Source organism: Peromyscus californicus, unplaced genomic scaffold (genome assembly GCF_007827085.1).
Source record: "Peromyscus californicus insignis strain IS unplaced genomic scaffold, ASM782708v3 Scaffold_19__1_contigs__length_69161282, whole genome shotgun sequence".
Classification (NCBI taxonomy): Eukaryota; Metazoa; Chordata; class Mammalia; order Rodentia; family Cricetidae; genus Peromyscus; species Peromyscus californicus.
Genome location: NW_026294491.1, coordinates 55,522,582 through 55,594,670, shown reverse-complemented (window position 1 = coordinate 55,594,670; position 72,089 = coordinate 55,522,582). Strand labels below are relative to the sequence as shown.

The window sequence follows — 72,089 nt, the reverse complement described above, 5'->3', positions numbered from 1 at the left end:
GATATTCAAACCCTATGAAAGTGTCATTCACATCCCAAAGGAGTTTGACCAACAGGTTGAGAACTACTGTCTTAAATGTACATGTCATTTCAATGTAGGACACCCAGTAAAATTATCATGGGCCTCCCATTCTTCCTAACTGTAGTCTCATCACACTTAAATGGAAATGCTTTATGCATCAGACTGAAGATTGTGATTACAAACAGTAACTATAATGTGTTTTTTGTTTTTTTTTTGTTTTTTTTTGTAATTTCATACAAGTATATGATACGTTTTTATTATGCCCAGATCTCAGATTCTCTTTTTCCCTCTATCTCCCATGAACTATAAACTCACTTCCCAATACACTCTCCTGCTTCATGTCTCATGCTGTTTTTGAGCTCACTGGATTTAACCAGGGCTACACACATGATCATGTGTATGAAGTAATCCCGCGAGCAGAGGTAATCACCAATGGCTAAGCCACTTAAGACAATGATTTCCCCTACTCCAGCAGCTTTCAACTGCCAATGCCTTCCTAGAGAGCACTCAGTTCCTATGAGGCCCTCCCCCATCTATTACTAAATGTTTACAATCCCTGTCTTGTCCAGGTCTTGCAGTCACAAACATATGTCCCTTTCTTCCTGTTCGAAAAGAAGAGTAAGTCTGAGCTGTATCAAAGTTTTGGGAGTACCTGTTCCAAGACTGCACCCATGGTATGCAAAAAAATCCCCAATGTCAGCAAGAACCAAACTTCTATCTGATGGGTATTAGGCAAGAAACACATGCGTTTTGATGGTATCAATTTTTTTTATACTTCATTGTATAAAATCTAATCTCTTTCTTTGTTTTTGTCTTTACACAGTTCTATATTGTCCACACAGAAAGCTTACATTTGAGGGTCACATTTCATTTATGGAATAAGCCATAAGAAGTAGCCATTCTGATAACACACATGAAATCACATGGTTTTTCTTGGATTGAAATGTTACACTGCCCATAACCATAGCAAAGCTTGGCTGTCAAGCTCCCTGGTGAGCCAGCAGGATGCACATAGCACTCAAGTTGTCCACATTTTCTTGAGGGACAGTGACCTTAAAAGCATCCCGGGGCCTAAAGAATAAATAGTTAGTTGGCTGAGCTTTGAATCTTCTATCATAAAACTGAGATTTAGGAGTTGATGCAGAGAGTCAATTGCTGAGAGAATATGTTCAGGGAGTTATGTCTTTAATGTTATCAACCAGAGTTTCTCAAGGGAAGAACTGGCCCTAAATTTGCTTTATGCCTGACCTTGGCTCAAAAACCAGACACCTGGGAATCTGTCCTTGTGCAATTCATTTGCACAGGCAACTAGTCTATTTTGAATTTGCTCTGAGTCTTTAATCAGCTAGTTGTGTAATAACCTGTCTTTGTAGCTGAGTATACTGTTATTTTCCTGTCAGCGTGAGCTATCAAAAATATCCTAATATTATTTCTATTCATCAAAATTATACAGCTTAAGAAGAAATCATCTTTAGACAGTCCACAGAATAAATGCCCAAGATTGAGATGTAATCATGAGATTACATGTACACATTCCATGAAAATGCATGGTAATGGGGAGTTTCCATGACTGTTTTTGCACATGAGAAGTTACAGACAGAAGCAAGCAGTTTTCAGAGTCTGTGTCCTCGTAAGCCTTGCTTCATAAGGTTCCTCCATCAGAGAATTGTTCATCTGGTGGGATGATCTTATGAATATAAGTTGTCATCTACTGTAATATGCCACGGACCATGGCAGAGCTGTATGTTCATATACATTCCAGTCATTTAAGCATTTAGGAAATTCAGATAAGGGACTGGTGAAGTACTTGTTCTTGAAGACAGGCCTTTGTAAGGAGAATAGCATTCACTCTTATATTTCGAAATTCCTGGACACCCCACCACCACCCCCAACTTCTTCTGGAGGTCTGGTAGGGATATTTCCCCCTAAATTTTCACTGTTCATACAAAGTAGAGCACTTAAAGGAAAGCTATGAAAGTGTTGAGATCTTCCTCAGAGAATGGATCTCCTTGACACTCTTTTCACAGAAGTCCTCAAAGCAGATGAAAGATTCCATAGTCTGGTACTGCTTCCCATGCAGCTTTTGATGGTGGGCATTTGCTGATTGAATTTATCAACTATATCTTGTTCCCAATTATTATTTGTTATGATGTAGTGATTGTTGCACCCCATGCAAGAGATTCCCAAAGAGACCACCAGAGACACGAACTCACCAAAATGCAAAAGCAAGGTTTATTTCAGTTCAAGCCATGGCAGGGACTTTGGTCACACACCCTGACACAGTGGAGGCTGGAGGAGGTGCCCGCCCCTCTGCAAGCTCAGTTTTTAAAGTCAAAAACTACAAGGTTATATCATTTAGGGGTGCTAGTATGGGCACAATTCTGATTGGTTCAAATTTTGGGGGCTTTCCAGTATTTCTGTGTTATCTTACTTTGTAGTTTTAACCCGTTGTTTGTCAAACTTTATAGATTACCTCTGGCATTGGGGCATTCTGTGAATAATCAATTTTTACCAGATAGTCCTTCAAACATCCTGACTTTGTCCTGGGACCTATGTCAGCAGTTCTGAGAATCTTGAAACTCAGGCCTGTTTCAAGCTGGGGTGAGGGTCTTGCTTGAAATGGGGGTGCTTTGGTTCTTTATTTCCCCCTTCTCATGTGCCTAATGGAACCCAATCATGGGTTCCTAATGGTCAGCTTGTGGGTGTTCCTTGTCTCGGCGGGCATATAACATGAAGTGAATGGTACCCAGCCTCTGTCTTATGTATTGGAGCAGCCAGTTGAGGATACAGGGCCTGAGGGTTAGTACCAGAAGCAAGACTGGCTGTTATTGGGCCTATTAGGGTGGAAACTGAAGTAGTTAATAATGGCCATTTTGCCTCTATGTCAGGGAGTTTCCTTTTGACTCAGCATTTCAGCCTTATTCTGGACAGGGAATATGGGATGACTATTCTCTTCTGGAACTGCTTCGAGCTGGCATTGGGGTGCCATTGTCAGGGCTCCCCAAAGGCTGAAAGGCTAGTCAAAGACTGGGAAATGGGGCCTTTGTCAGAATCATGTGGCTGTCTGACCCAGGAGAGACAGGGAAGAATCATGTTGGCTGGGCTGGTCCATGTCAATTAGCTTTTAGCAAGTCCGGAGCTCACAATCATCTGGAGCAGTGTAGTCAGCAACTGAAGCTTGGAGGTGACAGCTAGCCAAGTGGAAATCTGTTGAGACAAACTTAAACTAGGAACAGAGGTTAAAATGTATGAACTTATTTGGAACCCTTAGTCCCATACCTTAGTAATTGGAAAAAACAGGAGTCCCAAACCAGGAGAGAGGAAAAATACCATCCTTAGGAATCTGCATTTATCTGGGGTCCTTCTGATCCCTGTGAAGTGGGTTCAAGTTTTATGACTCTTAATCCTCTGAGGCCAACATGAACTATCTTATAAAATGACATAAAAGTTTTAGATACATTAGTATTACCAATTTGTACTAAAATCCATATCGTAGACAAAGCAGATAATGGGTATCTGCAAAACAGCAGGAGTGGACTCATATCTACAGATTTGGGTTAAAGCAGGTGCATTTTCCTTCTGTCCAGAGAGCCAGGTATAAACTGGACAGAGATTTTTGGCCTGATGAGAAGTACTTTTAGGTTTATATTTAGACACATTTAGATGACATCTAAAATAAATCTAAAATGTTGAGCTTGTGGCTGAACAGTAAGTAGTCATTGCTCAGAACTCTATTAAATGTAAAACTCTCATAGAACAGGAGAGCAATCTGAAACACTGTTTTTATCTTAAATCATTTTTTTTGAGATCTTTAAAGCTTAGAACCTTTTTTATCTTTAGACCGTTCTTAGACTGATATCTGAAACTTTATGACTTATTTAAAATTTTGTATCTTAGAACATATTTTAAAAGTGAACTAACAAGCTGGCTATAGCCTTGCAGAAGGATCTGGTTGTCTGATGCTGCCAAGCTGACAAAGTTATAGTTAACTGAAATGTCAGTACTATCAGAGATCTGAGAAGGATAAATTATGTTTGAGTGTAGACCAAGCAGCTTCCAATCCTGTAAGTGCCAGGGACCAGTCCATACACAGGTCTCCATAGCATTTGGAGGCACCAGTCAGAACAGCATCAATCTTCTTCTGCCATCAGGCCCATAAGGCAGAGTATTTTTCCTGTGGAATAGGGACACAGAAGACTCACCTTGATTTTTCCAGGCAAAAGGGTGCAATCAATTTCAGTGTCCTGCTGCTTATCCACAGTCTGGGCTGGGTCCTGGTGGCATGCATTGCATTGGGACATCTTGCCCTGTGATCAGTGTTGCCATAATCCAGGCAGAGATGTTATGGTACGTATGTAATCTTCTTTGGAGACCTTGGGTCATTGCTAGGATCTGGAAGTCTGTCTGATACAATAAGCTTTTAGAGCAACATTTAAATGCCATGTTCTGCAGATCAATGAAATATGAGGGCTGTCCAGGTATATCTGAATAGACAAATTTTGTTTCTAGTTACTTGTTTCAAGCTCAACTCTGAAAACATATGCAAGAGACTGAGTAAACTTATCTGTATAATATTACATCAGTACTTACTTAACCTGAAAATAATAATAAGCCTGAATGTACCTTGGGTAAGGAGAAACATTCTCTAAGTACTGGTTCTCAACTTTTTCAACATTATTTTATAACTGCAGTTTTGCCGTTGTTGAATCTCAATGCAAACATCTGACATACAGGTAGTCCTAGGCCACCCCTGTAAAACGATTTTTTTTAAACTCCCAAAGGGTGAAGACTCGTGGAGTCACAAGCTATTTTAAGCCCTTTGTCCGACTCCTTAGGTCATTGTCTTGCTGCATCACAAGAAATGACCATTTCAGTTTCTGGTTAGCATTTGGAGCTTATAGCTCTGACCCTATCCTTGGCAGCACATACATAACCTGCCTGTTTTGTTTCTTTATGGCTGGTGCTTCCAGTGATCATCATCTGGCACTGACATTTTCAAAACTGCTAAGGTCCACCATTGTAACTAGATGCTTTTTGGGACTCTAGTTCTGCCACACATTTGCAAACCTCAGCCATTTCCTGTAGCTAGAGTTTTCCTACCTGGCCCACAGTCAGGACAAATCTCTATCACCTGCCAGTCCCACAGCCACTCAGACCCAACCAAGTAAACACAGAGACTTATATTGGTTACAAACTGTATGGCCGTGGCAGGCTTCTTGCTAACTGTTCTTATAGCTTAAATTAATCCATTTCCATTAATCTATACCTTGCCACATGGCTCGTGGCTTACTGGCATCTTCACATGCTGTTTGTCATCATGGTGGCTGGCAGTGTCTCTCTGACTCAGCCTTCTACTTCCCAGCTTTATTCTCCTCCTTGTCCCGCCTACACATCCTGCCTAGCCAATGGCCAATCAGTATTTTATTTATTGACTAAGCAGCAACACATTTGCCATACAGAACATCCCACAGCACTTCCCCCCCTTTTTTTTCAAAAAGGAAGGTTTTAACATTAACAAAGTAAAATTACATATAATTTGGGAATTTGGCATAGCTTTTCTTACTACTTCCTGCTGGAGGGGGGCGCTGTATCTTATAGGGACACAAAGAAAATTTTAGGATTATGGAATAGTCCGTGAGACTGTATCGTCTGAGCCAGTTGCCTTGAAACCATTCTGGATGTTGGATCATCTGGGCCATGGTGTCATCAGAGACCTTTCAGGGGGTCTTGGCTGGTCAAACCTGATGTATCTTAATCTGGAACAAATCCATAGCCTCTGGCTTTCTGTGGAAACAAAAGAGACTCTTTTCCAAAGCAACATATCCTTATATCCAAATTTTGAAGTCAAGGTATCTTTAAAGTATACATATTGATTTAACTCAGCTTCCTTTACAATCAAATATCTCTCTGCAGTTAAGAATCCCAAAGACAACACAATCCAGATTCTCTGTGTAATATTCATCTTTACGTGGCTTATTTTCTATATTAATTTTACTGTCTCTTTAAAGACTTTGTTTTTTAAACTATGTATTTGTTTATATAACTGTATATATCACCTTTTTTTGTCTCTTTCAAGCCTACATATATTTTATACACATTGTCAACTATTACATCTGAATCTGTCTTATTGTGAATCTATTGCTTTAAGCTGCAGCAGCTGTGGCTGCTGGCTCTGGCTGCTGGCTCCCCCCACCTCAGCTTCCCAACGCCAGCTTTGGGAGCTATCTTGGGTCTATGCTATTATACAACCAGCGTGTAGCCCAGAAACCTTTTTTTGTTTTGTCTTGTACTAGCAAGGCTAAATCTACCATGCAACTTAATGTGCCACTTGCAGAGGCCTCATTCTCGCCATACAGTGGCAGGTCCAGCACGCACACTAGGAACCCGCCAGTAGCTCAAACTGGCAGCTACCGCTCATTTGAGAGAGACAATTAGGAACTGTTTTTACCTCCGTTTTAGAACCTTTTTCTCAGTTTTTAGGTGGAAACTCTTGCCACCACGTTGGACGCCATTTGTAGCTAGAGTTTTCCTGCCTGGCCCACAGTCAGGACAAATCTCTCTCACCTGCCAGTCCCACAGCCACTCAGACCCGACCAAGTAAACACAGAGACTTATATTGGTTACAAACTGTATGGCTGTGGCAGGCTTCTTGCTAACTGTTCTTACAGCTTAAATTAATCCATTTCCATTAATCTATACCTTGCCACATGGCTCGTGGCTTACTGGCATCTTCACATGCTGTTTGTCATCATGGCGGCTGGCAGTGTCTCTCTGACTCAGCCTTCTACTTCCCAGCTTTATTCTCCTCCTTGTCCCGCCTACACTTCCTGCCTAGCCAATGGCCAATCAGTATTTTATTTATTGACTAATCAGCAACACATTTGCCATACAGAACATCCCACAGCAATTTCCTATGATCTTTTTATGTCTTTAAAACCTTATCATTTTATTACATGGGTAAATCTTAAATTACAAAGTTTAGCTGCCAGAGCAAGGTATATTCCTGTGTATAAAAACATTTAAGTGCAGCTTTAATATTTATTAAATATCTTCTTTATTAAATATATGCTGCCATCTATTTAAATTCTCTAGAACCTTGCTGCTAAACACTTGGTAAAGACATAAGTACTTAGGTGTTAACCTGAGTAGATCTTTATAACCTTAGTAAAAGATAGCTGCCATTCACATGGCTGCCCATGAGGTCACCACGTGGTTGCTGTTTAAAGCATGTTTTTAAACAATAATAAGGTGCATACATACATACAGTTGGATCCAAGTTACATACACATACATACCATTAAAGCTAGCTTACATTTACACATACAGTTAAATCCAAGTCACATACCTGTCCACATACATGCATACATAAGCATTTTGCAGAATCATTAGCCATTTTTAAAATGAAACCCAACCAGAATTAACTTTTAAATTCAGTATTTGCAGATATAAGAAACCATAACAAACAAAGTTTACATCACATCCTCTCTGACTTTTTATAACCTTTTATGTAACCTAAGTCCTTTTCTTTGATCCCTCAGACATTTATTCCAGAAAAATTCTGGTTTTTTTAAAAATAGAAACTCTTACCAAAGTCTTTCTTGTGATTTCCCTCAGTAGTTTAGAATATATTGTAAAGCTACAATATTTTAAACAAGAACAGAAATACATGCATATATCATAACAAGAATAACTCTTAAATTTGCGTCAGCACTGTACCACAGACAAGAAACTGTTGGTTAGCCTTATAACATAGTCCTGGTAACTTAGCAACCATAGGCAGTGACATTTTATTCTTGGAGTCAGACCTTGATCCAGGTTTTAGCCCCAGGGCAGATCTTGGGAGCCCCACCATAATAGCATGAGAGGAAGAGGATGGGGAAGTGCTCACCACAGGGACAAAAGATTGTTGTTAACCTTAAATTTTCAAGTGCACGAGAGTGGCAGACTGGAAGGTACTCCTTGTCCCTGGCTGGGCCCACAGACTTGTAGGCCACTCCTCAGCTGTGACCCTGGATGGGCAGTTAGTTCTCCACCAGCTCCTGGTTCAGGCACACTTTGAGCTCCTCAGGGGCCCCTGCTGGCTCCTCCCAGCTCTGCCCCATGGCTCTCTACACAGGGGCCCAGCCCGAACCTGCTGGTCATGTCAGGGCCCCACAGTGCTCCCAGCCCTCCCCAGGGTCCAGACATGCCTTGTCCACAAGCAGCATCTGAGTCTGGGCCCTGTGGTGCTCACAGCCCTCCTAGCCCACTCAGCAGCACCCTGGGCTACACAGCCACAGTCTGCCAGACTTGTTGCTGTGAGTTCCTGCCTGCTGCCCGAACTCTGGCCAGAGAGCAAGAAAGTAACCAAAGGGACCTCTGTCTCTTTTGCTGGCCATCCAGTTGCAACACACACACAAGCTCAGGCATAAAACACACATATTTGTGGCCACATTTTTTACACACTTATGCATTCATATAGGTAGGACATTCCAACAGAAAGGTAAACAAAATTTTTTACAACATAAGACAAGACAACAAAACAGCTCTCCTGGTGCCTGCAGACAAAACCCCTGTGTCACGGTCCGCAGTGTGTTAGCAAATGAATAATGAGAAGAAATATAGCAAATTAGAGAAAGGAGAAACATAAAACTGTAGCTAGAGTTTTCCTGCCTGGCCCACAGTCAGGACAAATCTCTGTCACCTGCCAGTCCCACAGCAGCTCAGACCCAAACAAGTAAACACAGAGACTTATATTGGTTACAAACTGTATGGCTGTGGCAGGCTTCTTGCTAACTGTTCTTATAGCTTAAATTAATCCATTTCCATTAATCTATACCTTGCCACATGGCTCGTGGCTTACCGGCATCTTCACATGCTGTTTGTCATCATGGCGGCTGGCAGTGTCTCTCTGACTCAGCCTTCCACTTCCCAGCTTTATTCTCCTCCTTGTCCCGCCTACACTTCCTGCCTAGCCAATGGCCAATCAGTATTTTATTTATTGACTAAGCAGCAACACATTTGCCATACAGAACATCCCACAGCACTTCCCCCCCTTTTTTTTTTCAAAAAGGAAGGTTTAATCTTAACAAAGTAAAATTACATATAATTTGGGAATTTGGGCGTAGCTTCTTGTACTACTTCCTGCTGGAGGGGGGCGCTGTATCTTATGGGGACACAAAGAATATTTTAGGATTATGGAATAGTCCGTGAGGCTGTATCGTCTGAGCCAGTTGCCTTCAAACCATTCTGGATGTTGGATCATCTGGGCCATGGTGTTATCAGAGACCTTTCAGGGGGTCTTGGCTGGTCAAACCTGATGTATCTTAGTCTGGAACAAATCCATAGCCTTTGCCTTTCTGTGGGAACAAAAGCAGAGTCTCCTTTCCAAAGCAACATATCCTTATATCTAAATTTTGAAGTCAAGATATCTTTAAAATATGCATATTGGTTTAACTCAGTTTCCTTTACAATCAAATATCTCTCTGCAGTTAAAAATCCCAAAGACAACACAATCCAGATTCTCTGTGTAATATTCATCTTTACGTGGCTTATTTTCTTATTAATTTTACTGTCTCTTTAAAGACTTTGTTTTTTTAAACTATGTATTTGTTTATATAACTGTATATATCACCTTTTTTGTCTCTTTTAAGCCTACGTATATTTTATACACATTGTAAACTGTTACATCTGAATCTGTCTTATTGTGAATCTATTGCTTTATATTTTATACACATTGTAAACTGTTACATCTGAATCTGTCTTATTGTGAATCTATTGCTTTAAGCTGCAGCAGCTGTGGCTGCTGGCTCCGTCCACCTCAGCTTCCCAACATGGCTAGTTTACCACCAGCTCTGGGAGCTATCGTGGGTCTATGCTTTTATCCAAGCAGCATGTAGCCCAGAAACCTCTTTTTTTTTTGTTTTGTACTCGCAAAGGCTAAATCTACCACGCAGCTTAATTTGCCACTTGCAGAGGCCTCATTCCCACCATACTGCAGGTCGAGCACGCACGCTAGGAACCCGCAAGTAGCTCAAACCAGCAGCTGCTGCTAATTTGAGAGAGACAATTAGGAACTGTTTTTAGCTCCGTTTTAGAACCTTTTTCTCAGTTTTTAGGTGGAAACTCTTGCACCACGTTGGGCGCCATTTGTAGATGTAACCAACCTTCTTATTAAATAAGAAACACAGAACCAATGCAAAGAAGAAAGCCAAGAGGTCAGAGCTAAGAGCTAAAACCTTACCCTTCCTCCTGCAGTGGTCCTACCTCTCTGAACCAGAGCTACCCCTGTGTTAAAGTCTTTATATAGAGTTCCTGTTGTGCCTTCTCATTGGTTGTAAACCCAACCACATGACTGCTTCCTCACGGCCTGTCTGTATAGGCCTCCAGGTTTTCCATGATTGGTATTAAGATTAAAGGCATGTGTATCCAATAATGGCTGTATCCCTGAACACACAGAGACTTACCCAGCTCTGCCTAACAAGTGCTGGGATTACAAGAGTATGCCACCACTGCCCTGCTTTCCTATGGCTTGCTAATAGCTCTGACCCCCAGGCAACTTTATTTATTAACATACAAATAACATTTTAATACAAATAAAATATCACCATAGAAAACAGAAACAACAAACAAGCAAGACAGATAGACAGACTCACCCGATTGGCCGGTATAATTGTTCAAGGTTTGGGGTCTCTAGGTGGTCTCTGGGGTCCCCCAAAATCCCAGAAGGGCTCCCAAATGTTGTGCCATGGGTGAGAGACCACCAAAGAGACCACCAGAGACATGAACTCACTGAAATGCAAAAACAAGGTTTATTTCAATTCAAACCACAGCAGGGACCTTGGTTGAGCACTCCGGCACAGTGAAGGATAGAGGGGGTGCCCGCCCCTCTGCAAGCTTAGTTTTTAAAGGCGAAAGCTACAAGGTTACATCATTTGGGGTGCTAGTAAGGGTACAATTGTGATTGACTCAAGTTTTAGGGGCTTTTCAGAATTTTTGTGTTATCTTACTTTGTAGTTTTAAATCGTTGTTTGTCAAATTTTATAGATTACCACTGGTACTGGGACATTTTGTGGATAATCAATTGTTACCAGACAGTCATTCAAACATCCTGACTTTGTCCTTGGACCTATGTCAGCAGTTCTGAAAATCTTGAAACTCAGGCCTGTTTCAAGCTGGGTTGAGGGGCTTGCTTGAAATGGGGGTGCTTTGATTCTTCAGTGATTTTTAAGTTTGCTTTTGTTTTTTTCAATTTGGCAGGGCAGAGTATCAAACTTATTATACAAAGGAAGGCAGCAAAGTCTGCTTTTAATTTTATAATTTAAACTGTACTTTCAAACACATTTTAAAATTCTAAACATAGACATTCACATATTGTTTTATCACAGGAAAGAAGGGAAAATAATGTCAAGGAGTATAAATCTGCTAATGCTGGCTTTTCTGTGAATAAACATGAAGCTAAACAAGTTTTGTCAGCAGCATTAGGTTACACCAAGTACTTCTCATTCTATAGCATAACTCACACTCTCTAGACTGTACAAATCCTTCATCTTTTGTCTAAATACAACTCAGCCTCACCACCTTCCAGTTCAATAACAGCAGGATAGTCTGAGGAACTCTTTTTTAATAAAATTCTTTGAGTTTCTGTATTCCTTGAGCACATGAGCTACATCAATTCTCTCCTGTGGAAATATTTTGTTACCTCTTCCTGTGTCCATTCTTTGTTGCTTAAAACCGAAGTCTAGTATTTAGTACAATTCTGAACCACTGGGTTTTGTTTTATCACTGAAATGTTTTCTGCTTCTAGTTTTAATTCTTTTAGAGTTGGTAATCAAGGAGCACCAGTCAGACTTTTTTCACCAGGACAAATAACCAACAACATTTTAGAAGCTATCAATTAATGTTTATTTGTGCTTATGGTTTTAGGAGCTTTAGTCTGGTTCTCTTACAATGGCAGGGTGAACTGCATCCCTCTATTGAACAGAAGGAGAAGGCAAAATTTGCAATTCTTCCCCCACTTTTTCTCTATTCATTCCTCACACTACCACTGTTGCCATGGACTAGGCCCTACTGGAAGACACTCCCCATTGTAAAGACCTGTTTTTCCACACAGTCATTCCCCTGAGGTCCTCTGTTTTGCAAGTAGTAATTCTCTTCATTTACAAATTAATACATAGGCCAAGTGACTCTCTACCTTCCTGTGAACATTAAAACTGTTTTTGCCCAAACTACCCATGAGGAAGAGAATGACAAATAACATATTCTCCAGTAAAATGATACCTAGTTATAAACTTATTAAAATAGACTGGAACAGTTCACACACAAGAGAGTATTCAAAACATGTCAAGAAAACAAAGGCAAAGACTTTCAGATCCGCAAGAGCAGACCAACCTTACCTGGTTGCCGTGAAGAGGAGACAGCATTGAGATGTAGGTGGTCCCAGCCCATGTGGATTTCAAGGAACAGAAATGCAGAGAATTCCAGATTCCCCTAGGGACTCTAGCTCACCTTATTTCCACTGCTAGCATGGCCTATTACACTTGTCGAATCATGTACTCACCCATTGGTCTATCCAGATCTGACCTTCTATCTCACCTCTGGAGCTGAACTGATTTGGGTTCAGGTCAACTCCTTAGCACTTGGCTTTGCAACATTAAGAGCTATAAAAATCTAGACATTTTTATAGGACTAAATTTAGAGCAAGAAACATCCATATAAACAGATTTTGTTATTTTGACATTCATGTAATGAAATGCAGCCTGTGATCATTTTAACTTAGTAGAATTTTACCAGGGAAACCACTCCATAGCACAAACAGCCTATGTTATCTTTGACCCCTCTGTCCAGTCTTTTGTTATTCTGGGTGGTTACTGCCTCTTACTTCTATGGCTCCAAGTTCCTGTATCCCACTTTGTCTCAGCTCTGATGCCTGGTTCAGTGCACTGACTTTGTGATTGTTTCTGGAGTGGAATACCTCTCCATCTGGAATTATTAATATCTCATCTAAATATGGCAGTGGATCTCTTTTAGCAACACTATTAGCCATAAGAATCAAAGAGTATCAGACTCTTTGAACCCCTTTAACTGCTGGAGCTTCCTTTGCTCTGTTTTGACCATGAGGTGTTTTATGTGTGTGTGTGTGTGTGTGTGTGTGTGTGTGTGTGTGTGTGTGTGTGATAGAATATACACAAAAAAGATAGAAAAGTAATCTATGGTATCTAATATCTGACATAAAAATTATGTTAGTTACTGCCTTGGAATTATTTTTTCTTAATTTTTTTTGTTTTCAATTCTCCTGACTACAATTTCAGCTTCTTCCTCTCCTCCCAGTCCCTCCCACCTCCTCTCTCTCCCAGAACTACTCCTACTCTGTTTACTTTCAGAGAACAGCAGGCCTTCTAGGCATATCCTCTCCATCTTCCCTGGGGTACCCCAATCTCCAAGGGGAGGGATCCAATTTGGGCTCTCATGCTCTGCCTCACATTTGGGTGTGAGCCTCTGTACCTGCTTCCATTTCCTGTCAGAGGAAACCTCTTTGATGACCCCTGGGCTAGACAACAATCTATCAGTATATAAAGATATCATTAGGAATCATTTTACTGATTTTTTTCTGTCATAGGTCTCTGGGCTATCCACCTTCAGTTCCTGGTGTTCCAGGCAGTGTCAAGTATGGGATTCTTCTCATGGACTGGGACTCAAATTAAACCAGTTATTGTTTTGCTATCCCACAAGTTCTGTTCCTCTGCTGCCACACTATGTCTTGCAGGGAGGACAGATTAGAGGCAATATGTTTTGTGTCTTGGTTGGAGTTGAAGTCCCATCTCTGAAAGTCTCGCCTTTTTGCACTGAATGGCTGGTTCAGCCTCTGAATCCTACATTATCAGGAGTCCTCACTTGGGTCACCCTCCTAAAAACCTGAGACTTTCTACTGGACTTGATTTCCACATTGTACCCCAAATGCCCCCGAATTGCCACTCTTCATATTCTCTCTTTCTATCCCCTACCCAACCTGATCACTCTTGTTCCTGTTCCCACCCACACCCATTCTACTCATACAATTACCCTTTCTGAGGAGATCCATGCATCCCACTTAGAGTCCTTCTTGTTACTTAGCTGAGCAAGCTAGCCACGTCTTACTTCTAGGAAATCCTCAGCCAAAGATAGAGCTACTACCTGTATACTCATGCCTGCATATCCATCTGTGCCCTGCCATGTTACTTTCTTTCTCTGCCCAGCTTCATCACTTCCTCTTTCTGCCCAGCTCTATTACTTCATGTCTGCCTGTCCAGACCTTCAGACCTCTATGGTTGACTAGCACTGGGATTAAAGGCATGTGACACCACACTTGGCTATATTCCCAGTGTGGTCTTGAACTCACAGAGATCTACATGGATCTCTGCCCCCCAAATGCTAGAATTAAAGGTTTATGCTACCACTGCCTAAACTCTATGTTCAAGATACTGGTTGGCTTTTCCTCTGATCCCCAGATAAGCTTTATTGGGGTGCACAAATAAAATATTACCACACATAGACTCTCAGGGTCTGTGAATTGTAGCGTGATTATCATTGACCTAAGAGCTAATATTCACTTATAAGTGCATATAATCTGTGTTTGATTTCCAGGTCTGGGTTACCTCACTCAGGATGATTCTTTTCATTTCTACTCGTTTGACACCAAATTTCATGATGTCATATTTTTAAAGGGTGAATAATCCTTTGTGTAAATGTAATATTAATATTTATCCATTCTTCAGTTGAGGGTCATTTAGGTTGTTTCTAATTTCTGGCTATTATGAATAAAGCTACTATGAACATGGTTGACTAAATGTCTCTGTGAAGGGATGGAGCCTCCTTTGGGCATCTGACCAGGAATGGTATAGCTGGGTCTTGAGGTAGATTGAGCCCCATTTTTCCAAGGAAACACTGTTGTGGGATGGTCTGTATGTCAAAAGTGTTGCTGATTGGTCAATAAATAAGTCACTGATTGACCTGTGGCCAGACAAAAAGTATAGGCGGGACAAAGAGGAAAATAGAGCTGGGAAGTGGAAGGCTGAGTCCGAGAGACACTGCCAGCTGCCATGATGACAAACAGCATGTAAAGATGCCGGTAAGCCATGAGCCATGTGGCAAGGTATAGATGAATGGAAATGGATTAATTTAAGCTGTAAGAACAGTTAGCAAGAAGCCTGCCATGGCCATACAGTTTGTAACCAATATAAGTCGCTGTGTTTATTTGGTTGGGTCTGAATGGCTGTGGGACTGGTGGGTGTCAAGGATTGGTCCTGACTGTGGGCCAGGCAGGAAAACTCTAACTACAAATGGCGTCCAATCAGAAGCCATTGGCCCAGATGATCCAACATCCAGAACCGTTTCAAGGCAACTGGCTCAGACGATACACCCTCATGGACTATTCCATAATCCTAAAATATTCTTTGTGTCCTCATAAGATACAGCGCCCCCCTCCAACAGAAAGTAGTAAAAAAAACTACGCCCAAATTCCCAAATATACCAAGCTAACTTTAGAGATGTGTAAAGGTTAAAACCTTCCTTTTTAAGAAAAGAAAAGGGGAAGTGCTGTGGGATGGTCTATATGTCAAATGTGTTGCTGATTGGTCAATAAATAAGTCACTGATTGACCCGTGGCCAGACAAAAAGTATAGGCGGGACAAAGAGGAAAATAGAGCTGGGAAGTGGAAGGCTGAGTCAGAGAGACACTGCCAGCCGCCATGATGACAAACAGCATGTAAAGATGCCGGTAAGCCATGAGCCATGTGGCAAGGTATAGATGAATGGAAATGGATTAATTTAAGCTGTAAGAACAGTTAGCAAGAAGCCTGCCACGGCCATACAGTTTGTAACCAATATAAGTCGCTGTGTTTATTTGGTTGGGTCTGAATGGCTGTAGGACTGGCGGGTGTCAGAGATTTGTCCTGACTGTGGGCCAGGCAGGAAAACTCTAACTACAAAACACCATATTGATTTTCATAGTGATTGTACCACTTTACACTCCTTGCAAAAATGGAGGAGGGATCTCCTTATTCCATATCCTCACCAGCATGTATTTCATGTTAACCATATTACATGTATAAGGTGGAATCTCAAAGTAGTTTTGACTTGCATTTCTCTGATTACTAAAGCTATTGAACCTTTCTTTAAGCATTTCTCAGCCATTTTGTTTTATTCTATTGAGAATTTTCTGTTTAGATCTTGTCCCATTTTTGAATTGGGTTATTTGGCTTTTTGAAAGCAAGTTTCTTTAGTTGTTTATATATTTTGGATGTATTCCCTTCTCAGACATGGAGTTGGGAAAATATTTTTCCAATCTGTAGGCTGTCAATTTTTCCAAATGATGATGTCGTTAACAGAAATCTTACAGTTTTGTGAAGTACCATCTATTAATTGTTGATCTTAATGCCTGAACTATAGTTGTTCTGTTCAGGAAGTCTTCTCCTGTGTTTCTCCTGTGAGTCCAAGGGTATTCCCTACTTTCTCTTCTATCAGGTTCAGTGTATCTGATTTTGTGTTGAGGTCTTTGATCCTTTTGGAGTTGAGTTTTCTGCAAGTTGATAGACATGGATCTATTTACTTATTTCAGCTTGCAGCCATAAAGTTCATTGAAATTGCAGTCTTTTTTAGTGTGTATTTCTGGTTTCTTTATCAAAACTCAGGTGTCCATAGGTATGTGGATTTATGTCTGGGTCTTCAATGAAATTCAATTTGTCAGAATGTGAGGACTTCTTCCTTTCCAATTTGTATCCTCTTGATATCCCTCACTTGCATTAACCCTCCAGCTAAGACTTCAAGTACTACATTGAATAGGCATGGAGAGGGTGCACAAACTTTTCTTGTTCCTGAGTTTAGCTGAATTACTTTGACTTCTTTCCATTTAAGTAGATGTTGGCTTTGGGCTTGCTGAAAACTACTTTTATTATATTGAGATGTGTCCTTTGTATCCCTCATCTCTCCAGGACTTTTATCATTAACAGGTTTTGGATTTTGTCAGAGTCCTTTTCTGCACCTCAGGAGATGATCATGTGTTCTTTCTCTTTTAGTTTGCTTATATAGTGGGTTACATTTCTGAGTTTTGTATATTGAACCATCCCTGCATCTCTGGGATTAAGGCTATTTGAGCATGGTTCAAGTGCCCCATATTTAGTAACTGGCCAAAGTTATGAGAAATGGTTCATCAAGAAATTAGAATAGGCTTGGCATGGAGGTGCTACAGCAAGAATGAGACTGTGACAATTTTATGGAGTGAAATCAGACTTTTTATACATTTCTCAGAAATAGATATAGTGGAAATTGCTAGGATTAATATAGCTGTAGTTGCCAGGATACGGTGATGTTTCCATGCTATGCATGGTACAATGGTAAATGTTTAAGAAAAAATGTTGTCAATATTTCATGCTTCTTTTACTTCTATGAGACACACAGAAAAACACAAAGTGGCCTGAATGCTTCACTGCCTGAGGGAGTGCTCTGATTTCTCAGGAACTGAAAAACTCACAATGACCTTAGGAGCTCCTAACTATAACCTGGAAATACTCTGAAGGCAACTAGGCCAGGCCAACTCCATGGTTCCTGGAACATGGTGAGTGATTTTTTTGATGTGTTCTTTTAAATTGGTTTGCAGAATTTTATAGAGCATTTTGCATCTATGTTCATAAAGGAAATTGTTTTGCAATTTTCTTTCATTGTTGATTCTTTGTGTACTTTTGTTGTCAGGGTCACTGTCAATTTTCTTTTTATAAAATTTAAAAGGTTTACTTTCGTTTTACATACCAACCACAGTTCCCCCTCCTTCTCCTTCTCCCTCAGTCCTCCACCTCTCCCCATCCACTCCTCACAGCGGGTAGGGTAAGGCTTCCTTTGGTGAGTCAACACAGGCTGGCATACCAAGTTGGAGGAGGTCCAAGTCCTTCCCTGCTGCATGAAGGCTGAGGAAGGTATCCTACCTAAGGAAATGGGCTCTAAAAAGCCAATTCATGTACCCGGGATAAGACCTGATCCCACTGCCAGGGGCCCCAACATCATATCAAGCCACACAACTATCACTCACATTCAGAGGGCCTAGTTCCATCCCACACAGGTTCTGCAGTTATCAGTCCAGAGTCCATGAGCTCCCACTACCTCAGATCAGCTGTCTGTGTTTTTCTCCACCATGATCTTGAAAACCTTCCTCCTATAATCTCCCCTTGTTCTCTTCAACTGAATTCCAGGAGCTCTGCCCAGTGCTTGGCTATGGGTCTCTGAATCTGCTTCTATCAGTTACTAGATACAGGTTTTATGTTGACCATTAGGATAGTCACCAATATGATTACAGGGGAGAAAGCTAGTTCAGGAACCCACTCCACTATTGTTAGGAGTCTTAGCTTGAGTCATTCTTGTGGGTTCCTGGGGATTTCCCTAGCACCAGGTTTCTCCCTAACCCCATAATGGCTCCTTCTGTCAAGATATCTTATACATTGCTCTTCCTCTCTGTTCCTCCTCCAACTCAGCCATCTTGATCCCTTATGTTCCAAACTACTCCCCTGTTCCCTTGTCCCAGTTTACCTAAGAGATCTTAACTATTTCCTATCCTGGGGCAATCCATGTGTATCCCCCTTAGGGTCCTCTTTTTCACCTAGCTTCTCTGCAGTTGTGGATTGTAGCCTGGTTATCCTTGGTTTTGTGTCTAATATCCACTTCTGACTGAATACATAACATGTGTGCCTTTCTGGGTCTGGGTTACCTCATTCAGGATAATTTTTTTCTAGTTCCATACATTTGCCTAAAAATTTCATGATGTAATTTTTTTAACTGCTGAGTAATATTCCATTGTGTAAATGTACCAATTTTTCTTTATCCATTCTTTGTTTGTGGGTATCTAGGATGTTTCCAGGTTCTAGCTATTATGAATAATGCTGCTATGAACATAGTTGAGCAAGTGTCCTTGTGGTATGGTTGAGCATCTTTTGGGTATATGCCTAAGAGTTTTATTGCTGGTACTTGAGGTAGGTTGATTCCCAACTTTCTAAGTAACCACCATACTGATTTCTAGAGTGGCTGTACAAGATTGCACTTCCACCAGCATTGGAAGAGTAACCCTGTTACTCAACATACTCTCCCACTTAGGCATAAGATGGTATCACAGAATCATTTTGATTTGCTTTTCTCTCATTGTACATTGAAGATTTTCTGTGTTCCATAGCTGCATGGTCCCAAGTAAATACACAGAGACTTATATTAATTACAAACTGTTTGGCCTATGGCTCAGGCTTATCATTAATTAGCTCTTACAACTTAATCCAGCCCATTTGTATTAATCTGTGTTTTGCCCCAGGGCTTTGTGGTTTTACCTGTATTCCATTACATCTTGTATCCACAGACCCTGCCTTTTTCTCCTTGTCTCTCTGCTTGGATTCCCTGCATGGCTCTATTTTGGCTTGCCATAGGCCATAGTAGCTCCTATTTTTAACCAATGGTAGCAACACATATTCACAGCCTACAGAAAGACCACTCTACAGCATTTCCCCTTTTCTATTTAATCAAAAAGGAATATTTTCATTTTAATATAGTAAAATGACATATAACAAAACAGTTATCAAGAAGGAATTACAGTTACAATATCTAAAGTCTATTTAGATTTGGTAAAATTAAAGAAAATATTCTATCATCCATCTTATTTTTGTGAGTCTAAAGTTTTATATCTAATTTACCTCTTATCATAATTAAGGAAATCTACAATTATAACGACCTAGTGTTCAACTCCATCAAAGATGTCATAATAATATATTACCTAAGTAAACAGGAAGTGCATTGTAAGCAACTTCTAAAACATGCAAGAAATGACAGGCAGCTGTTTGCCTGGACACTCACCCAAGTTCTTTTTTAACATTGGGGCATCCATCTTCAGCCTATAGTCCTAGAGTATCTGGCAGACTTTCCTGTGAAGCAGGAAATTTGAAGAACTGTTCTGCCTAATGGCAAAGTTGATCAGTCACTTTTCTCTGTATCCTGCAGAATATCTGGCCATTTCTTCTGTGAAGTAGGAACATGAAGGACCATCTCACCTTGTTTTAGCAAAGTTCATTAATCACCTTCCTTTGGGTCCTGCATGTCCAGTTTTTCAAGCAGTCCAGGCAAGAACAGTTCCTTGCCCAAACGGCTAGCATTATCCACATTGTAAGCAAACTCTATAATGAGTTTCTTCAATGACCATCAACCTTTCTGAAGTAATTGGTGCTGCCAGGAGCAGACGTGTTTCCCTGTCCAGAAAAGTCTAAGTTCTTAAAACATTTTAAATGCCATAACTGTAGGTTTTTGAAGTGTATGAAGATTGCCTACCTAATTGTAGCTGGAATGTTTCTCTCTGGTCCAGCCAAACCCCGCAGTTCCACAGCTCGCTTATAAAATAATCACTCAGAAGCTTATATTACTTATAAGTGTATGGTCATGGTTCAGGCTTCTTGTTATCTAGATTTATATCTTAAATTAACCCATTTCTATTAATCTAGAAGTTACCATGTGGTTCATGGCTTACTGGAATCTTAACATCTACTTCTCATGGTGTCAGCTAGCAGCATCTGCTGACTCAGCCCTCCTGTTCCCAGAATTCTCCTCTCTCTTTATCCCGTCTATACTTCTTGCGTGGCTACTGGCCAATCAGCATTTTATTTATCAATCAATCATCCACAGCATGTAATTAAAATATATTTTTGTATATCTAGAATATTTAACAAGGCTATAAGTTTGATTATGGTAGATGACTAAACATTATTCTGTATTTCTTAATTATACAATACAATTTTAAATGAATTGCATAAATGTAATATGTTGAGCAAGAGTAGAAATATACATACAGTATAACAAAATTGACCTTAAATTTATATCAATAAACAAAATCCATATCAATGTAAAGTATTTTGAGATTAACAGTTGAGTGGACAAAGCCCCACTTTCTTCTTTTGTTAGTACATAAAAACTATAATCCTCCATCTTGCCCTGGACTTCCCTTCTGGAGGAGAGAGAGAGAGAGAGAGAGAGAGAGAGAGAGAGAGAGAGAGAGAGAAGAGCTCCCATCCTGTCCTGGACTTCCCTTCTGGACAAGAGCTCCCATCTTGCCCCGGACTTCCAATTTGGACAAGAGAGCGCCCATCTGGACAAGAGAGAGAGACTTCCTGAATCTGTCAGCTCTGTCTACACCAAGTGTGTGGATAAGGCCAAGAACGAACCACAAGGAGATGTGCAGACGTCAAGGCAGAAACACATACAACAAAATGAAAAGCAATACAGCATCACCAGGCCCGAGCCCTCCTCCAACACCTAGATCTGAACATCAGAAATTGGAAGAAGCAGAAGAAAACAGCCTTATGAATGACACCATGAAGAAGCTAGAGGCTTGTGTAGAGGAAAAGACAAAAAAAATGTGAAGAACGCTGTAAAAACTAGAGGAAAGGGCAAACAAATTAGAAGAAATCAATAAAGTCCTGGAAGAAAACAATAAAGTACTGAAAGAAAATCAAGAAAAATCAATGAAACAAATGAAGGAAACAGTCCAAGACCTGAAAAGGGAAATAGAAAAAATGAAGAAGACACAAACAGAGGGAATGCTGGAAATAGAAAATCTGAGTAAACGATTGGGAACTTCAGATGCAAGTATAATCAACAGAATGCAAGAGATGGAAGAGAGGATCTCTAGCGTTGAAGATACAGTAGAAGAAATACATTCATCAGTCAAAGAAAACACTAAAGCCAACAAAGTCATGAACCAAAATATCCAAGAAATTTGGGACACCATGAAAAGACCAAACCTATGAATAATAGGGGTAGAAGAGGAGAAGAATACCAACTCAAGGGCACAGAAAATATATTCAACAAGATCATAGAAGAAAACTTTCCCAACTTAAAGAAGGCAATGCCTATGAAGATACAAGAAGCCTATAGAACACCAAACAGACTAGACCCCCCAAAAAAGTCCCCTCGCCACATAATAATTAAACAACTAAATGTACAGAATAAAGAAAGAATATTAAGAGCAGCAAAGGAAAAAGGCCAAGTGACATATAAAGGCAAACCCATCAGAATAACACCCAATTTCTCAATGGAGACCGTGAAAGCCAGAAGGACCTGGACAGATGTAATGCAGACACTAAGAGACCATGGATGTCAGCCTAGACTAATATACCCAACAAAACTTTCAATCATCATAGATGGAGTGAACAAGACATTCCATGACAAAGCCAGATTTAAACAATACTTATCCACAAACCCAGCCCTACAGAAAGCACTAGAAGGAAAATTCCAACCTAAGGAAGTCAGATACACCCTCGAAAACACAGGCAACAGATAAAGCCACAGCAGTAAACCCCAACGAAGAGAAGTACACACACATCACCACCAAAAAAATAACAGGAATGAACAATCATTGGTCATTAATTTCCCTCAATATCAATGGACTTAATTCACCTATAAAAAGACATAGGCTTACAGAATGGATACGAAAGCAGGACCCATCTTTCTGCTGCATACAAGAAACACATCTCAAATTCAAAGATAGACACTACCTAAAAATAAAAGGCTGGGGAAAGACTTTCCAATCAAACGGTCTTAAGAAACAAGCGGGTGTAGCCATCCTGATATCTAGCAAAATAGACTTCAAACTAAAATCAATCAAAAGAGATCAAGAAGGGCATTACATACTCATCACAGGAAAGATCCACCAAGATGAAGTCTCAATTCTGAACATTTATGCCCCAAACACAAGGGCACCCACATATGTAAAAGAAACATTACTAAAGCTTAAATCACATATAAAACCCCACACATTAATAGTGGGAGACCTCAACACCCCACTTTCACCACTGGACAGATCTCCCAAATTGAAACTTAACAGAGAAATAAAGGACTTAACTGATGTCATGACTCAAACGGACTGAATCGATATCTACAGAACATTCCATCCTAACAAAAAAGAATATACCTTCTTCTCAGCACCCCATGGAACCTTCTCTAAAATTGACCACATACTTGGCCACAAAACAAATCTAAACAGATACAAAACAATTGGAATAACCTCCTGTGTTCTATCAGACCACCATGGTCTAAAGTTGGATTTCAACAACAACAAAAACTACAGAAAACCTGCAATCTCGTGGAAACTGAATAATACCCAACTGAATCACCAATGGGTTAAGGAAGAAATAAAGAAAGAAATTAAAAGACTTCCTAGAGATCATGAAAATGAAGGCACCACATATCCAAACCTATGGGACATTATGAAAGCAGTACTAAGAGGGAAATTCATAGCACTAAATGCCCACATAAATAAGTTGGAGAAATCTCACACTAGTGACTTAACAGCACACCTGAAAGCTCTAGAACAAGAAGAAGCACAGTCTCCCAGGAAAAATAGACGCCAGGAAATTATCAAAGTGAGAGCTGAAATCAATAAAATAGAAACAAAGAGAACAATACAAAAAATTAATGAAACAAAGAGTTGGTTCTTTGAGAAAATCAACAAGATAGACAAGCCATTATCCAAACTAACCAAAAGACGGAGAGAGAGAGCATCCAAATCAACAAAATCAGAAATGAAAAGGGGGACATAACAACAGACATTGAGGAAATCCAGAGAATCATCAGGTCATACTTCAAAAACCTCTATTCGACAAAACTGGAAAACCTAAAAGAAATGGATAACTTTCTGGATAGGTACCACATACCTAAGTTAAATCAAGACCAGATAAACTATTTAAATAGTCCAATAACCCCTAACGAATAGAAACAATCATTAAAAGTCTCCCAACCAAAAAAAGCCCAGGACCAGATGGTTTCAACGCAGAATTCTACCAGATCTTCAAAGAAGAGTTAATACCAATACTCTCTAAATTGTTCCACAAATAGAAACAGAAGAAACATTACCAAACTCCTTCTATGAGGCTACAATTACCCTGATTCCTAAACCAAACAAGAATACAACAAAGAAAGAGAACTACAGACCAATCTCCCTCATGAACATTGATGCAAAAATACTCAATAAAATACTGGCAAACAGATTCCAAGAACACATCAAAACAATTATCCACCATGATCAAGTAGGATTCATTCCAGGGATGCAAGGGTGGTTCAACATACGAAAGTCCGTCAATGTAATACACCATATAAACAAACTCAAAGAAAAAAACCACATGATCATCTCACTAAATGCAGAAAAGGCATTTGACAAAATCCAACACCCCTTCATGATAAAGGTCTTGGAGCTATCAGGAATACAGGGAACATACCTAAACATAATAAAGGAAATTCACAGCAAGCCAACAGTCAACATCAAATTAAATGGAGAGAAACTCAAAGCAATTCCACTAAAATCAGGAATGAGGCAAGGCTGTCCGCTCTCCCCATACTTATTCAATATAGTACTTGAAGTTCTAGCCAGAGCAATAAGACAACATAAGGAGATTAAGGGGATACAAATTGGAAAGGAAGAAGTCAAGCTTTCCCTATTTGCAGATGACATGATAGTATACTTGAGCGACCCCAAGGATTCCACCAAGGAACTGATACAGCTTATAGACACTTTCAGCAACATAGCAGGATACAAGGTCAACTCAAAAAAATCAGTAGCTCTCCTATATACAATGGACAAAGAAGCTGAGAAGGAAATCAGGGATACATCACCCTTTACTATAGCCACAAATGGCATAAAATACCTTGGGGTGACACTAACCAAGCAAGTGAAGGACCTATATGACAAGAACTTTAAGTCCCTGAAAAAAGAAATTGAAGAAGATGTCAGAAAATGGAAAGATCTCCCATGCTCATGGATAGGCAGGATTAACATAGTAAAAATGGCAATCTTACCAAAAGAAATCTACAGATTCAATGCAATCCCCATCAAAATACCAACACAATTCTTCACAGACCTGGAAAGAATAATACTCAACTTCATATGGAAAAACAAAAAACCCAGGATAGCCAAAAGAATCCTATACAATAACACAACCTCTGGAGGCATCATGATCCCTGACTTCAAGCTCTACTATAGAGTTACAGTAATAAAAACAGCTTGGTACTGGCATAAAAACCGACATGTGGACCAATGGAATCGAATTGAAGACCCTGACATTAATCCGCACACCTATGAACATATAATTTTGACAAAGAAGCCAAATGTGCACAATGGAAAAAAGAAAGCATCTTCAACAAATGGTGCTGGCAAAACTGGATATCAACATGTAGAAGGCTGCAAATAGATCCATATCTATCACCGTGTACAAAACTTAAGTCCAAATGGATCAAGGACCTCAACATAAATCCAGCTACCCTGAACCTGCTAGAAGAGAAAGTAGGAAGTAGTCTTGAACGCATTGGCATAGGAGACCACTTCCTAAATAGAACACCAGTAGCACTGACACTGAGAGAAACAATCAATCAATGGGACCTCTTGAAACTGAGAAGCTTTTGTAGAGCAAAGGATATGGTCAACAAAGCAAAGCGACAGCCTACAGAATGGGAAAAGATCTTCACCAACCCCATATCTGACAGAGGACTGATATCCAGAATATATAAGGAACTCAAGAAATTAGACATCAAAATGCCCAACAGTCCAATTAAGAAATGGGCTATAGAACTAAACAGAGAATTCTCACCAGAGGAAACTCAAATGGCCGAAAGACATTTAAGGAATTGCTCAAAATCCCTAATCATCAGGGAAATGCAAATCAAAACAACTCTGAGATACCACCTTAGGACTGTCAGAATGGCTAAGATCAAACACACTGAAGACACCTTATGCTGGGGAGGATGTGGAGCTAGGGGAACTCTCCTCCACTCCTGGTGGGAATGCAAGCTTGTACAACCACTTTGGAAATCAATATGGCACTTTCTTAGAAAATTGGGAATCCATCTCCTCCAAGATCCAGCTATGCCACTCTTGGGCATATACCCAAGGAATGCTCAACCACACCATAAGAGCACTTGTTCAGCTATGTTCATATCAGCATTGTTTGTAATAGCCAGAACATGGAAACAACCTAGATGCCCTTCAACTGAAGGATGGATAAACAACATGTGGTACATATACACAATGGAATACTACTCAGCAGAGAAAAACAATGACATCATGAGGTTTGCAGACAAATGGATGGATATAGAAAAAATCATCCTGAGTGAGGTAACCCAGACTCAGAAAGACAAACATGGTGTGTACTCCCTCATAGCAGGATACTAGATGTGGAACAAGGATGACTGGACTGCTACTCACATCACCAGGGAGGCTACCTGGAAAACAGGACCCCAAGAAAGACACAGGGATCGCCCAATGACAAAGAAATGGAATGAGATCTACATGAACAGCCTGGACATGAGTGGGGGTAGTGAAGGGCGAGGATCGAGGGAAAGAGAGCTTGGGGGAGCGGGAGATCCCAGCTGGATCAAGAACAGAGAGGGAGAACAAGGAATAAGAGACCATGGTAAATGAAGACCACATGAGAATAGGAAGAGGCGAAGTTCTAGAGAGGCCCACAGAAATCCACAAAGATACCCACACAATAGACTGCTGGCAATGGTTGAGAGACAGCCTGAACTGACTTACTCTGGTGATGGGATGGCCAAACACCCTAATGGTCGTGCTAGAAACCTCATCCAACTATTGAGGGATCTGGATGCAGAGATCCATGACTAGGCCCCGGGTGGATCTCTGGGAGTCCAGTTAGTGAGAATGAGGAGGGTTTATATGAGCAAGAATTGTTGAGACCAAGGTTGGATAAAGCACAGGGACAAATAGCCAAACGAATGGAAACACAGGAACTATGAACCAATGGCTGAGGGGTCACCAACTGGATCAGGCCCTCTGAGTGGGTGAGACAGTTGATTGGCCTGATCTGTTTGGGAGGCATCCAGGCAGTGGGACCAGGTCCTGTGCTCATTGCATGAGTCTGCTGTTTGAAACCTGGGGCCTATGCAGGATCGCTTGGCTCAGCCTGGGAGGAGGGGACTGGACCTACCTGGACTAAGTCTACCAGGTTGATCTCAGTCTGTGGGGAAGGCTTTGCCCTGGAGGAGATGGGAATGGGGGGCGTGCTGGGGGGTAGGTGAGGGGAGTAGGAGCGGGAAGAACAAGGGAATCCGTGGCTGATATGTAGAACTGAATTGTATTGCAAAATAAAAACAAAAACTATAATCATTTGTAGATGGTTTTAGAATTCACTGACTTGTTCCCTTCTGACCTCAAAATATTGATGGTATTAGATGGTCTGGGAAAGGAAATAAGATGAATAAATTTATTGAAAAAGTAATATAAAACCTACGCATTTGAAAGTATTAATATTGATGAAATTGCTGAACAGAATGTTCAAACTAGACCGTGAAGATATAGAAGAAGATCAAGGTCGGGAAAGTACAAAAAACCCCACAAATGAGTTTGGGAACATTTTCTGCTTATTTTGTAGTGAACATATTAATGCTTTTACAGATATAAAATGCAAATTTCAAAACTATGAATCAAGAAAAAGGATATGATTTCACATTATGAGTTAATCATTAGGAAATTATAAAAATAAGAAAGATAGGAATGTTGCAGAAATTATACAGTGTATAAATTAGGATATATACAAAGGTTTAAAATAGATTATAGTACAATTTCATAGGAATTTTTGTTTGCTTATTATAAGTTAAGAATTAGCTTTTTAGATTCTATTTGTCTGGCAACGGTGACCATGAGGAAACATTAAAGGCCTCTCCTCCCCCGCCTAGTTATTCTTTGTGTACTTGCTCCAGGAACTGTGATCATTGAATTTTATGATTATGACTTTTTAAGGACATTTTGGTTCATCTTGGGAAAATAGTCACGTATTCGATATTTTTTGAAGTGCAAATACAGGCTGATGTAATCATTGTTTTAGGATATATATTAAAAAAAACTCTGTGGCTTTGGGAAGAGGGAGACATATATTCTCTTCTAATACTGCCTCTGGAGCACAATATCAAATAAAATATTCCTAGAGACTCAGAAAAGGTTCAAACTGCTGTCCAGCAGAAATTCTATCACCTGCTCCATCCACCCTTCTCCAGTCCTGATCTCTGCTGCAACTGGTCCCCAGCATAAGTGGTGCCTGAACAGGAGACCTGAAGTAGGATAAGTATTAATAAAGTGTTTCTGGTGTAGAGAGAATCCCACAAGGGTGCTGCTAACCCCTTGTCAAAAAGGTGGGCTGGGAGAAAGTGGGTAATATGAAAGAATTAATAAAGATCTCCTGGTCATTGAATAGGCCTAGGAGAGTATATAAGAGAAAAGAAAAATTAATATAATGGGACAGATGGAGTCTAAGGAAAGAAGGCATTTTGTTGATATTTTAAAACATACTTGAAAGAGAAAGGAATAAAAGTTGATGACAATCAAGTTTGTGAGATTTTACAGTTTGTCCATGAGTTTAGTTCTTGGTTTCCTGATCAAGGATCCCTAGATATTGATAGTTGGGTAAAGTAGGAGAAGATTAGATTTTGGTATGAATCCAATGGGCCACAAGGCATGCCTGTAAATGCTTTAGCTTATTGGTCATTAAACAAGCAGGCTTTGACTCCAATGGAAGTTGGGGATTTACCTAAATATAAAAAAATCTACAGAAAACTCTGCTCAAAATAAGTCAATTGCTCCTCTTTTATTTAACGATCCATTGTGAAAGGAGGTTAGTAATGAGGAGAAATGATGTAAGAAGAATGGAGAGTCTTTTCAAACAGAAAGTGACTAAGAGTAAGAAGAAATTAAAAGTTTTAAGGAGGATTGGCCACCTCAGCATCTCCTTTTCAAAGGAAACCTAAAAAGAGGCCAAAAATGGACAAGGAGCCTGTAGGTTTTGCTGCAGCAGTTAGAGAAGCTGACAGAGCAGGGGAACCTTTGCTCAGGTGTTATCTTGATACAAATGATCAAGAGACGCCGGTGTTGGAGCTCCTTATGCATTTTTACTTAGTGAATCCATTGGTTCTTTATATATTTTCGGAATAACAATAGTTCATTTAAAATAATTCATAAGCTTTAAATACTTTCTAATTTTATTCCTTCTTTATTATTTTTATTATTACAAAATTTTCTATTTACTTTACATACCAACCATAGATCCCTCTCCTCCCTCTTCCCACCCTCCAGCCTTCCACACCCTATCTATCCCTCAATCACACCTCCTCCAAGTCAAGGTCTTCCATGGGGAGTCAGCAGAGCCTGGTACATTCAGTAAGGCAGGTCCAAATTGTATTACTTCTAATGTAACAGAAGAGTATTTGTTATATTAGGCCAATCACATTATGTTGTACTTCCTGTTAATATTACTGGAAATTGGTATGCTAATCCTGGTAACAGGTTATGAATAAAGTTGTATATTCTTTCTGCAGAGGTAAACGTGTGGTAACTTTAACTTTAGATGTTACTGAATTAATTGCTATTGCAGCTAGTTTAGTTTTTTTTCTACTGATGCTTTGGTTAAACAAATTCATGCAGCTCATCATGTGAATCAATTATCAAAAAATGTTTCTATTGCCCTTTTGATTCATGAACACATAGATTGAGGAAATCAGGAAAGACTTAATGCTTTGGAAGAAGCAATGCTTTATACAGGAAATCAAATTCAAATATTAAGGTTAGACTATCAGTAGAATGTTACTCAAAAAACCACTGGATTTGTGGTACTCCTTCATCATACAATGCTTCAGAACATTCTTGGGACAGGATTCAAACTTAAATGAGTTTGGGATTATTCAAACTTTTCTTTGGATCTTCATAATCTATCTGAAAAATTTCTGCTATGTGTAAAGGTCATATTGATTCTTCCAAAGTGGAAGAAGTCTCAACTTCTTTTGTTAAGGCTATTAGGAAATATATAGGTTCCACTACTGTTTAGCCATTTTTTTTTATTAATTTGGCATTGATAATTTTTATTTTCTTCCTTATTTTTTTTCTTTTTCCAGTCATCTAACAATGACTAGCATGAGGCATAAGAACATTGTCAGTGAAATTTCAAATGGATCAACTAAAAATAAAAAAGGGGAAGATGGTGGCGTCACTCAACATTTAGCTGAATAGAATGTATGACTGTTGTGTGGCTAAGGAGACTGCGTGACAAAGTTCCAGTTCTCGTCACTTAGCTAAGGAGACTGTAGGACTGTTGTTTGGCTAGAAACTGTGGGACAAAGTCCGGTTTCTGGTTGAGTGGATACAGCCCCACTTCCTCCTTTAGTTTTATTACTTAAAAAATAAAACCATTTGTGTAGTGGTTTTAGGATTCACTTACTTGTTCCTTTTTGTCCTCAAAATATTGATGGTCTGAGATGCTCTTGGAAAGGAGTTAAGATGAACAAATTTATTGAGAAAAGTAATAATAAACTATGCATTGCAAGTATTAATACTGACGAAAAGGCTGAACAGTATGTTCTTACAAAACTGCGGAGATGGAGATGAAGACCAAGACTGGGAAAGTACAAATAAGCCACAAATGAGTTTGGGAATATTTTCTGCCTATTTTGTAGTGAAGATATTAATGCTTTTATAGATATAAAATGCAAATTTGAAAACTATGAATCAAGAAAAAATACTATTTCACATTATGAGTTAATCATTAGAAGATTATAAAAATAAAAAAAGACAGGAATGTTGTAGAAACTACATAGATGTATAAATTAGGGTATATATAAAGGTTTAAAATAGATTATGGTACAATTTGATAAAAATTTTTGTTTTGCTTATTATAAGTTAAGAATTAGCCTTTTATATTCTAATGGTCTGGCATCAGTGACCATGAGAAAACATTAAAGGCCTCTCCTACCCAGCCCAGTTAAACTCTGTTTACTTGATCCAGGAACTGTGTTCATTGAATTTTATGATTATGACTTTTTAAGGATGTTTTGGTTCACATTGGGGAAATAGTCATGTATTCAATACTTTTGAAATGCAAATATAGACTGATGTAATCATTGTTGTAGGATAAAAAAATAAACTCTGTGGCCCTGGGGAGAGAGAGATATACATATATTCTCTTTATACACTGCCTCCTGAGCACAGTATCAAATAAAATAATCCTAGAGGCTCAGAAAAAATTCAAAGTGTTGTCTGTTGCAACTTCTTTTTATTGCAAGCTACATCCACCCTTCTCCAGTCTGATCTCTGCTGAAGCTGGTCCCCAGCAGGGCATGGATAAGCCTTACTCATACCACAGCAGTTCTGAACAATTTGTACAGTTGGTGTTTTTTCAAAGCAGGAATTATACTGGTCTAGTAAAGTGATGTTAAATTCTCCTCTAAGACCCATCATGACCTAACTAGCGCTGGGTTTCTAACTAGGCTAGGTTTCTAGTACCAAGCAAAATTTACCCCTTATTGAGGGGTCTTTAAGTACAATTAGATGTTCTTGGTTACAGCCTACATAAGACTGCTACTATGAACCTTTGAGGATATCTTACCATGCTTGTCATTATTGTGGTTTATAGATATAACAGCTGATTAGGACTACTAATTGCTATTCTCCACTGGCATCTTGCACAGTAATTTCTAGAAGGAAGCTTTCAGATGACAGCCAGTGAGACAGATCCCTGTACCTGAAATATGTGGTGTCTTCAGAAACAGGGACTTACCTTAACTTCTAGGCTGTATCGAAGGGCAACAACAAAAAGCCTATATTGTTTCAGGAGTCACTTGGACTCCCCTAACCAAAAATTCAACAGAACTTTCTAATGCAGGGTACTAGAGCTTTTCTTAAATAATCTATGACTCTTAGAGGGAGTATTATAGCCTCACTGGCATAATTAAGTTTTGTATACATATATGTATATATATATATATATATGCATATATATGTATGGTTGTGTGTATATGAGTGTGTATATATGTATGCATATATACATATACTTATATGTACTATATATAATTTGAGAAAAATATGAAATAACTTGATTCTTTAGAGTTTTTTCAAATATTCTTAGTGTTATTTGTCTCTCCTCCCTCCTTGTCCTTCTAAACTGGCCAACTTCTCCCTCCTCTTTTTTCTCATTTCCTCTTGATTTAAATACTCAATTAAAAAATATGCATTATTGAAAATATGTTTGTGCTCAACATTGGATATGATAAAGGGTGAGTCATATATAAGATAAATGTCTTAGCTATTCAACATTACCTTTGTGATATGTTATTTTGTAACACTGCAAATGTCATAGTATGGTAGAGTCTGTTTGTGTATCCCAAAGGGATTGCATAGAACTGCAGGAAGAAGGACTCTGAGAAGACTGTGTCCTCAACTGTTGTATGTGTTGGCCAACAGTGTTGACCTATGGCCCTGATCAAGTGATTTCCTTGGGTCACAAATGCTACCTTCCCAGGAAGTCTCATCATCCTGTGGATGACATATCTACACACTGATATTTATTGTGACTTATTATATTTTAAAAATGTCTTTTCTCATCATAGATGAGAAAATATCAATATGGCATGATTTAGTCATTCAGGTATGTATTTCTAAATGAAAATATGATCTATGCTTACATGGTTCCATTAGACAGCCAGCTGATTGGAGCTTATCTATCTAGAAAGTAGTATTTGTTTTCTTCAGTGACCTTAATGTTCTTCCTGACAGTTTTTAAAACTAGCACAAAACAGAGCTTAAAGCCATAAAAGTTAAGGTAAAAGATTAACAAAGAAGTTACAAAATGCAAAAAACCATGGGTCCTTATTTTCCCTAAATAGTTAAGCAATCATCTATATACTAAAAAATACAGAAAAAAAATATCATTTGTGCAGTGGTTTTCTCTACAGATTTGCAAACTGAGGAAATAGTAGAAGGTGATTTAGTGGTATAGGCACTTAAGCCTATCTTGTATCTTGAGTCAGTTATCATCCACCCAGAGAAAGAACTTATTTCTCAGTCTGGTTAATGAGCATAATTTGTTGGATTAAAAAACTGTAAATATGAAAATGATTTCTTCATCATTTAGATTACATATTTAAACCAATACATGAAATTGCTCTGACTAACTGTAACTCAATGATTCTTAATGAGTAAAATGAGAAATGTAGTGAAACTGTGGAAGAAAATCCATTGAATATTTATATGTTAAGAAAAATGCTATTATTCTCAGATTATACATTTTAGATTGCCCTGCTGGACATTTCTTAGCTGTGGAGTAACAGAATTGGGAAACAATTCCTGTCATTTAATTATCATTTTTTAGTAAAGAGGTTGTCTTTTTTTGAAATTATGTTTCAGTATATCAGATATTTATTGTAATTCCACAAAATCTCTGTTTAAACATATTTATGAAATGTATACTTTTTTATTAAGGCAAAGAGCAATTTGAATTTGGAACAATTATCAAAGGCAATGGTGTAGTGTAGAAGAAGTTTAGAGAGCATGTCCTAAAAAACAGACATAAATAATAAGGTCTGATGTCTTATGGCATACAAAGGGATTACCATGATGACTTGCTACAGATATTAGCATAACTGGGAGACACAAACTACAAGTTGAAAGCATGAAGTTATAATGATAAAGAGAAAATTGCTAATTACCTTGATTTTATCATCTCACATTGTACACATGAATTGAGTTATCATACATTACTCCATAGACCTGTAAAACTAGAAGACATTTTAAAGGGGTTGTCTAGAACATTAACCATTTTGATTGGAGTAAACTAGACTTCACCTAAATGCATATGGTTCTCTAGATTATTGACATTCAATGTATAGATTCATTCCCTTCATTATAGTTTTTGCTGAATTATGATTCCTCAACAGTCACATGTACTCAGTTACCAGTTTTATTATGACACTAGTGCAAATACATACAGTGTAGACAAAGAATCAGTTTACCTATTTAGGTTTCCAACCAAACATAAGCTGTGGGCTGTAGATACTTTGGGGTCTACAATTAGGAAACATGTGTTATGAAAAATTAACATTGGCTAGAATATATGTCAATGAAGAAAAGGTCACAAAAATAGTGAGAAATGAGGAAACAAAATTGACAAGCCACAACCAAATTGGAAAACTAATGTCACTTTGATGGTTGAATTCGTATATGTTATTTCATGAACCACAGCATCCTTATATAACACTGCATATTTAATGATCATAAAGAAATAAAGTTAAGAAGATTCATAAAGCAGGAATCAGAAGCCAGATGTTTGCCTGAAAGCCATTTTCATCTACTCTCTCAGAATCAGTTACTTCTTATTAGTTAGGAAAGCCAACTTATTCTCTCATAATTCACAGATGTATAGAGTACTTTCATTCTGGTAAAAAAGAAAAGAAGCGTTCAACACACAAAAAGAAAGGCCTTGAAAATACCTGCTACATGGCAATGGATGATATGTACTCTATCATCTTATCATAAGTAAACTAAAGAGTATTTCCCCACATATACTTTAAAGTGGATATCATTATAAAAATTTCACCAATGTTCATGAGAACAGAAATCTCAAGCTTATGACAATTTTGCACACCATTAAGCAGCCTTCAGAGTGAGGATAGAGACTGTTCTGAACATGTTCTTGACACATTCTTTCATAGAAAGCTGGAGGTAGAAACAGCATATCCGAAGGTAATGCTATTCAGGAATGCTATTTACTTACTTAGAGATCATATTTCACTTGTATATCTATTTTTATTTATTTGTTTGTTTGTTTTTTTGAGACAGGATTTCACTTTGTGTAGCTCTGGCTGTCTTGGGAATCACTCTGTAGATCTGGCTGGCCTCAAACTCACAGAGATCCAATTGCCTTTGCCACCCGAGTGCTTACATTATATTTGTGTGCCAACAACACCCAGCTCTCACTTGTATATTTAAAAAATACAAGGTGGAGGTGATGAAAGAGAGTTAAGCAACCTGTGAGCCTCTAATTTCTTATGGTCAAGTCCACCCTGAGCTTTAAAGATTGTCTTAAACAGTGTCTAATAGGTAAGCCTATTATTAAATACAATTCAAACATGTGTTGAGTAGATCTTTTCTCTGGTATATCTTTTTCACATAAATCAGTGAACTTAAAGATAAATAAGAAAATGAGAATAGATTATTGAATCATGCATGACATATTTTAATGTATATGCCAGCATGAGCCTCCTGAAATGCCTCTCAGTGCTATGTATGTACTACTTGTGATTGTGTAATTTATTCTTGCTTATTTATCAAAAAATTTTTCTTAACATCATTGCCTAGGAAACTTGTTGTTATTATTCTATCCTGTTTCTTTTTTATGTTGTCAAAACAAGCTTAGAAATCATGAAATTTTGTGTGGATCTTAATAGTCAAATGATAGCAATTTGATATGTTCTCAATATTGTGTTCAACTTCATTCGACCAGAAAATAAAAGCTAATACTAGGGACCTTAAATATACCCAAGAGCTCTTGGGTCCTTTACCAATGTACTCTGTAAAGCGCTATCACATTGAATTTACAAAGGTAAAGGACACAATTATTTTCTATATCTATATGGTCCAACAACTAATCAGAGATGCCTTGGATTTTTGTGAAGACATCTTGAATTCTCTAGAGATCATGAATAATATAATCTAACACTTATTCTCAAAGGAATTATTTTTTAAAATTGTGCATATATATGTATATATTTGCTTCTGTGTAGAGGTATCTGCATGTGAACAAAGTGTTCAGGGAGACTAGAAGTTGTCAGGTCCCTGAGGCTGGAGTTACAAGCAGTAGTGAGACAAATGACATGGGTGGAAGTGAACTCTATATTGTCTGTAAGAGCATAAGTTACTCTTAACCATTGAGTCATCTCTGCAGCCCCCTTAAAAGAGAGAAACACAGCTCTGATAAGATGAAAATGAGTTGGGTAGGAGCATCTACTGACAAATATATAGATACATTATAACGTTAGATGAGCACTCAAGAGCTAGTAAAATTCTCTAATAATTTGTTTCTGATAGCCATATACAGATAAAACATACAATGTCAAAATTTCAGTTAGATGACCAGCTATAAAATCTACCATGACAGATCTTGTGTCATACCTTGTTAACCAAGATGTTCTTACACAATCAGGTTGTGTCAAAGCAGGAAATAAGTTGAGTACATATAGACAGTTCCGACTCTTGTCTGTCACCACCTTTCTTCTTCCAGCAAACAAACACTTTATTCTGGTTGGATACCACTAGTAAGTAGCACTGTTTTAATTTAAGATGAATCTCCTGATGCCTGTGCATTTATAACTCATCATAACAATTGACACAAAATGTTGTAGTTAGTGATTGTACATCTGGACTGTTGTCAGAATTCTAATGCTACATTTAATGAGTACAATTTTTTTTATCTAATCTCTAAAGCTAAGTATACATGATTTAAGTAGCTAATCTGTTACCCTGAAAATACATTTTAAAGAGATATTGGAATGAATTTCTTTGCACTAAAATCAGAAATAATGTCTGTGATTTTCTAAAGTAGTTATATTAGAGGTACCTTTATTAGAACTACAATTTATGAGTGTAGGAATTTTTCTGTGCACTAATGCAGATATTATTAGATTATGGATGAGAAGGTAGCCTTGCTAATGATTTTAAATTGTCCAACTCAACATTATAGCTCTGAACTTGAAATAAATGTGTTATTGGTGATCATCAGAATATATAACTGGTCCATAAAATACATTCAAGACAAGCAGAAAATAAATCATTTCATTATACTCAGGTAGCTTGTAGGTTCTATACATGTATAAATTGTGTGTATATCTTATATGACAAAGCAGTTTCCCTGATAGATATTTGTGTTTGTGGCAGACAGGAAATGATTCCAGAGAATATTAGGATATTATGTATGATACTACTTAACATCAATTAATAGGGATATATATGAATTTGTAGAAGATTGTAATTCCAAAAGTGATTTATTGATACTTTTCTTCATGTGTTTAAATAATGTACTCAACTGAATGACATCTGAATCTACAGAGCCCACCAATCTGGTTAAACTTGTAATGTTGTATTAAAAATCGGTCAAAGTTATGATAAGTGTCAATCCTAAGAACTATTTGATAATAGACTGCTATGTGGTAAATCTCAATACTTCAGGAGAGGCAGCTCATTTTACAAAAAACAGGGGTAAGTTGCATAAGTGCGTGTCAGAAATTTCAAGGATCATAGATCAGGCGTAGCTCAGAATTCCAGTGCTACTGCTTAGCAAGTTCAAGGAAGCAGGGGTATTTATTCTTGGAAATGAAAAAAAAAAGAATGCTTTTCAGGAATTGACAACACTGTTGTTCTTACAGGATATTTGTCCAGATTGTGTCCATAATGACTTCCAGCAGTTCCATAGTATTTATGTTCTGTACTGACTGCTTCATATCTCAGAGAAACACAACAAAGCAAACTGAGTGATGATTGAATATGACATTGGAATTTATAAACTATTACAGTAGATACTCAGGACAATATGACTAGTTACCAGGTGATTCTTCCAGTAACGCACTCACCCCAGGCACCTCTGCTGGGGTTTGATTGACATATTTCCTTGTCTCCATAATCTTCTAAATCACCACAGCCTCTGGCTCTTAGAACTGAAAGCTTTAACGCCACAGAGCCGGTACTTAGATTTCAGTTGTGCTCCCAAAATTCTTATGATGCATCAGTATTAAATCTCTAACACTGATATTATTCATGTGTAAAGTGGGATATTGAGTCACAGTATCTAACTGATAGGTTTTTATGAGTTTTAAATGAAGCCCATAGAGAGTCACATAACAACTGACACTAAACATAGTCTATGCTATTTTGTGTGTCTACATTGGGGCAAAGGGTGCTTTACAAAGTTTCTTGAACATTACCTATTTATTCATTGCATCCATCTATATATATGTCTTTATTAATTGTAGAGTAAGACAAACTTCTTTCTGGTTAGGAGAAATCATTAAAAGCAAGCTGTTGATGCTGGCAGTTTGTCTCAGTAGAAAATACACTTGCTATGCAAACATGGGCTCCAGAGTTTAAGTCACCAGAACTGACATAAAAGCCAGGTGGGTGTGGCTGCATGCTAATAACTCAGTGTAGGTAGAAGGTAGAGATAAAAAATACCCAGAGCAAGCTGTGTAGCCAGACTAACTGAAATGGTGAGTTTGGGGCTCCCTGACAGATCCTGTCTCAACTTATAAGGTAGGGAGCAATGGGGAACACCTAATGTCTGCCTCAGGTCTCCACATGCATATATATATATAAAGTGTGTGTGTATGCATGCATGTGTGTGTTTTACTTAATATCCTTAATAAAAGAAAGTGTTTCAAATTATTTAAATGGTTTCCCTGTTGTTGGACATGACATTTATTTATCATACATTTACCATTATATGTAAAATATGATGCTGAAGGTTTAAGTTTTCAAGGTTCAGTCTTGGTATTATGGACCAGACTTAGAGAATAAATGTGTTAATATACTGGACACATGAGCCAAGTTATGGACATTGATGTAAAAATATGACAGAATTGTGTGGTAATGTACAGATATGTACATTATCTGAGGCACATGAGATTCTGAGGCAAAGTTGTAAGTTTGAAGCTAGACTGGGCTACATAGTGGAATCTTGTCTCAAAAAGAAAAGAAAAACTTTTAATGAATGAATAACAAACAAACATCCTATAATAGAGTAGGCAGAGCTTAAAATATCCAACAAGAGTATATCGTATCACAGTCTTGCCCTGCCATGGCAAAATTTGGGTGCTTTTGCTGCTCTTGAATGGACAAATGAAGAATTCCTAAATTTCTAGAATCTGAAGAGAGGACCTCCATGGATTAAAGTGTGACAGGGGAGGAGACACTAATCCCCCGGTGCACTCATAGGTACATGCTTTGGAGAGCTTCACTTAGGCACTTGGATTTATTCCCTATTGCACCAGCTGGCAGCAGGATTCTTGAGTTGATTTTATTATCATTTTGATGATATAAATAGTATGTCCTCCTTGTTATATTGCTAGTAAATCTAGGAAATAGATCTCATTACTTCCTCCATACCTTCTGTGTTACTCAGGACTCCATGTACTAAACATTCAAATGCAGACATTTTTCCTCTTTTTTGTTTTCTAGACATGACATTATTCCCATTATTGTTGTTCCTGGTTGCTGTATTGCCCACAGCCCTTCCTCAAGATGACTATGAGGTATGGGTAAGATTTAGTATCTTCTCAGAACAATTTAGGTAACTAAAAGGCCAGAGTGTGGAGTAAGTCACTTTGATCCTCAGCAATAAACACACACACACACACACACACACACACACACACACACACACACACACACCAGGGTGGTTAAGTATATCTACTACACAAACAATAAGTATGTACATGAGCCAAGTATTTATTATTTATAATATATTCTCTTACTTAGCCAATCCCAGATGAAGCTCAGTCACTTTCTTTAATGATGGAATGTGTAGTTCCAGAAAAAATACTCTCCCCTTAGTTAGAAAGCTACTAAAATTTAGAAGCATTGATCATTGCTGTAGCCTTCATTCTCTTCTTTGGCCTCTGCATTGAAGACTACTAGAATTCCTCAAAATTATGGAGTGCGAATATCTGGTTAAACATGTTTTCAAATATAAGTTATCTGTCTTTTGTTACCATAATCAAATTAGTAACATGGAGACAATTATCTAGGTTTTCTTTCAAGTTGTTCACATTCCCAGTTTCTTTCCTAAAATGATTGTATTTTAAGTTACCTTGGACCATCTATTATCCTCTCGCTTCATCCCTTCTTCCTACCTTCTATCTTTCATCTATTGATACTTCTTTATAAGTTTTCAAGATCTAATAGCAGGGAGATTCAAGCCATGTTTTATGAATGAAGGCTTCTATGAGAGTTACCATGGAGAACTGATTCATCTTTTGGTGTCATTTATTGTTGTTTCTTTTGGTTTTACTTTGTGGTGTTGTAATTATTAGGTCACATTTCTATCCAAAACAAACCCTTAAACATTTTATTCTCACATTTCAGTGTTCCTAGTGTGATTTACTTTAAATCTGTACAAATTCCTGCTAAGAAAATATAAGCACACTTATTATCTCTTGGAATTTTTAGCTACCACGGAAGGTAGCATAACAAGCAGAAAATAATAACGGCTTTCTCAGAAGCCATATATTTGTCTTTGGAAACAAAACCTCTTTAGATAGAGTTTTCAGGTTAAAATGAAACATCTGCGTGTGGGGGGGGGGTTGGAGAGATGGCTTGTGGATAAGAGCATTTATTGCTCTTGAAGAGGACCCTTTTTTTTCCAGCATCCACCTCAGGTGGCTTACATCCACGTGTAACACACACTCCAGGGCATCTGATGTTCTCTTAATGCTTCCACTGGCACTGCACTCTTCTACACAAACCCATATTCAACTCAAACATATACCCTTAACTTTAAAAAAATTTAGAAAATGATGCCATTCCCTTAATAAATAAATGTCTTGGGATATTGTTACTTTGCATTAAAATAACATGTGAGGATTTTCAAGCAATGACTTTAACATGTACACCCTTTCTGCCTTAGAAATCACTGGCTGTGAGAGATCTTTTCGCACAAGGCTCTCATTAGTGCCATCAGAACATAAAACATTAGGGAGAGATGGACATGTCGCAGCCACTGGCAATGCAGTATGATTAGATCCATGGATGCAATGTCTACAGAGACTTGGGGGAAACAAGACTGCAGGAAGGAGAAACAACTGATCCCAGCAATAAGATATGTATATGAGAGTCAGTCCATCAATAGTTATGCTGTAACATCTTGCTTTACACTATAAAACAGCACATTTTGGAGTATGTTTGTGTCAGTAAGTGGCTCTTATATCTCTGCCAACACACAATATCACTCCATCCACCTGTGCCACACAAATGAAATTTAAAATTAAGTATCAACATCTGAGCTAACTTAGCAGGGTTATTACTGTCCAGTGAAATGTAAAGTCAGTAATGCTCAACTATTTTCAAGAACCCATTGTCTCCAAATTGACTTGGATATTCTATTAGATAAAAATGTCTTTGGAGAAATCACAAAACCTGTTCCATATAAAATTCTCTAATGCATAAATGTATTGGCTAAGGGCCTACACATTATTTCATGTGCTTTCACACTCCTGGTCAGATGGCTAATGTCTCTTAAGGTCTATAATAAATTATGTCTTCATAATTATGTAGCACTTCCTTGCTACAGCCTGAGTGTAAATGACTTAAGGTTCTCTACCATTCACGGCTATTATTATAGGTCTCTCTTAAATCAAAATTGACATTTGTAGCCTCAGAAGAGGTTTTACTTTGACATGCCAGACATTCATTCTATTCTCCAAATTTTTAAAGTGTTTCTAATAAAAAGGCATAGATTTTCTTAAATTTATTATCAAGTCTTAATGACTAACATTGGCCTGAATAATTTAAAATGACTTTCATTAACTTTAGACAACTTATTCACCTTTTTATACAATCTTAATATGCTGGGAGCCATCCCCAGCAATGGATGGGTCCTGCAGATGGTGTGAGGAGTTGGCGGGGAAAGAAGTGAGCCAGGCCATGGTGGTCGGGAGAATCTTGCAGCCTGACTGACTAGCAGCCAGAGTGTTTCTTTATTTATACAGAATTTACTTAGCAGGGATATATTCATGATGTTCCAAAACAGAGATCATATCATTTTTGTTTTTGGACATGTGTTTCACTTCCTTTTGCTCATCTTTTTGTCATCATTAATAAACTATGACAGAACAGAGTTATCATTTCCAATAATTTCCCCTCAAGTATTGATATCATTAATAAACAGAGTTATCATTCTTAATCATTAACCCCATAACCCAATTTTTGAGAATTTAGAGGCGTATGACAGCCTGTGCTCAGGCTGGTTGTTTTGGTTGCTTCAAGGACACTAGACCAAAACAAAAATCTTCAAACACTCTGGACATTTTGCCATGTCTCAAGCAATGTATTATTAACTCTTAATGATCAGAGCACCCAGGAAAAATCCTCAGGCTAAAACTGCTGCAGTTATTATTTAAATTCTGGCATAATACAATCAATGTTCACATTAATATCCTTATAGAATTTGTCTATATGTCTAATCCTGGCATTCTGTTGTTCCTTGGTCATATGACATTATAGTGGTTCTACATGAGCTAACTTCTAACAGAAGGAGGTCCTAACATCTCATACTTTTATAATCTTTCTACTCCATAATCTTCTTATCAGTATGTCTCTATGTAGGGCAGAGTTGTATGTGACGTAATTGTCTGAGTGTACAGTGGGAAGAAGCTTGTAATCTGAAATGTGGGCAATTCCTCTAGCCCACTATATCTTGTTGACCTTTCTAATTTTAGTTTGTTTTGAATATCTTGTTCCAGTGTAAGTGCAGGGACAGATGTCTCAAGAATGTCTCATAGCCTCATGAAGAGACCTCTGGCTTCTTCTTTATGTGTCACAACCTCCAAGGCATAAGGAACACCTTCAAGTAGATAAGGGTATCTCCCTCAAAGTGTGTGTGGGGGAATGTTCAAGACTTTCCTGGATAAGCTTAGAAGCAGAATTCCTGGGAGAAGGCATAAATGATTCATAAGAAATTTTCCATCAACCCAATATCCTCAAATCGTACAAATATTAAAAGTGCCCCAAGTATGTAACAGGTGGAGATGAAAATCAAAAGTAGCATGGCAGCCATCATGTGGCTCAGCTTTGCTAGATTTGTCAAGCAGATGTGCTGGCTTTATGACTTCTGCCATTCCATTCAGGTATGGCTGTGCCATTAATGTACACTAACATGACTTTAATTTAATTTTCTTTCAGAATAAAAATTTTGAGGATTTGACAACCACTAGAGTGTCAGTCCAAGAAGAGATTGTAAACAAGCACAACCAACTGAGAAGAATGGTTTCTCCACCTGGTAGTGACTTACTAAAGATGGTGAGGGCTCACAACAGGACAGTGCATTTGGAGAGCTGTGTTTGGAGCCTGAGGATAGCATCTGGCTTCTGCTGTGTGCTTTAAAAGTGTCTACCTCTATTCTAGCTCTTCTCTTTAAAAAAATAAACAAATGTATTCATTGTTTTGTTTATGTGCATGTGCGTGGGTGTGTGTCCATTATATCAGAGTTGGTTTTAAACTTCTATGTCTTTAGCTGTGCAATGATCAGAGTAGAATTTATTAAATTTCTTTTATAACAGTGACTCATTGGTATTATGGAGCTATATCAATTATAGTGACTGAACTAAAATCAAATCTTTTGAGTTTGTTCTCCAGTGAAATGCCACTATGTTATTTTGGCTGACTCTTCTCTCTCCTAATCAGGGTCAGAAAATTTCTCCTTTAAGGTCAAATAACCATTTATCTAAATAGTCTACTTCCTGGATCCAGAACCAGCATCCATGTGTCTCTTAAATTCATTTAATGAGTGAAAAAATGAAGCTAGAATTAATGAGGCAACTTCTTACAGCTGTAAAAATAGTCTTAGTCCTTCAACATGGTTAGTGCTACTCACTCTACAGCAATTACTCAATTTTTAAGGATTCCTATTGTGATTTCACTAAGTCATTAGACCATTAAAGGTTTAGCGTTTTTGGTGGCCTTGGAAAGACAGACTACTTGTATTTATTTGGTACAGAAGAGGCCATATACAAGTTGGAGTAACTTTGGACATAGGTTATGAAACTAGTAAGAAGATCAATGTTGGGAGTTGGGAAGGGACTCTAGAAGGCATGGGAAGTGGAAGGAAAGAGAACATGTGTGACATCAAATGGAGGCTGTGGGTGAGAGGGCATGCATGGGAGGATGGGCAGGATCAGGAAGATAGGGGGAGGAAAATATGCAAAAATAAACTTTCTTATAAATGCCACCATAAATGTTGATAATATATATGCTAACACAAAAATTTAGACATACACTATACTATATATTGATTATGATGAAAACCAGAAGGTGCCTACAGATATTTTGCAATGTTATTAGCCTGTCTGCAAAAATCATGTGACCCTGATGTTTGAGTTATTCCATGGTTATCTTCTTTTTCTTCTCTTTAGCAATGGAGCAATGATGCCCGAGTGAATGCGCAGAGATGGGCAAGCCAGTGCACTTATGAACACAGTGCTCTAGAAGCCAGGACCACCAGTATGTAAACTCAAAATTACTTGCAAAGGAATGGAGACTTACAAAAGAAAGCCCCTTTTCTCATACTGTGCTGACAAAATGTTATAAATAAATATGTATTTTGATACTGCCTTTTTTAAATGTTAAATATCTGTGGGACAGAGATGGCTCTGAAAGGCTCCACTTTGTGTTTTATATTTTACACAAACTGTCTTTCCTGAGGCCAGTTTTGTGCTTTGCAATCAGATTTACAAGTGAAGCAAGGTATGGATCGTCTCTTTCTCTGCTTTGAAGATTAGAAACTGATGTCTGGATGAAAATTATTACCAAATATGGCCTTATAAAGGAAATTTGAAATTAGAATCTTCTTTTTAATTTTAGCCTATTATGGTTTTAATTATGTGTTTGTGTGTCTCTGTGTATTTATGCATGTGTGCATGTATGTAAGAATGCTTCTAGAGGCCAGAAGAAGGTACCAGACCCTCTGGAGCTTACAGGTTACAGGTGGTTGTCACAGGTGGTGGTAAGCTACACTGTATGGATGTTAGGAGTTGGACTTAAGTCTGCTGAAATAGCAAGGTATACTCCTACATGCTCAGCCATTTCTCCAGCACTCTGAAATCAGAATTTCTAACTATAACCCAATTATTAATGATGTGGCTTGTTGAGGTTCCAAGCTATATTTTTAATTATAAAAATATGTTTAATTTGATCAGCTAATTCTTCATTTTTCTTAAGAAATACCAAATATCTTGGCATTTACCTTGACTACTTCATTTATTATTTTTGGTGGGGAGGAGACAGGTCCCACTGTATAGCCCAGGATATCTTCAAATTTCTGACCTTCCCACCTTAGCTTCCTAAGTACTGGGATTTTATGTGTAAGCCACCATTGTGTGTACACTCAGCTCTTCCTTCCTTTTTGGGAGATCAACTTTTGTACACTTTGAGTGCCTGAAATAACATATTATGTTAAATTAAAAATAATCTATGAAAAATATTTACATAAGGAAGTATAAAAATGATAACAAAATTAATAAATGGACCATGAGATAAAATATTTCTTGAGATAATAAAAATGATCACCTTTGTCTCAATTTGAACCTAATAAATTAATAACCTCTTTTAAAGATTTACTTCTTAGGCATTTCTAATTTAGTAATAAAATGACTAAAAATTCATTAAAAAGGCTACAATATTCAGTTACAGTTTAAAGTAATTTTTTATTTACAGAGCTTGATAAAAATAATAAGCTATTTTGGGGGGTTAAAAGATGCTTTTTTCCCATTCTCTGAATAAAATTTGGCCCTTGGAGTTTTAATTTTCTAGTTAAGACATGACTGTAACATGAAATGTTAAATGGTCTTATTAATAAAATACCTGGATCCAGACACTTCTTACCTCTAGGAAATCCTCCAGCAAAGAGAGAACTACTTCCTGTACATTCATGACTATATAACTTTCTGAGCCCAGCCATCTTACCTCTTCTCTCCACCCAGCTACATCACTTCCTCTTCCCACACTATTCTATCACTTCCTGTCAGTCTGTATAAACCTCTAGATTTCTATGGTTAACTAGTGCTGGTCTTAAAGGTGTGTGCCACCAGGCCTGGCTCTGTTCCCAGTGGGACCTTGAACTCACAGGGATCTGGATAAATCTCTGCCTCCCAAAAGCTAGGATTAAAGGCATGTGCTACCACTGCCTAGCCTCTATGTGTAACATAGTGGCTATCTTTTTCCTCTGATTTCCATGAAAGCTTTATTTATTAGAGCACAAATAAAATATCACCACACATGACCTATAAACTTCGAAAATATAATCCTTTCTATTTTGTTTGCTCTGTACTTGTAGTTTTTAAAGAATGACTATAAAAAGGCTCACACAGAACAATAATCCTAAATATGTAAAAATGTTATAAAAAATATCTAGCTACTCAGGAGAGACATGAATGGAGTTCGTCTTGGTCTTAAGACTGCAAATCCACATTTGGTACACATGAGACACAGGCATGCACACACGTGAACACAAATGTGGAGAATTTAATGTATGGATAAATGAGTTCAAGGAGAGAAGCTACTGAAGAAAAGACTTCTCTATCTACTTAGTGCTCATGGTGTTTAGCACACATGTTGAATACCTATAGCTACTCTGCAGATAAAGTAAAGATAAAGGTCTGAATCATATTTCTTATGCAATATTCAAAAAAAAAAAAAACTGTGAGGGGTTGGGGATTTAGCTCAGTGGTAGAATGCTTGCCTAGCAAGCGCAAGGCCCTGGGTTCGGTCCTCAGCTCTGAAAAAAAAAAAAAGACAAATAACAGAAAAAACAACAAAAAAAAGAAAAAAGAAAAGAAAAAACCCAAATAAACAAAAGGAACTGTGAGCAATGACTTTAAAAAGCAGGGATTTGTGTACGTGCATGCGTGGATGCGTGTGTGTGTGTGTGTATATGTGTGTGTGTGTGTGTGTGTGTGTGTGTGTGTGTGTGTGTGTGTGTGTGTATTCTTCTTTTTTCTTTATTGCTGTCTTTGTGAGTGTTCTGTCTTTTTCCTTAGACTTAATATGTGGTGAGAATATCTTCATGTCAAGTTACCCAGCATCATGGTCTCGTGCAATCCAAACCTGGTATGATGAAGCCAAAGATTTCAAGTTTCATTCAGGCCCGAAATCACCTAATGCAATAATTGGACATTATACTCAGGTAAGAAAAATACTCTCTCTGTAAGTTCTAGGCAAGGAAATATTTTTAATTACTTGACTGATTTCAATAAAGAATTTCAGTGCAGAGAGTTTTTATTTTCTTTTTGAGACATGGTCTCACTATGTAGCTCAGACTGGCTTTAAACTTCCTGTCTTCATATCACATTCTCCCAATTTCAAGAAATATAAAGAAAGTGCACACCAACTGTATGCCTTGGGGAAGATCTTGAGTGGTTGGTTGTAAATCAGTCTTGACACTCATTGGCTGTTTGAGCTGCCATCTTTCAATGGTTTCTCTAATCTTTGTAAGGGAACATGTTTTTTTTTTTTTGTAACCATAATTTCTTGACTCAAGTCCCCAAACAGGGGTAATGGCCTATATTCTAAGGCACCTCCCCAGACTTAACAGGGCTGTACATCTATATGGCTCTTGTGTGAAAAGAAGAACGGTATCTCCTGAACTTTTATTACCAGAAACCCTGACAGCTACCTTCCTGCTGGATCTAAAGGCCTGGGCCTGGGGCCCTTTCCTATCAAACAAATGACTCTTTCAGCAAGAATAATAAGACTGTGGCTCCATCCTATCCACTGTCAAAGAGGGCTTTCCAAACCTAGGAAGAAGGTGATTTGGGATTCCTGCTTGGCAGTGTAGAGAGAAGATCCAGTTATGGTATAGGCACGCAGCAGGTCCAAATCAATGGCCTGATGGATCCTGCAGTCTGAGAGACTTGAGCTGAATCACAGTTTCAGCAGGGAACCAGGATATTTAAGCCCAAAGCTCCACACAGAAAAAACTACCACATACAACTTCTAGGAAATATGCTGAGTATCAGCTTTCCACCAAGCAAGGCTTGCAGCCACTCATGATTCCTGCCCTCCTAGAAAAGAAGATACTCATGATCACAGCTTAGTATCAAACTGGAAAGTCTTTTCTGAGATGCAGGGAGAAAGTTCTGGCTCATCTTCCAAGGCCAGGGTTCATAAAAGCACTTCAGAGTAGTCACCAGGAACATCTTGGTCAGTTTGATGTCTGACCAGGAATTGACCTGATATCCAGGTTACCTTCTAGCTGTTTATGATCGTATGCCTGTAGGATTGGAAGCAGTGAAATTCTACATCACACCAGAATCCTCCTGGTGTCCATAGATTCTTTGATGCCTTTCATTTTGACAGGAAGCTCCTTGGCCTCAGCCCAGCCTTCTGCATCCTCATCATCATGGAAACTGTCAAAGATGACAAAGAAGAAGAAAGCTTCTCTGAGATGGGGCCGAAGCCACTCTCTGCCTTTATAAACTCCACTGAGTGCTTCCTGAAAGTTTTGCCAGACTGGCTGAAAAACAGCAGCCCCTTAGGGAAGTTCTAACATCTGTAGTTTGATTCAATCACTTAAATATGTCTATAAGGCATATATAAACAAAGTTACCAGTGGTGTTTTTAATTTTGTGGGTTTTTTTTTTTTTGCATTATTTTCCTCTATGAACTGTGCCCTCTCTTCTTCTCTGGGTGTATAGGTTGTTTGGAACACATCTTACCAAGTTGCCTGTGGAGTTGCTAAGTGCTATGGGGAATTACTGAAATTCATATATGTTTGTCACTATTGTCCTCCGTAAGTATCCACTTCAAAGTTCATTTTCAACAACACCAAATGAAACTTGACATTTTAAGATTATTGGTATAAAAACAAATTAAAGATATAGTTTACACATGGAGAGGGAAATAAAAACTTCTAAATATTCCCTAGAGTTGAAACTTATTTAACTAAATCTTTGAAATGTCCGTCTCATCAGTTCCATGAATCATCCTCGGAAGCGTTTTCCTCATCTTTAAGAATGGTTTCTCTTCCCTCCTCCATTGCTGTTTTCTGGACTAATGGTGACCTCATGAGGACCCAAGTATAAGGATAGTGAATTCATATTGTCTGTTCATGCTATGTTTATAGGCTACAAAGCAAACTTTTAATAGTAGACCAAGAGTGAGCATGAGTGAATGACACAGGTTAGTGATTGTGGGCTTCTAATTAATTGATCCTACCCCTGATTATATAAGCTGTTGTATCTGTTTTTAAAATTTAATTATTAAGGCCCAGTAGTGGTTCACACCTTTAATCCTAGGACTTGGGAGGCAGAGTCAGGCAATCTCTGTGAGTTTGGGGCTAGCCAAGGCAACACAGAGAACCACTGTCTCAAAAACCCATAAAAAAGTTTGTTTTATTTTTTTGTGAATTTCATATAGGAGTACTGTATTTCCTTCATTTCCACACTTCCCTCTAACTGAAACCTTCCTACCTCACACTCCCTGGCAAATTCATGATCTCAGCTTTCTTATTGTACATGAACAAAGCCACACATGGACAAACATAGATGCAGATGTAATTAAAATATTTTTAAAAACAAATTAAGTTAACACATTATGAAAATACATTCTTTTTTTCTCATGGGAATTTTTTAAGAGCTCAAACACAGCATAGAAGGGAAGTGAATTTCTGGCTTTAAAATCAAGATCTAGAGAATGAGTTTTTCAGAATTTTTAGTAAATTCTTAGGAGAAAGATAAGATTTTAACTTTCTAAACTATTTGAAATATATTAAGGACCTCTCAAAGAGCCTTTGAAGTTGAAGAATTCATAAATTCTTAGAAGTATAAGGTAGCAACACAGGGCTGAAAAATGACTCAGTGGTGTAGAATTTTTGCTGTTCTTGAGGATCCAAGATTGGTTCCTAACAACTGTGTCAAGTAGGTCATATCTATTTTTAACTTTAGGACTAAGGACCTGTTTTGGCCTTTGTGGGTGTGTGGGTGTTCACATGCACAAATAAAGCAACAAAAATTAAGCTCGGAAAAATTGCAACCAGGCTAGTCATTGTTACGGTTTTGCAGAAAGATAAAACTATTGGTTATTTTCTCCCTTGGCAGCTTACATAGCATCTTTTAATACTATGAGAGCTAATCTGGAAGAAAGAGGTTTCCAGGTCAATTCCAGCTCAATTTCTCCAACTCCTGTGTCTGAATTTCGTGATGGTTTTAACAATAGGCTCTTATCTTTGACTTCAGGAAGGTAACCAAGGGTGATAACAAAAGGTTGTATTGCCCTGGATAAGGAGCTATGGGTAATCTATGGGTGTTGAGCAAGGATCAGTTTCTTAGGGAAGAGACTCCTGATAAGTTATCCAGGGCCAGGTTGTCAACCCTAAACACTGTAGAGACCAAAGTCATCAAATTCTGTGGAACTGGTGTTACAGACAGTTGCAAACCACCTGAAGTGGATGCTGGGAACCAAACTCAAGTCTTCTAAAAGAGGAATATGTACTCTTAAGTGCTGAGACATCTCTCTACCTCTATTATCCTTTTATAAAGAAACCTGTACAACAAGAGGCTGAGGGTCTTCAAATCAAGTCTTTTAAATGACTCATTTCTAATCTGTTTGTGGGTTGAATAGTAGGATCCTCAAAGAATTGTCAAGCATGTTTCTGTTGGCACTAAGTAATACGAAGAAGGAAGCCACTGGACTCAATCCAGCTGCCTTGACAAATAGGCATCTGGAGTGAGTCTGGCACCTAGAAGTGTCAGAGGAGTAATGAAGAGGAGCAAGTGACAGATCTTGTACACTGCTTTCTGACTTTTTCATTCTTAACATTGCTCATACACCTAGAGCTGTATTCTGCATATAGAGGAGAGTTTCTGCTGCAAGCCCTTGGGCATTGCACACCCCCTGCCACCCTTAGTGCAATGGAGAATCTGACTTTTCTAATTTCCTGTGATGATCAGGGAATTGATGCTCCTACTGAGGTACAAACTTGGCATTTTCAGAGTACTGAACCCTTCAGATTGCTTGTATAAAGGGTTTTTCTCATTAACATTCTCATTTTGATAAGCATAGAAGTCACAAACCCACATGCTACCTTCAGAAATCCCCAAACATTCCTAAACATTAGGACTTTCCCAATTATACACTAAATACCTGAAACTCATTATATCATCAATGGGACCTCCTCTACACTATAGGAATCACAGCATATACCTGTATCTAATTTTCTCTATAGGAAATACCTTTTATACCTAAGCAGCATTCCTGACATAATTATTTTTCGGGTTTATCAAGAAATGAAGAGAGTGTTTCAACATTAAAATGTTTATAACCTTTAGAGTCTTATTTACTCTATTTCAGTTGCTCAGGTTCTGAGATGATGGTTGAGGGAAAGAGTGAATGGATTAATTATCCCATTTTTTCACATCTCTGTGTGAATACTCTTAATAAATGTTAGGTTTTTATATGGCATAGCTAAAGCTTTTAATAGGAATCCATATGTATATGAAAATATATATTGGTGATATATGCAAACATTAGAATGTACAGAGAAAAATTAAAAGTATTTGATTTTTGCATTTCAATTTCAGTGGTAATTTTGTAAGAAGGCAATACATACCTTACACAATAGGACCACCGTGTGCCCTTTGTTCTGATCACTGTGATGATGGACTATGCAGTAAGTTTTATTAACGTACTAATATAATAATATAAAATATCAATCTATTTTAAGATTTAATAGCATGGCCTTATTTTCAAGAGACAAAAATGTACTTAATATCATTTTTAGAATTATGTATTTTCCTTTGTTTAGAATGTATGTACTTTTGACATTGAAAAACATTATAATTTATGTTGTCTAAGGAAACACTTAAAATCAGTGCATGCTTGTAACTATATTAGTATTATTGCTGTTGGAGTCTACAGAAATATTTCTGTGGCTATAATTCACCAAATTTAAAGTGAATTTTCTTATCCTCAATGACTTTAGGAACTTAAGATTGGCATTTTAAGAAGAGAAAGCACTGTAAATCTAAGTGGTCAGCCCATAGAACTAAGAAATATACTACAATTCTTTGCCCAACAAGTAGCTTAGCACAGTAAATTCCCAAACTCCTCTGGAGCATCATTTGAATTTTGTATTACATTTTTATTTATTTGTGAATGGGTGTTTGTGTCCCTCTGTATATGTACAGACACATGCATGTGTGAAATGGCTTCTGTGTGTGATTGTGTGTTGAGATTAGAGGACAACTTGTGTGAATTAGTTCTCTCCTTCCATGATAAAGGTATGAGAAATTGATCTCAAGTGGCTTTGTGGCAAGTACTATTACCTTGATCCATCTAACTGGCCCTAGATTGTTATTTGAATATCCTTCCATTTAGTCATCAGTTACATGATTTTTTAAGCCATTTTCTGTGCATTATTAGAGTCTAAATCAAGTCTATACATATTATAAGTACTTTAAAAACGTTAATATTTCATCACAGGAAGGGAGTGAAATGAATGTCATAGTATCTTGTTTTTAGTATTATTACGAATATAAATATAAAAATAAATATAATCCCAACTTTCTGAGGGCAGAGGAAGGAGCATCAGGAGTTCCAAACCAGTTTGAAATATTGATCTATCCTAGGAACAAACAACAAATAGAAAGACTTAAACAGAAATAGACAGAAAATTATCTTTATTTTTATTTTTGTAGTTTTTAAATTTACTTATTTGTGGTTTAGGCCATTTTCAGTTTTGAAATAGGGTCTCACTACATAACCAAAGCTGATCCAGAACTCACTATGTAGTCTAATCTGAACCCAATCTTCTGGAACTTCCTGCAATCATTTCCCACGTGTTACAGAAATTGTATCCTCCAAATAGGTCTTGAAAAAAGCATATTGAAAGAGCCAGTTAGGAGATATAGATACAGAACTAGTTATTTTTGTGTTACTGCTCTAAAAGTTATGAAAATGGCTTGCAGAGAGAGAAGGTAGAATAAAAATATTTTTTTGTTAATTGTGTTTGTCCAGAGCTTATAAACATAGGCATGTACACGGACAAGCGTAAAGGGCAAAAAGGCCTTGTGCACACAGATAAGCACCAGGGAAGTGAGGAAAGTTGAACATATACCTTATCTCTTCAGTGGAATGAGATGCATAACTGCTCTTTCTGGAATGTCAGGAATTACAGGTTTTACACCCTGGTGATCCTTTGCTGTCCTATGAGACAGGCTCCGCCGTATCTCCCAGAATTTGTTTTACTTATACTAGACCCTTTATCTGTAAATCTTCAGCAATGATGCTAGGTCATAAAACCCATTCTTATGAGTGATGTCACTTGTGCATTTCAACAGCCTAGTGACTTCTATGTCATCTTAGGGCCTGACCAATCCTGACACCCGCAGGGATTATGTTTACATCAGTCATCTTCCTAGACCCTAAATCCTGGGCACTATCTCTGAGTCAACAGTACCCACTCTTATGAAGGAAGCCAGATGTACTTTGTAAAGAACCTCAATGTAAACATGTCTTCAATTGCTGTGTACTTGGGACTGAGTTAATTGTTATCAGAAAACTTTTTTTTCCAAAATTATGCTGGACTTAAACATGGCTAACGTGAAATGGTCTGGGCCAGACTCTAGAAATCCTGGCCTAGCACTGTTATCATAAAATCAGGCTGAGTTTCATTCTTATCTCTTCATGGATCATGTTTTTTTTTTCCTCCTGCCAGCTGTAAAGCCTGCAGAGAACCACCACACAAAGTGAAAGAGGACTAGCCATGTGCCTGCAGTGGTGTTTCTCTGGAGGTGGAATTAGCAGAGGTATATGATTGTAAGGGCTAGATTCTAGCCTAGGCAACAAACAGGACTCTGTCTCAATAAACAGGACCAAAAGTACGGGGTATAAACAAGTTATTTTGAATGAATTGATAATTATGAGTTTCCAAATCTCTGAGACTGGGTGAGCTGAATGGAGTTTCATGAGCTGTCAATATACATCTAAGACATGACAAAGACTGCAGAGTCATGAAATTCAAATGAGTTTTCTTGAGTTTGTGGTCACTGCTGGACATTTTAATATAAATATTTAATTATCAGAGGAAAACTCTCTACTATCTACTTTTCCAAATCTGTATTCATAAAATTAGCTCCTCTGGTATGAAAAACAGAATCAAAGTTTAGGGCAATCATGGACAACAGAATATTCTGGAATGATTTAATGGTCAGTAGTTTTACATAAAGAGGCTGGCTGCTAGGAACAGTATCTATACAACATATCAATGAATCTTGTTTTGCTGAGAATATAGAGTTGAAATATTAACCATACTTAAGTTTAGAAAGTACTTGTATAATGGCTGACATTTTAAATAGTGAGGTTCTTTTTTAGAATTTATCTTTATTTTATGTTTATAAATGTTGGTGTGCATGTATGTACTTATGCACATACATTTGAACCTAGTGACCATGGAGGACAGGAGAGAGCATTGGGTCCTATGGAACTGCAGTTACAGGTGGTCTTAAGCCATGATGTGGATTCTGAAAATCAAAACCAGTTCTCTGCAAGAGCAAGGACTCTTAATAACTGAGCCATTTTTTTAGCCTCTAGATAGTTTAGTTCCTCAAAGAACCACTGACGTTAATTTTCTCAAGCATTTTGTGAGTGAAGAAACACATTAATTCATATCAAAGACATGTCATAAAGCTCTAATTTTAAAGGATATTTATTCATTTGCTCAATCCCCTTCTTCCATTTCATATGTTTTATTTTGTCACTGCTAATAGAGGAAAATAATAACAAAGTAATGAATTTCTTTGTTTCTTTTTTTCAGCAAATATGAATACTTGAATATTCGGTAAATGTGAATATGAAGATAAGTATTCTAACTGTGCAGAATTGAAGGCTTCACTAACCTGTGAATATCCAATGGTTAAACAAGAGTGCAAAGCTACATTCAACTGTGAAGGCAATATTCATTAAATTTCTAGTACAAATGAACAGGGCTATGTGAAGAAAGAGCACCTCCTCTACTTAGGCTAGTTACATTCCACTAGACAATTTGAGGTATAGATACATTGAAATGATTCCAAACAGTAAACATTCCTTTCTTCTGTATCGTTCTATTTAGTAGAAATATTGTACATCCAAAGAATTTGAAATAACATAATCAATAATACCTTTGGACCTTGACCTCTGATTTCTGTGACACGTTTATTGAGTTGAGTCAAGCCCAAGGTTGTACTGTTTGTCTGTATGACTAAGGTCACTGAAAATCCATCCAGAAAATAAGAATCAGGCTCCCAGAGCACAATGGAGTAAAGGAACAGCATATACTTCCACTGTAACTGTCAGTCATCTTTCCTAGCTCTACCTAGCTAACTACATCTGAAAACAAATCCCCATTAGCTTTCTTTGATTTCTTCCCAACATTTGCTCCTCTTCACATGCGCCGGAATCAGTGGTTCAAATTCTAAACTTCAATTTACATTTTAGTTTTTGGGTTTTTCAAGCACCTTATAAAAATTTAACTTAATGAATAGAAATTGCATGTCCAAGTGATTGCACTGACCTTGATTGTTTTAAAAAAATTAAATAAATCTTACTATTTGCATATTAATCCTCCCCTAGTATTTGTCTGAATTTCTGATTTGGAGTTTGTTTATTCTAGTATGGTATTACAATATTTATGATACCATTTACTTAATTTTTATTTACATTAAGGTTCTTAGCCTTCATAAGAGTTTGCACTAATCAGTACACACTTCAATTAATAAGTAATGGTGGAGCCCAGTTTTGTAAATATTCCTAACCCTATCCTGGCAAGCCATATCCAACCTTCAGGCCTAGCCCAGATCATATATCCACTATGCCCTCACAAACTGGTGAGTGCAGTGGAACCTAGATCACCTGTATTATCCCAACTTTAAGACATCTTATTTGCTGGGATAACTCTGAGGCACCCTAGAATCTAACATCAGACATACAATCAATGAAAGAAACCCACATTCCCTGGTCTCATTGCTAAAACACGATATCTACAGCCTAGTAGTGTGACCGCGTCCCACAAAATACACTACATTTACAGAAATATTTTACATTGAGAATGAACCTTAGGACACAAAACCTTTAAAACATCACAAAATTTTATCAAGAAATATGAAGAGTTTAAAGAATACATGATCAAACATCTGAAATAACATAAAGTAGTTCTTGAATGATGTTAGGTATAAATACACACACACACACACACACACACACACACACACACACACACACACACACACACGTGTGTGTGTATTTATATATGTTGCCAAATGATGAAGACAATTTAGAATTTGAAAACCATATTCAGGAAGAGAAAGAAATATTTAAGGGAACTCCAGCTGAAATGAAGATGGGATTGAAAGGTAACGAAAGATCAGAGGAAGGACAGATGAATGGATGAAGTAGATGATAGAATATTAGAACTTAAAGAAAAGTCAAAAGAACTGGGCCAGTCATGTAAAGAATGTAAAATGTAAGTAGGCACATACAGGAAAGCAATGTGCAAAACTGTGGTGTACCATGGAAGCACTAATCTTGGACTTTTAGGCATAGAAAAGGGAGAATATTTTATTCTCCTTCAGCTATTCAGATGGTTTCACTGGGAACAATAGTCTAGGTTGGTACTCATGGTCTTTTAGAATGTGAAATACATTGTTCTAGGCTCTTCTGCTTATTAGAGTTTCCATTCAGAAATCAGCTGTTAATCTGATGGGCTTTGTTTTATACTGACCTGTGGTTATATTTTGCAGCTCTTGGGATCCTCACTTTGTTCTATTTATTTAGTGTTTTAAATATATTACTTTATGAGTGTCTCTTTTCTAGTCTTGTCTATTTGGAGTTCTGTGTGCTTCTCCATCTGTTTGAGTATGTCTACCCTCAATATGGCGAAAATTTTCTATGATCTTTTTGGAAATATAGTCTAGGCCATTGAACTGGATTATTCTTCCTTCCCTCACCCTCCACCTGACCAAGCACCTCCTATGTTCTGTCCACTTTCTTGCTTTCAAAAAATAAACAAATAAATAAACAAAATCCCTTTAGAACATGCTCTTTTTTTATAAATTACCTTATACTTAAGGCATAGGAAACTTCATGCTGAATGTGTGTATAAGTTACTCTGATAAAGACCTAAATCTCCTGATTTTCTGAAACTTGAGTTACTGTTTTGAAAACACATTCTACTAGAAAAATGATCAAACCCCCTGTTGTGTCTATATTTTAAATACGTTTTTTATTAAAGCATAAACAGTTGGTTAATAATAATGATAATAGAAAATTATATAAAACTGTTTTATAATGTGCTAGTAGAAATAAAGACATAGATTAACACAAGCCTAATAATAAGAGGTGATTTCAATACCCCACTTTCTCCAATAGAAAAGTCATGTAAAAAAAAAGAAACATCAGAATTAAATGGCATCAAATATTAAGTAGACCAAATGGATTTCTGTAGAATATTTCACTAAAAACAAAAAATGCACATTTTATTTACCTTCTCTACAAGGGACAACAGCTTGGGACACAAAACAAATTTTAACAGATTCAAACAAACTGAAGTAACTCCATGTCTTTTACATATCACATGAATTACAAGCTTAAATTCAACAGCAAGCAATGCTCTAGTAATTATATAAACTCATGGATATTAAATAACACAATATTGTGTTATTCCTAATGATATTATGTTATGCTCATAGATTGATGCCAATATTATCAGAGAGGATTCATCCAGCAACTGACGGAAACAGATGCAGACCAACAGCCAACATTAGGCTGAGATCAGGGACTCCTGTGGGAGACGGGGAGCAAGGATTGTAGTAGCCAGAGGGGACAAGGACAACACAAGAAAACCCACAGAATTCATTAACCTGGGCTCATAGTGGCCCACAGAGACTGAACTATCAACCCTTATAAACCCTTTGCATGTATGCTACAGTTGTGTAGTTTGTTCTTCTTGTGGGACTCCTATGAATGGGAGCAGCAGCTGTCTCCGACTCTTTTGCCTGCTTTTCTGACCATTTCCCCCACTATCAGATCATCTCATCCAGCCTTAATACAAAGGTAGGTGTCTAGACTTACTGCAACTTGATATGCCATGTTTGGTTGATATCCATGAGAAATCTCCCCTTTTCTTGAGAGAAATAGAGGAATAGTGGATATTGGGGCAGAAGAGAGGTAGGGAAAGAACTGGGAGGAGATGAAGAAGAAGAAACAGTAGCCAGGAAGTAAAAATTAATAATAAAACATTAGAAACAGAAACTTCACTAAAAAACATCATCTACAAAGCTGGTATTACCTAAAACAGAAACCAGGTAAAGAAACAATATCAACTTTGCTTCATCCTATTCCCATGTGGTCTTCATTTATTGTGGTCTTTTATTCCTTGTTCTCCCTCTCTGTTCTTGATCCAGCTGTGATCTCCCGCTCCCCAAAGCTCTCTTTCCCTCGACCCTTGCCCTTCATTACCCCTAATCACATCCAGGTTCCTCATGTAGATCTCATCCATTTCTCTGTCATTGGGCGATCCCTGTGTCTTCCAGAAATCCACAAAGATACCTCCACAATAGACTACTGGCAATGGTCGAGAGAAAGTCTGAACTGACCTACTCTGGTGATAGGATGGCCAAGCACCCTAACTGTTGTGCTAGAAATCTCATCCAATGACTGAGGGAAGTGGATACAGAGATCCATGGCCAGGCCCCAGGTGGAGCTCCAGGAGTCCAATTGGTGAGAAAGAGGAGGGATTGTATGAGCAACAATTGTTGAGACCAAGATTGGAAAAAGCACAGGGACAACTAGCCAAACTAATGGAAACACACGAACTATGAACCAATAGCTGAGGAGCCCCCAACTGGTTCAGGCCCTCTGGATAAGTAAGATAGTTGACTAGCTTGAACTGTTTGGGAGGCACTCAGGCAATGGGACCAGGACCTGTCCTTAGTGCATGAGCTGACTGTTTGGAACCTGGGGCTTATGCAGGGACACTTCGCTCAGCCTGGGAGGAGAAGACTGGACCTGACTGGACTGAACCTACCATGTTGAGCTGAATCCTCAGGGGAGTCTTTGCCCTGGAGGAGAGGGGAATGGGGGGTGGGCTGGGGGGAAGGCAGTGGGGGGAAGGGGAAGGACAGGGGAATCCGTGGCTGATATGTAAAATTAAATTAAATTATAAAATAAAATAAAACAGAAACATCAAGAGGAGGAAGAGGAAGAGGAGAAAGAGAAACAGAAGAAGAGAGAGGAAGGGAGAAAGTGAAAGAAAAGGATAATAACATTAATGATATGGATGATTATGATAATTCTGGCCAATATACCTAATAAACATAGAGGGAAATAACCTCAATAAATACTTGTAAACTGCATATGGTCATATATCAAAAAAAAGTCATCCACCTGGATCAAGTTGGATTCACTTAGGAGATTCACAGGTGGTTCAATACATAGGCCAATAAACACAATAAATCATACAAATGATAAGAAATCTATAATCTGCTCATTATATGCAGAAAAGACCTTTGACAAAATCCAACATTGTTGCAGGATAAACCTTTTGAAAATTGTGAAGATATGTTGCTCTCATTCTTAATAAAAAGCTGACTGGCTGATGGATAGGCAGGATATTTGGTGCAGAGAGTATACTGGGGAGAAGAAGTATGGGGTCTGAGGGGTCATGAGGAGTTGCCATGAGATACAGAGTGAACAGGATGGCAAGTATGTGTATGAGGTAAATGAAGCTCAGGGCAGCACATACATTAATAAAAATGGGCTAATTTAAGTTATTAGAGCTAGCAAAAAATAAGCCTAAGCTATTGATGAAGCAATTACATTTAATAATTAGTCTCTGTGTGGTTATTTGGCAACTGACCGGTAAAACAGAAAAGTTTGCCTACATGTGGCACCCAAAGTAGGGTACCTACATCCACATAAGACCTGAAAAAAGTTTTAAAAAGAAGATACTAAACACAAAAATAGAGCCAAATATGGCTTCCTTGTCTCATGTCTCTCATGCCAACTGCAGTACAGAGATACATCTCCAGGTGCTGCCTTCTGGCTTGAGCTGCCAGTGTGAGTGCTGCCAGAGAGAGCCCCACCAGAACACTATGAACTAAAATGCATGGTGAATTTAAGTTTTGCTCATGCAGACAAAAAAGATTATAGACATGCTTTAGAGACAAATTCAGAAGGAAAAAAAAAACCTCTTAAGTGTGTTTAAAAATGTACATAGGCTTGGGAGAGAAAAGAGAAATGGTATAGACAGTCATAAAAATAATTTAAAAATATAAAGTAAAGTCTTTAAAGAAATAATAAAGTAATATGAAGGAAAAAGCCATGCAAACATAGAAAATAAACAGGTAGTCTGGATCCTATATGGTATGGTGTTGTCTTTAAAATTTTTTGACTACTGATAAAGAAGCAATAACTACTGAGAGACATTTGATTAAGAAAGCTGTCATATTAAAACAACTTATATATTTTAAAAATATCTTGACTTCAAAATAGAAGTCAGAGATATGTCGCTTTGGGAAAGAGGTTATGCTTTTATTTCCACAGGAAATGAGAGGCTGTGGATTCATTCCAGGTTAATATGGATCAGGTTTGATAGGGGCAGATCCCCCTGAAAATCCTCATTACATACATAAAGAAACAAACCTAGAAAAACTACAAAGCAGGTAATGTATATTTTATCTGCTCAAATATAAAACAAAAAAATCATCTTTGGATAACTTATGTAAAACACACAGTCTGTACTGCATTAATACAGACATGCAGGTTACCTTTAAAAGTTTATGCATTGCCGGGCGGTGGTGGTGCACGCCTTTAATCCCAGCACTCGGGAGGCAGAGCCAGGCGGATCTCTGTGAGTTCGAGGCCAGCCTGGACTACCAAGTGAGTTCCAGGAAAGGCGCAAAGCTACACAGAGAAACCCTGTCTCGAAAAACCAAAAAAAAAAAAAAAAAAAAAAGTTTATGCATTATCAGAACACGCAGACCAGACACCAATGAAAATATTTGGCCCAGGTGATCAAGCAGCTCAAAATGCCTCTGTTACAGTCTTCTCAGAATTCTTCATCTCAAACAGCCTCAAGACTGCTTGCTGAATGGTTCAACCTCACAAATTACTCTAGTCAAGACTTAACAATTATCCTGATTTTCTCAAGGTTTTCCCAAAGATATCATCACCCACAAATAACAGAAGATAGTCTAAAAAATGATGCCCACATTCCCAAGAGATGGGTTATAAGTGGGTTGTGGTAATTCAATGGATTATTGATGTTTCTCATTGTTTATGGTGGTTGGTTACAAATTGTTATTGATCATAGTCAGAGAAAATGCTCAACAAAGAGTTAAATTCAAGGATCTCTTTCTAAAGGAAAAAACAAGTGTATGATATAGGAAAATAGTAAATTATTGAGTATACTTTAATCCAAAAAACAAATATTAATCTCAAAATATTTTACATTGGTATGGATTTTGGTTTATTGATAGAAATATAAAGTTATTTTTTGCTATACTATAATTTGCTAAAATTAAAAATACAGATAAGTAATTAGTCTTCTATAATAATCAAACTTGTCATATTAGAATGTTTTCAAGGTTAAACAGATATATTTAGATAGATGGTCTTCAAACACTTCAAAGATCTACAGAATATGTCATTCAGGATGTTTAATAACCAAAGACTATTCATAACAGTGAGATATGTCTGCTCCAGACAGCACCAATTTACTTGAAAAGAGAATCATGGGTATCAAAGAACCTCTATTCGGATTTTGCTTTCTTTATGGCAAAAAATAGTCAATTGGGCAAAGAAAACTTGCCTCAATTTCTGACAGTATACATTTCAAACTGGACCAGCAAGATGTACAAAAGAGTGGCTGCCAAGCTTGGCCAAGACATGGTTAGGACAGTCCTTCAAAACTCCCTGCATCTCAAAAAATATCTGGCAGATTACTAGGCCTGTAGGACAAAGTTGGATGCCTCAATGTTACACAAGAAACTAGGGTATCTTAATTTGGAAGTTGCTTGCTCTGCACTTCCTGTTTACTCAGAAATATTATTTTATCCTTTTCATGTCTTTCATGTGGTTGAAGACTAGATAGTTACAGTTACTGTTCTCCCTAATCATTGCAGAAAGAAAATTAGGTACGAAACTCTGGACTCTTCAGAAGACAGCTGATGGAGTATTTTCTCTATTTTGCCTAAGACAAAAGGACTGGATATTGTAATTATAATTCTTAACTGATAACTGTTTTTGTTGTATATAAATTTACTCTGTTAAAGTAAAAACCTTCCTTTTTAATTAGACAAATCAGGGGAAGTGCTGTGGAATAATCCTTCTGTAGACTGTGAAATGTGTTGCTCTTGTTGTTAATAAAAAGCTGACTTGCCAATGACTAGATAGTATTTGGGGCAGAGAGAATGCTGGGGAGAAGAAGAGTAGAGTCTGAGGAGTCATGAGGAGATGCCATGAGGCACAGAGCAGACAGGAAATGAAGTATGCACATGAGGTAAACTAGCCTCAGGACAGCACATACATTAATAAAAATAAGTTAACTTAAGTTATAAGAGCTAGCTAAAATATGAGACTAATCTATATGTTGAGCATTTCTAATTAATAATGTCTCTCAGTGGTTATTTGGGAACTGACTGGCTTCATGATAAAAGTCCTAAGCAAACTTGGATGGGAGGGAACATACCTCAATAGAATAAAGATTCTATATGACAAACCCACAACCAACATTACCCTAAATGGAGAGATATCATTCATACTAGTTTCACCACTCAACCAACATTTATAAATATATTTTTGAATTTTTTTTACTCATTTTCAATTTTGGTAGAAAGTTCCAACTCAAGAAATACTTGATTTCTAAATTATACAAGAAGTAAGCCAAAGAAAGAAGGAAAGAAGAAAAGGGACAATATCATAATTCCTGAAAAGAATGTGATGTTCTCTTTGCTAGTATCCTGTCTTAGTCTCCTGCAGGAGGCAGCAAGCATTCTTTCACCAAAGTCTAAAAATAAATAAATAATTTAAGAACCCTATACTAAGAATAATACATGTTTCCAACACAAAGCAACAATATATCACAATGCCTAATACCAAGCTCAGCAGAAATATTAATTAAGGATAGAAGACATTCATATGCTGCCTTGAATTAAAGGAAATTGCTATCAGTTTTTCATCATTTGCATTGCTGATGATTTTGTTCAGTAATATAAATGGAGATTGGATGTGGGGAAGAGTTACATAATTTTTTGGCAATCTCATGGTTGGTTATACTTTTAAATTTCTTAAGAACAAAACAGAATTGAAAGATGATGTAGAACCAAGAAGCAGGAGTGAAAAAAAGTCTGAACCTCTGGCACTTTTTTATTTTGAAAGCTTTTTAATTTCCTATCTTTAGTGCTCAGCTCTGAGTTTCACTGTTTAGTATTCTAGGATGGCAGTTTGAATCTGTATTAGGCAAAATTTTCCAAATCAAGATAGACAGGATCAAGACCAATCACAGAGCTGGAATTCCTCTCAAAGCCTGTTACTGGCTGTTGTGCAAAGAGATTGGGCCAAGACTCAAGAGTTAAAAGCTCCACCAAGAAGCAGTAAAGAGGTTGTTCAACATACCATCAAGATGCCTGTTTCTGGTAAGTTGACTCTGGACAATGTAGATGTTAAGTGGAAAGGAGTCATCATGAGAGTAGACTTTAACATTCCCATGAAAAACAACCAAATCACCAACAACCAGAGAATCAGGGCCGCCATCCCAAGCATCAAGCATTGTCTGGAAAAAGGAGCCAAGTCTGTAGTTCTCATGAGTTACCTTGGCTGGCCTGATGGTGTCCCTATCCCAGATAAATACTCCTTGGTGCCTGTTGCTGCTGAGCTCAAATCCAGGCTGGGTAAGGATGTTTTGTTCCTGAAGTATGTGTGGGCTCAAAAGTAGAGAAATCTTGTGCCAACCCAGATAATGGGTCTGTCATCCTATTGGAGAATCTTTGCTTCCATGTGGAGGAAGAAGGCAAGGGTCAGGATCCCTCTGGAATAAAGACTACCACTGACCCAGCTAAAGTAGAAACCTTCAGAGCATCACTGTTGAAACTCAGTGATATCTGCATCCATGACAATTTTGGCACTGTACATCAGGCCCACAGTTCCATGGTGGGAGTAAATTTGCCCCAGAAGGCATCTGGGTTCCTCATGAAGAAGGAACTAGATTACTTTGCCAAGGGCTTAGAACATTCAGAGAAACCCTTCCTGGCAATTTTTCCTAGCATCCTGTGCTAGTCAATATATCACAATGCCTAATACCAAGCTCTATCAGATAAATATTCCTTAGCGCCTATTGCTGCTGAGCTCAAATCCAAAGTGAAAGACAAGAGCCAACTCATCAAAAATATGTTAGACAAAGTCAACATCATGATTTTTGGAGGTGAGATGGTTTACATCTTCCTAAAGGAACTCAATAACATGGAGATTAGTGCTTCCTTGTTTGAAGAAGAGAGCCAAAATTTTCAGAGATCATGGCCAAAGCAGAAAATAATGGTGTAAAGATAAACTTTCCTGTTGACTTTGTAACTGCTGACAAGTTTGATGAGCATGCAAAAGTTGGACAAGTCACTCTAGAATCTGCATATCATCTGGCTGGATGGGTTTGGACTATGGTCCTGAGAGCATTAAAAACAATGCTCAAATTATGACCCAGGTAAAGCTTATTATTTGGAATGGAACCATGGGCATGTTTGAATGGGATGCCTTTGCTAAGGGAACAAAAACCCTCATGAATGAAGTTGTGAAGGCCACATCCAAGGGATGTGTCATCATTATAGGGGGTAGAGATATTGCTACTTGCTGTGCCAAATGGGACACTGAAAATAACGTCAGCCATGTGAGCACTGGAGGTGGGGCAAGTCTCGAGCTACTGGAAGGTAAAGTCCTTCCTGAGGTAGAGGCCCTGAGCAACATGCAATTGTCAAAGTGCTCTTGCTTCCTGTTTCCAATATGGATTCCTGAATCCAACTTAGTGACTATACATCTAAAGTTAACTTTGGTTAATGTCTACTCTGTATCAAGCCTCAGCTAACAAGCAAGCAGTGTGCCATCAGTACAACATGAGCACATCTTGTTAATTCTGCCATGCATTTGTTACTCTCTTCAAGATCTCATCAGGACTTGCCATTGTTCTTCATAAGGAGGAAACATTCTCATGTCACCAATTAAAGAAGTGAGGTGAATCAGTTGAATGTGTCGTCTTTAGTTGAACTTGATTGTTTCTCTCTGAATGTGGGAAATAATGCAGAATCTGCTATACGGGAAGTAGGGGGTAAAAGTTGTCTAAGTGTTAAATGGTAAAATGACCAAAATTAACAGAATGTCATTATGCAAATGTGACTGCTAATTAGGTCTCTATTAACAGTTTTTCTAAATAAGAAAAATTAGTATTTAGTAATCCCAATAATTTTCTTTTAAAAAATGAAAAAGTAAAATCCACTGATATCTCCACTAATGAGGAAGTTAAAAATCAAATTTAGGGCATGGATAAAAGTTTACTTGAGAAAGCAAACAATATTTAGTAATACATGACAAGTGAATTCTTACAGTTGGTTTCTAAAATGAAAATGTACATATTTCAGTATTTAGAAAGATTTTTAAAACTCATTTTAAAAGCAACAAAACATATAAGGAACAAAATTACTCATTGGTTAGTTTTCTTTTTCTTTTTCTTCTTCTTCTAAATCTGGATAAAAGTAATAGGAAGTTTTCCCCATCTGATAAAGCCCTTGGAGGCAGAACTGGGAAGTGTGAAAGTCTAAATACTGTTTCCATGTCTCTCCCTCAGGGTTTTATCACAGGAATTCATTCTCTAGCAGATCCAGAACCTCCACTCTGGTACTGCTTCCCAGGATGTTTTCAGTGGTGGACTCCCACTCTTAGAATATGTTGTTGTCTCTTGCTTCAATTCTAAGGCCCTGGTTCGCTCCTTATCTCAACTGTCTCCCACATCTAAGCAGTGTGTTTGCATTGTACCTCTTTGTAGAGCAGAGATTAACTCCCATGTTCTTACATCTTCTAGAAAGCATCACAATCTGGTTTTGCTGTTTTTTTTTTTAATTTTTATTCTTAACAAATTTTTAATATCCTAAACTGGACAGTTGCATATTGTATTATGGGGGTGGATCCTTACATAATATAACCAGAGATTTTAAATCTGAAAGAATATTTCTCCTTCAACTGTTGCTCACAATAAATTTCATGAGTGCCATTCCTTCACACAAGAGATAAGCATCATATTAGTCCAAATTGTAGCTCACCATTAGCACATTATATTTCCACAGTCTCCACTAAACTGGTTCCTATCATGGTCCTTAAGGCATGAGCTAAGTCAGTTTTCCCATTTGGAAGCAGATTATTGATACACTCAGATATTTATATCGGTTTTTATTTCTTGCTTAACACCTAAGTCCTCCTCCACTCCTTGTTCATTTGTTTTTCTTCTTCAGTAGCAATCTAAACCACTTGGCTTTGTTTTTTTAACTGAGTCATCTTTTTCTGTGTGTTGTTTTTCCCTTTTAAGTTGTTTTAATTCGACAGACTAATTATGCTAGCCAGACTTCCCTTTGCCATGACACAGATCAGAAACAACGGAAAAGGCAGACGGGTGTATGTAGGCACACAGGTTTGGAGGATTTGATCTAGTCAGCTTGGAATGGCAGAGCAGAAGTGGTTCACTTTGTTGAAGGTATGGGCTCTTTTCCTTCCATTTGTTTTGTTCACTTTTGATGTGCTGGACCTTGTGTTGTTTTATTATCTTTTAGAAGTGTGTTTGTTTTCCATGAATAACAGAAAGGAAGTAGATCCAGATAGTGGAGAACTGGGAGGAATAGAGTGGGGGGGGTGTTGGGAGGGGGACCTTAATCAGGTTATGTCATGTGTAATCAAATTTCTAAACAGTCTTATTAAGTCACCACACTTGTCTGTGTCCTTGAACGCACAGAGACTCTGACTGCCATGTGATCGGAAAAACAGCATGTGCTACCACCACCTGACTTTGGTTCATGGCCATAACCTCTTATCTCCAGGCATACTTTACTTATTAACATACAAGTTCGAGGCCAACCTGGGCTACAGAGCGAGTTCCAGGAAAGGTGCAAAACAACACAGAGAAACCCTGGCTCAAAAAACCAAAAAAAGAACTTAATATTCTTAACTATATGCTTATCTATGCTAAGTATCAGTGCATAAATAGAATTAATAGATCTATTATTATCGAAGCAGAAAATATGTTTAAAATGCAAGTCCCATGTAACCTTAACACTACCACTGCAGAAAAAAAGAAACAAGATGCCTTACTCATGTATCGAACCCACATTCAAAAATTTTACATTTTCCACTTTTATATCAAGGCTGGCAGAATACATCTCATCCCATATTCTTCATAGAAACACAACCCACACAGCTACTGTGTTAAAATAACTATGTTATAGCAGATCCCCAAGGAGCTGGTTTTACAAGCATTTCACCATTTTTCCTCCTTATAACACAGATACAAAACAAGACTGCTCTGCACTTGTAAGCAATTCAAGCAGGTGAGGTGTAGAAAGAATTTGCTTACACAAAAGAATGTGACTTATCAAGGTGCCTAGAGAACATGTATAAATGTTGACAAAATAAAAGGATTCTGTCCACTTCATATTTTAATAACACAGAACAGCCTTGAGCTCTCTTTCCGCACTCTCTCCTTTCATATTCTCCCCACTCCTCTCTCTCTCTCTCTCTCTCTCTCTCTCTCTCTCTCTCTCTCAATAAAGCTCTAGAAAGGTTAAAAAAAAAGAAAAAAACAGCCTCAGTCCTCTTAGATAAATATGAGACAAGGTTCACCACTAAAGTAGCAAATAAGACTGTAGGTCCTGGAGAAGATAATTAGTGGGCTCTCCCAAGGCACGAATCTGTTGGGATTGATGAGCAAATCTAATACCCATGATGTTTTTACTGTCTTCAGTGTCCAAAGCAAGCTTATGTTAATCTCGGTGAAATAGAGCCAGCAAACAACTGGTCATGACCTCCTCCAGCAAAAACATCCTCATTCTCCTGAAATGCTGTCACTTAGGAAAGAACAGAGTATCCATTGTAAATCAAATTTGTTATGTCAACAAAGCTTGAGATTTGCTGGATGCAGTGAGGTATCTCTAATGTCCTCTAGCTGGCATCAAATTATAAGAGCTAGAAGAATACAATTTTCCTATTGCCCCTCTCAGTAATAGAAAATATATAGTCATTCTCCAGTCATACCTGTCTTCAATTCCCTTCCTGAGACTTGTTTTCATTAATGTTCTCATCAGGAACATGAAGAAAATCTCATCTCCATTTTAGGCTTTTTTTTTATTTTACAAAAATGCACTTGAATTTTTTTTCATGTTAAGATATTGCATTGACCCTTTTTAGACAATTGTTTTTCAAAAATATACATTTAAAATAATTTGTTCAGTATCTAAATTCACCAGTTTGCACATATTCATAACAGTCAATACTTGTTGATTGTCATAGGAGAATTTACTACAAACCACACATTAGATTTATTTGATTCTTCCCATATTAAATATTCCATTTTCCCCTATTTCTTAAAACAATGAAAGTTGCATGAAAACTCAGAAAAGGAACAGTAAGTCACTTAGTAAATAAATGTAGATTGATCCTAACACATCAGAGAAGAGAGGGTTAGTGTATTTTTTTTAGCATCTCTAAACATCACTCTTCTGATTCTAGTAACATACAATGCACATGCTTGTGGATAGAGAGATAGCTCCATAGGTAGGAGCACTGGCTGCTCTTGTAGAGGTCCTAGGTTCATTTCTCAACCCCCACATGGAAGCTCACAATCACCTGTAACTCTAGTCCCAGGGGATCTGAACACCCTATCTGCCCTTCATGGACAAAATCATGGCATGTTACACAGACAAAATGCAGGCATAACACCCATACACATAAAATAATTTCTTAGTGCATAGTAAATAAGAAGTTAGGTATATATTACACAGAGAGTACATTCTGCGATCAGGGACTCTGAGCAGTGGGTACTGTGGATGTGACTACAACATACCCACACTTGCCCTCCATCAACAACATTATCATTAACCAATGTGACAGTGGGATCTCCATTGCTAAAAAAGTCCTTCCCCCAGTCACTACTAACTGATTCTATATTTAAAGTTACCAGATATCTGAGTGAGGTAACACAGACTCACAAAGACAAAAATGGTAAGTACTCACTTATAAGTGGATATGAGCTGTAAAATAATGGATAAGCATGCTGCAATCTATAGACCCAGAAAGACTCAAGGCAGGATACATGGATCTCTCTGGGAAGGAAAATAGAATAGACTTCATAGGTGGACTTGGGGCAGTTGGAGATAGCAACAGGAGGGAACAGGGGGGAATGGAAGGATTGAGTCCTGGGAGAGATTGGTGGAAATAGAGGGCATTTGCTGTGGTAGAAACCTAGTACAGTAGGAACTCCCAGGCATCTTTAATGGTGACTCTATGGAACACTATAGTAATGGAGGATACATAACCTGAACTGGAAATCTTCCGTAACCATGCAAGGCTTTCCAGTGGAGAGACTGGGAAACAAATCCAGTCATAATAACTTTGACCTACAATTTGTCATACAATTTGACCTGCAAGTTGTGCTGGGTAAAGGTAGGTACCACAGAGATTGTGGGAGTGTCCGACCAATGACTGGTCCTACTTGAGACTCTTGCCACCAGAGGGAGCCCATGCCTGACACAGCCTGGAGGACCAGGAACCAGAGGCTTGATAGCCCTGAAAACTATGATAGAAACAAACATGTAGTGGGTGGGAGAGTCCATGAAACGATTTGCAATGATACTCTGCTTTTCTTGCAGCCTGGAGCCTAGCATAATCATCATCAGAGAGGCTTCATCCAGCAACTGATGGAAGCAGATGCAGAGACCCACAGTGAAATACTAGTCAGAGCTCATGAAATCCTGCAGGAGACAGGGAGGTATTGAGAGTTGCTGTTAGCAAAAGTCCATGAGAGTATATAGCAGGTGACAAGTTGAGTTCAGAAAGTCAAAATATCAGAAATAAGGGTTCTGTTAGAGGAAACCATCACACAAGGCATTATGGAATTACTGCCTTTTAATAAATTGTTTCTTGTTGTAAACTTCTTGTGCAATAACAGCCATGATACCACCTCTTTTATTGTGCATTTCCATGTTATATATACATGCAATCTCATGACTGCATCTTAATCTTATGGGCACATAACTGTGGATAGCCTAGAAGATGGTTTCCTGTTTAACTGTACAATTGATATGATTAGAAACATACTAAATATGCTTCATAACTGGGTCTATTGTGCCATGTGGACTGTAGACACTTAGAGGTCTTGTTCTCCATCCTTAGCCACTGAGAAGGTAAATACTGACCTCGTAGAACTTTCATAGAGTAGAATTGCAGGTTCCTGGCATTGTTAGAACAAAATGCTTCAGAAGAATTGTATAGAACTAAAAGTGATAGTGTAGGTTTTGTCCTTTCTATATATTAATCCTTCAAGAGATGAATAGCACTTGTGTTGCCCTAAGCTTCCTCCACTGGTACCTCCTCACTCTGATCAAAAAACAATACACACTTTGAACTTTTTTCTACATCAATTTTTTATGCAAGATTTATGCTCAGTAGACTATTTATATATAGGTCCTGAGATTCAGGTGATTAACAGAAAAGACTGTTAACTGACTAACCATGTCTGGATATTATTAATCACATAAAAGAGTACAAATATTCTTCACCCTTTTCCTAAATCTCTCATTGTTTTAATTTCTTTCTTTGTAAACCTTGTAGCCATTCCTTTAAGAGATAGCCAGAACTTTTTACAACCTACAGCTATTGTCAGTCACAAATTAAGCTGACCAAGTCTTTACAAAGTGTGACTCATATCAGAATACTTGTCCCTGAGAGTTTACCTTGTAGGTTTTACTAACAAGTCGTTAATTAATAAACAAAGAGGGTCAAGAAATGGAAAGAACTGGATAGATGTGAGAAAAGAGCAGAAGGGAATGAGAGGAGTTAAGTATGAGAACAGAAAAGAAGCTGTGTAGGTATAATTGACTGAGAAGAATAAAGTGAGTGGACTAAAGAAGTCAGTGTGCTTCGATTCATTTGATATCCCTCAGATCATATCCTAGCCTCTTGTAGTTTCTGTTCTGGACCTTGGTAGAAATCTCCTCAGGCAGGCACCTGTGGAGAACTGGATAGGGAGAAAGTATTTTAGGAGCCAGAGGGGTGAAGGACACCACAAGAAAACCCACAGAATCAACTAACCTGGGATCATCAGGGCTCACAGAGATTGAACTGTGACAACCAGAGAGCTTGCATGGGACTGACCTAGGCCCAGTGCACATGTTACAGTTGTGTCATTTAGTCTTACTGTGGGACCCCTAACAGTGGGAACAGGGGCTTTCTCTGACTCTTTTGCCTGCTTTTGATTCACCTCAGGCAGCCTTAACTTAAGGGGATATACTTAGTCTTATTTCAACATGATAGGACATGTTTGGTTGATATCCCTGGGAGACCTGTGCTTTTCTGAAAGAAAATGGAGGAGTGAAATCTGATGTATTAAGAACTTTTCAGGTGTCAGTTGTAACCAGAAGGTTTCCCGTGTCCTGTCCCACTCCCCATGGTCCTGTAGCCACTTATAAAATAATCACACAAAAGCTTATATTAATTATAACTTCTTGGCCATTTGCTCAGGCTTATTACTGACTAGCACTTTTACTTAAATTAACCTATAATTCTTAACCTATGTTTTGCTACATCTCCTCCACCTCTGCATTTCTTCTTCCTGTCTTTCTCAGATTTCCTGCCTGGCTCTAACCTGATCAGAGCAGCTTCTTTATTAACCAGTCATAGCAACACATATTCACAGAGTACAGCAAGACATCCCACAGTAGTCAGTGCTTTCATATTCTTTGTTCTTCTTTTCTTCATCTTTCAGATGGTCAGTCCACAACACTTGGGCTTATGAGACTGCACTCTAGTTTCGTGTGAAATAGTTTAACTTACTAATGCTTGTTCTATCGTTCTAATGAGAAGTGAACAAGGGTGAATACAGAAAATAAACTGTACTGCAATTCACACTTAACAGATTTCATCATCTGAAATTCATGATCAGCAGTTGTATTATTAAAATTGCAGTGTTCCACAACTGTCAGTCTAAAGTTTGTGAGTTCCTATGAGCTTGGTTCAGTTATCTTTGGGGATTTCCCCATCATGATCTTGACCTCCCCTTGCTCATATTATCCCTCTTCTTTCTCTTCAACTGGACTCCTGGAGCTCAGCCTGGTGTTTGGCTGTGGCCCTCTGCATCTGCTTCCCTCTGTTACTAGATGAAGGCTCTATAAGGACAGGGACTGGAATAGGCCCTCTGCATATGGGAGACAGTTATGTAGCTTGGTCTGTTTTAGGGGATCCTGGCAGT

The 72,089-nt window shown here is 37.9% G+C and overlaps 1 protein-coding gene and 1 pseudogene across 1 annotated transcript; both read left to right on the top strand.

Annotated features, from left to right (window-relative positions):
* Window positions 1-39,039: 39,039 nt before the first annotated feature.
* On the top strand, window positions 39,040-54,511 carry LOC128114116 (cysteine-rich secretory protein 1-like). The gene is made up of 7 exons (XM_052743969.1): window positions 39,040-39,117; window positions 42,758-42,874; window positions 43,987-44,074; window positions 46,609-46,754; window positions 48,265-48,359; window positions 51,148-51,236; window positions 54,381-54,511. Exons 1-7 carry the CDS (start codon window positions 39,040-39,042, stop codon window positions 54,395-54,397), a joined length of 630 nt encoding a protein of 209 aa, XP_052599929.1. The 3' UTR covers window positions 54,398-54,511.
* Window positions 54,512-63,224: 8,713 nt separating this feature from the next.
* Window positions 63,225-64,673, top strand: LOC128113940 (phosphoglycerate kinase 2-like; annotated as a pseudogene).
* The last annotated feature ends 7,416 nt before the right edge of the window (window positions 64,674-72,089 follow it).

Coding starts and splice junctions, on each gene's coding strand:
- LOC128114116 (XM_052743969.1), top strand. CDS start 39,040: ATGACATTATTCCCATTATTGTTGTTCCTGGTTGCTGTATTGCCCACA. Junction 44,075..46,608: donor TCTAGAAGCCAGGACCACCA/GTATGTAAACTC, acceptor CTTTTTCCTTAG/ACTTAATATGTGGTGAGAAT. Junction 48,360..51,147: donor GTTTGTCACTATTGTCCTCC/GTAAGTATCCAC, acceptor TTTCAATTTCAG/TGGTAATTTTGTAAGAAGGC.